General features: G+C 44.0%; 1 protein-coding gene across 2 annotated transcripts; it reads left to right on the plus strand.

Moving 5' to 3' along the window:
- Nucleotides 1–755: 755 nt before the first annotated feature.
- Nucleotides 756–47,947, plus strand: SEC16B (SEC16 homolog B, endoplasmic reticulum export factor). Of its 2 annotated transcripts, XM_050766892.1 has the most exons (27): nt 756–894; nt 1,661–1,815; nt 3,058–3,424; nt 5,083–5,182; nt 5,939–6,059; nt 6,828–6,936; nt 9,375–9,519; nt 10,167–10,318; nt 10,703–10,764; nt 12,119–12,254; nt 12,728–12,962; nt 16,706–16,799; nt 19,044–19,125; nt 23,079–23,196; nt 24,776–24,887; nt 26,602–26,707; nt 29,295–29,435; nt 30,614–30,718; nt 31,569–31,644; nt 33,801–34,100; nt 34,952–35,019; nt 43,091–43,243; nt 43,416–43,514; nt 43,918–44,029; nt 44,158–44,237; nt 46,090–46,188; nt 46,812–47,947. In XM_050766892.1, exons 3-27 carry the CDS (start codon nt 3,116–3,118, stop codon nt 46,881–46,883), a joined length of 3,186 nt encoding a protein of 1,061 aa, XP_050622849.1. In that variant the 5' UTR covers nt 756–894; nt 1,661–1,815; nt 3,058–3,115; the 3' UTR covers nt 46,884–47,947. The 2 variants fall into 2 exon arrangements, with proteins under 2 accessions (XP_050622849.1, XP_050622840.1); XM_050766883.1 differs by lacking the exons at nt 756–894; nt 1,661–1,815; nt 3,058–3,424 and having other exon boundaries at nt 3,684–5,182; nt 5,932–6,059.
- Nucleotides 47,948–71,287: the final 23,340 nt, after the last annotated feature.

Here is a 71,287-nt window from a genome sequence, read left to right on the forward strand (position 1 = left end):
GTCATGTGTTTCTCCGTGTTTACCTTGATATTGCAGAAGAAATGTGTATTTCAAGCGCGAGAAACTACTTTCTTGTTATAATGGAAAACTTTTTAGTGCCTTCAGTTCAATATTGGGGATATAAATCTGCCTTCTAGCTAGATAACAGAATGTATTACACAACCAGAGCCCAATGGAGAGAAACATACATGAGAAAAACCCACACTGGGCAAACCAGGTGTTTACTCCCACCAGTGAACATGTCCCCTTCCCCATGCACCTCAACCAGTGGAATTAACTCCTCTCTTTGGAAAGGAAAAGATAATATTGATCTGCAGGGCATACTTACCTATATATCATGTGATGCTTTACCAACATTTCATCCTCGTAATGACCCTCATAAGCTAAGCATTGCCATTCCCATTTTAAAGAAAAAGAAACTGAAACTCAGAGAGGTTAAGTAACAGAACCAGCTAGTGGAAGAGCCCCGGGTTAACACCCCAAAGGTGGTGTTTTTCGCGCCAGACCCGGCTGCCTTGGGGCTTCTGGACTTCCTCTTCCTGATGTCTCTCTTCCGTGATTGCTGTGGGAATTTGAATGATTTCTCATGTGAGTGAACCTGGCTCAGTCCATGCTCAGGCAAACAGAAGCGCCAGTCTCTGACAGCGTTCAGAGCAAATTCTTCAAGTCAGGCGGGTCCCGCACTGCAGTATCTGGGCTGTACTTTGCCCTAATGAATCAGCTCCATGGAGGCTGGGCAGTTGCAAAGGTAACTGACATGCTGTAGATCTGAGGGCCCGGTGAGTCGTGGTAGATGTGGCACCTGGACTTTGACAGTCTCCAAGAGGAGAGGGGGCACTCTTAGGCCAGGTCCCTGGAGCAGCGCTGAAGGAAGGTGGGAAGCCATCGGAGCAGGTGTGTGGGAACACTTGCTCCCTTCTTTCCCTTCTTTGAGCTGGACGTGCTGTGCCGTCAGATTAGGAAAGGCGAGATGGCCTTTACCGGGGCGAGGAAAGGTCATTTATGTGAATGTGTGAGTGTGATTTGTCATCATGGATGTAATTCCTTCATTTTGAGAATCGAAGATGCTATTTATTTGGTGTCCTTAATCTGAGGACTGATTTGCTGGAGTTGATGTCTCTTGGCAGCAAAGTGATGTGATTTCAGTGGAAAGATTGGGTGTTGCACCTTTGCATTTGGGGAAGGGCTGCCTAGTGAGACTATCTGGGGACAAGGAGAAAGCAGGTTTCTTCTCATTCCGCTTACTTGGTCCAAATGGTTTTGAGTTCCACCAGCCTTCAGAAAAGGCTCATGTGCCCTTCCTTGTGTCTGGGACATTTGGCCTTTCCTGGGATTTGCTGGCAAAGGCTGTCATTGCACCTGGCTTTTTCAAGGGAGTGAGCTGACATGGGAAGGAAGCCACAGGTTCCCCTGAGTTGTGAGTGACCTTGAGGTGGGAGGCCTCCTCTGCACCTTGCTCTTCTTGTGTGTTCTGCTGTCTCATAGCTCTTGGCTCATAGCTGTCGACCCTGGCTCCCTGGTGTTTGAGCAGAGTGACGTCTCGATTTCAACACCCACCCTTTTGACCTTTTGTTCTGATATGAATTTTTATGTGAGGCTGGGACCTTTAGTAGTGGAAACAAGTTAACTGATTTGATCAGAATCTTGCAACCTAAAACAGTTCCTAAGGAAGAAAAAATCGAGGCCGACCTAGCCTGTGGATGCTCCTGACACAAGAGAATCCTGAGCAAGAGTAAGATCTGAGGTGTGCTTTCCTTTGGCGGGTGCAACCCCTGCCCCCCACCACCCCGTGCTATGAGCAGAGGAACCTGGAAGGTAATCAGTCCTTGGAGCAATTTTCCTTTTTCAGGAATACATGGGGACTTGGGGGAAAATTAGTTTGATGCTAGGGAGACTTCCAGGATTTAAATCTCCAGCCAGGAAGAATCCTGAGACATGGCCTTCTAATTTTTTATGAAAACAATCCCAAATTTGCCTCTTGTTGGCTTCTCTGGAGGAGCAGGGATGACCATATTATATAGGTTCTAGTTCTTTGGGGGGTTAACGTAAGGATTCAGAAAAGGTGCTTCTTGAAAAGGTCAGTCTAAACTTCTTTTTCTTTTCTTTTCTTTTTTTTTTTTGAGACGGAGTCTTGCTCTGTCGCCCAGGCTGGAGTGCAGTGGTGCGATCTCCACTCACTGCAAGCTCCGCCTCCCGGGTTCACGCCATTCTCCTGCCTCAGCCTCCCGTGTAGCTGGGACTACAAGTGCCCGCCACTGCGCCCGGCTAATTTTTGTATTTTTAGTAGAGACGGGGTTTCACCATGTTAGCCAGGGTGATCTCGATCTCCTGACCTCGTGATCCGCCCGTCTCGGCCTCCCCAAGTGCTGGGATTACAGGCGTGAGCCACCATGCCCGGCCTAAACTTCTTTTTCTTTAGTAAACATCTTCAGCCACTCATACTACCCTCATCTTTATCTTTGATAACACTACTATTTATTGAGCACTTTAACATGTTGGGTAACATGTCAGGCACTTTGCAGAGGTTATCTTTAACTCTGTCAATAACCTTGCGAGGTAGTCATTACAGTCTCTATTTCATGGGTAAGGAAATTGAGGCTTGAAAAAATGAACTAGCTAGTTAAGTGGCAGAGTTAGGATTTGAACTCTAATCTAGCTCTCTGCAAGACCCACTCTATTTATGATACCACAGGGCCTCCACTGTAAGTGTTAAACAAACACTTGCTGGGGGAATATGTGAAGAAGCATCAACTGGGATTCCTTGATAGCATTTTTAGCTGTACCTATTACTGTTATCTGTCTCCCATGCCTCCCCCATCTGTCGTTGTTCCAAATGTACTTTTTAATTTTTTAAGCAATATCAATATAATTGTCTAGTCTGTTATTTGCTTCATGTATCTGAGATTTTTTTTCAGATTTCTCTGTATCCATGACCATATGGTTTGTTTTAGATAGATTTTGAGGACCATAGCTGCTCTTTTCACAAAACCTAATCAACCACTATGTTTGGATATAGGTTTCAAATGATGATTTTTTTCCTTTTTCTTTTGTCTGCAGGAAGATACAATAACTACACAACTTACTCAAAACCCAAGACAAATTCAGAGAGTCAGTGATGGAACTTTGGGCTCCCCAGAGGCTGCCCCAGACACGAGGGAAGGTCACAACACCCTCAAAGGATCCAGACCGAGGGTTTCGGAGAGATGGACATCATCGGCCTGTCCCTCACTCTCGGCACAATGGAGAGAGGTTTCACCAATGGCAAGACAACCGTGGGAGCCCCCAGCCACAGCAGGAGCCCAGGACAGACCATCAACAGTCCCATTATGCCTCCAGGCCTGGGGACTGGCATCAGCCTCTGTCTAGAATTGACTATTACAAAAGTGGTTATCCCAGTCAGTTGTATTCAAGGTATGGCTTTAGGGCTTGGAATGAATGCAACTCTCCTAAATGCTTCTGAATAGATTGTTCTTTTCCTTCTTCCTTTTCCTTTTATTTTTCTCCCCCTTTTTTCTTTTTCCTTCTCTACCTTACTACATGGCTTTAGCTAAATCCTGTCCTCTCCCAAATTTGTTTCTGATGACTGAAGATAGTATTTCTCTCCTCTTTATTCCCTAGTGGAGCTTCTTAAAGAAGCCATCACAAATGCAATTGAGTATTGGGGGTTTGGGGGGGCAGAAATTCAAAAGAGCAGATGGAACCCTCTTGCTCTGGGATTGCAAAAGGTAGTATATGCAGACTATGGAAAAGCTTTTCTTGGAGATCCCTATAAGGAGTTCCTCATTGTCATTAGACCACTCTGCCTTGGGATTAGCATGACACTACCGGCACCAAGAAGAGTCCTAGTGCCTACCACAGTACCCGGAATGTAACAGGCATACCAATAATCCGTATTGAATGAATGGGAACTTTAAAAAAAATCGACCTTAGGGAAAGCAGATAGAAACTTGGAGGCTGCAAGTTCGGAAGGAAGAGGTTGCAGTGAGGTCATTCTATTCAGGTTGGAGAATCTGGAATTCCTGTTTCCCTGGTCTGTAGCACTGGACTTAATATTTCACGGAATGTTGGAAGCCATCTATGTTCTACTTTAGGGGTAATATTTACCTGCTTACAGATTCAGGGTTGAAATTACGACTATTATTATAAAGAAATTTGTCCCTAAGAAATACTAAAGAATTACTAATTGGGCTAGGTGCAGTGGCTCACGCCTGTAATCCCAGCACTTTGGGAGGCCAAGGCGGGCAGATCATCTGAGGTCGGGAGTTCAAGACCAGCCTGTCCAACATGGTGAAACCCTGTCTCTACTAAAAATACAAAACGAAACAAAACAAAATTAGCTGGGCGTGGTGGTGCACACCTGTAATCCCAGCTACTTGGGTAGCTGAGATGTGAGAATCACTTGAACCTGGGAGATGGAGATTGCAGTGAGCCGAGATCATGCCACTGCACTCCAACCTGGGTGACAGAGTGAGACTCTGTCTCAAAAAAAAAAAAAAATTACTAATTGATAAAAACATTAGTATTATGATGGTCCTCTCCCCAATCTTTTTGGATTGTTGAATTCTCAAAGAGAGGCATGTTCAGGACAGAGGCAATAAAAGTAATCAGACTTAAGATAGTCCAGTCTGACTTTTTAATCTCAATTCCATCTGGAATAAGCATGGAAGTTACGGTGGTGTATTGGAGACTTAACACAGTCGTCTCAGGAAGTGATTTTCTCAGATAATGTCAGGACAGAGTGTTCTAAGATAATATGTATGTATTTGGGGAGTGAGAGTTTTACTATAAAGTAAAAGAGTTTTAAATAAAAAAGAAGTTTTTAGAAAAGAGTTTTAAGTAAAAAAATTTTACTATAAAAATTCTACTCTTGTTATGCAACAAAGGCCTGACTCCTGCTCTGATTCTGTTTCTGTTTATAGGATCTAGAATTAACCATGGCTTTCAAGCAGATTCTAGGCTGGGTCACAACTCTGTCCTCTGAAGCTGTTTAGTTTGTCAAGTCTTCCATTGGTTTCTGTCTTTACCACCCTTGTCCTCAACTGACCAGTCTTCTTTGTGCTATTTTAGGCCAGGGTATGAGAGAATTCATATCAGGGCTATCACTCTCCCACAACGAGGGAGGAATATGCTTATGGAAGTTACTACTATCACGGACACCCGCAGTGGCTGCAGGAAGAAAGAGGTATGGAAAAGTCTCCAAGAAGCCTCTGGGATTTGGGGATGGGGCAGCTGGTCTGAGAGGCAGGGGAGAGACCGACGGAGCCATGTTCAGACCCTCACCTTGGGCATCTTTTCTTGGCCAGACGAGACCACAGCAGAAACACTCCTCCTCGATGTCCTGAGAAGAGACATAATGGAGTTGTTTTCCTTTGTTTGCACAGATGATGGTACTGTTACTAGTACTATGGGTAGTTTGCACTTCATCCACATTTTTTCTTCTACTTTGCCTTATAGCCAAGATTATAGTCTTCGACCAAGTAACAGTGAAGTCAGTTCTTAAGGACATCTGCTGGGCTATAGTAGGAGTCTGTCACTTCACCCTGAGGACAGCAGATATGCACCCAAAGGAGTGTTCTCCCCTATACTAATAAGTATAGGGTGTGTCTTAATGGCAGCGTCTGAACTGCTAGCAAAGATAAATCTGTTTCAACATTGAACACACACACACACACACACCCCTACCTGCCCCCCACACATGTACACACCAATCCCCATCGTTGTGTGGTTGTATAGATCCACGCTAATTAGTTCAGAGGGGACTGAGAGGCGTCCTATGGACTTTCATCATTAGCTCTTACCTATGTATTTTTTCAATTTGGAAAATATGTTTTTAGATCTACTGTGCTCTAGGAACTCCTCACAGCTCACTAATATCTTTCTAAGAACTTTCAGAAATAGGAAGTGACCTGTCTTGATTCTGTTTTCTCTGAGGGTGCAGTGCCAAGGCAAAGGAGTCCTTATATCTGGCATGAAGATTACCGAGAGCAAAAGTACCTTGATGAACATCATTATGAAAACCAGCACAGTCCATTTGGAACAAATAGTGAGACCCACTTCCAGTAAGTGCAAAAGGAGAGGCCAGTTTGACATGATGTTGTCAAACTCAGACTATGTTGGGCAAATCTTCTGGCGTCTGATGCTGGTCTCTTACCTCCAGAAGCCTGCGTACCTTTGTTTCAGCCACAGGGATATGGGAGTATCCAAGGATGGTCCTGGTCCACTGTTCATATGGACCCTGGGAAGAGAGATTCTTATCACTGAGAGTCTGTTCCCAAAGCTGGGCAAGTCTGAGTCCTGTGAGGCTCCCTGAGGTCTGTCCTAAAGGAGGACTTTAATTCTGTGTTGGCCTCAGGACAGATATGGCCTAGAAAAAGCTCTCATGATTAGGTCATGAGAACCTACCTGGGGCTGGGGTGCTTCTCCTCAGCCTACGCCTGAGCCCTGAGAATGGGCCATCTCCCCGTGATAAGACAACACAGGGAAGAGAGTTTTGCCCAAGCATCTGTCCTGGTGCTCGCAGCTCTGGAATTCACCAACCTAAACACTCTGATGTAAGTCATTCCAGAATGTCAGGTTGTAGAGACCAACCCTTCTCATCAGGACCTGAGGCCGCTTCCAGCCACTGAGCTGTGGAACTCAAGCACTCCTGCTTTTCCTGGGATTAGTAGATTGAGGTGGCGAGTGGGAGGAAAATGCTTTCTCCTATGGCACCCAGGCTGACATGGCACCTGACCATGCTTTGGAGCAGGTCAGCTTCCAGCGGAGAGTGCTTCAGCCTTGCTGGCTTGCCCAGGACCCCGCTCACTGCTTGTGTCATTTTGCTGCAGATCTAACAGTAGGAACCATTATAAAGACAGCCCTGCTTCCAACTCTGGACAGGAGTGGCCTGGGGAGCTGTTTCCAGGGAGCCTGCTTGCTGGGGCCCAGAAAACTAAGGTAACCTAAAGTGACGTGGGGGCTGGAGACTGTGTCCATGTGTCGAAGCTGACACTGTCAGCAGTGGCAGAACAGGGCCCTTGGGAATGGATGTCCAGCGGCCAGCCGTCTGGAGGACCCATTCCTTCCCTCTTAGCAGAACCTCCACCCATGCCTTCCTTTCTTCCCTCCTTACTGCCTCAGTTTTAGGCAACCGAGGCCCTAAACTGAACTCCTTTGCATTTTCAGCAAATTGAGGGGATCGAGAAAGGTCACCCAGCTCACTCCAACACACTGGGAAAGAGAGGACGCTGTCATCCAGGTGTTAGGTGTTAGGGACCCCAGGAGACTAGCAATTTGGTTTAACCCAGGAAGAGGGAAGTTGCTAGAATCTTTGAATTCAGGTTTGAGAAGCAGGGCTTGAAACCTTTTCTAACTCTTCATTCATCCCTTTCCTCTAAAAATCTTATTATATGCACCAGCTGGGCCACAAAATGGAGATCTTTTTTAAAATACACTTTTTATTTTAGCATCATTTTAGATTTGTGGAAAATTTGCAAATATACTACAGAGATGGTTCTTTTCTTTTGAGACAGAGTTTCACTCTGTTGCCCAGGCTGGAGTGCAGTGGCACAATCTCATCTCCTGGGTTCAGGCGATTCTCCTGCCTCAGCCTCCTGAGTAGCTAGGATTACAGGCACCCCCCACCACGCCCAGCTAATTTTTGTATTTTTAGTAGAGACGGGGTTTCACCATGTTGGCCAGGCTGGTTTTGAACTCCTGACCTCGTGATCTGCCCACCTTGACCTCCCAAAGTGCTGGGATTACAGGTCTGAGCCACCATGCTCAGCCAGAGATCGGGTCTTAATTTTGAAAGTCTTGTATTAATCTTGTCTCCCTTATTAGGTTTGTATGATTTTTGAGGTCAATTTCTTTTGTATACTTAGTGCTTAATAGGGTAGGGCACATATGATTATGACTAATAGTAACAATACAATGACAGCAGCCACATACACATGTACAGCACTTTACAGTGTACAAGGGCTTTACTTTTTATTTTATTTTATTTTTTTGAGACAGAGTCTCACTCTGTTGCACAGGCTGGAGTGCAGTGGCACAATCTCGGCTCACTGCAAGCTCCACCTCCCTGATTCAAGTGATCCTCCTGGCTCAGCCTCCCTAGTAGCTGGGACTACAACTGTGTGCCGCCATGCCCAGTTAATTTTTGTAGTTTTTAGTGGAGATGGGGTTTCACCATGCTGGCCAGGTTGGTCTGGAAATCCTAACCTCAGGCGATCTGATCCTCCTGGGTTGGCCTCCCACAGTGCTGGGATTACAGGTGTGAGTCCCTGGCCTGGCCCAAAGAGCTTTTGAATTAATTATTTTACTTGTATGCACACAAGATGTAAACTCAATGAATTTCTTTCTTTATTTCTTTAGAGACAGAGTTTTGCTCTGTCACCCAGGCTGGAGTGTAACAGCATGGTCATAGCTCACTGCAGCCTTGAACTCCTGGGCTCAAGTGATCCTTCCACCTCAGCCTCCCAAGTCGCTGGGGCTATAGGTGTGCATCACCATGCCCAGCTAAATTTTTTTATTTTATTTTATTTTTTTTGTAGAGATGAGGTCTTGCTATGTTGCAATTTGGGGTCTCAAATTCCTGGGCTCAAGTGATCCTCCTGCTTTGGCCTACCAAAGTGCTGGGATTACAGGTGTGAACCATCATACCTGGCCCCATGAATTTCTTTACACCTGCATCCAAGGGGAAAGCATGGCACCTAGAGCATAATAGGTGCTCATTAAACAGTCAATGAATGAGGGCCGGGCATGGTGGCTCATGCCTGTAATCCCAGGGCTTTGGGAGGCTGAGGCGGGCAGATCATGATGTCAAGAGATCGAGACCATCCTGGCCAACATGGTGAAACCCCGTTTCTACTAAAAATACAAACATCAGTTGGAGTGGTGGTGCACCTGTAGTCACAGCTACTTGGGAGGCTGAGGCAGGAGAATCTCTTGAACCCAGGAGGTGGAGGTTGCAGTGAGCTGAGATCGTGCCATTGAACTCCAGCCTCATGACAGAGCGAGACTCTGTCTCAAAAAAAAAAAAAAAAGTTGATGAATGAATACATGAATTACTTGAAGTATATAGGGCAGATATGATTATATCGCAGATGAAAGCACTGAGCTCAGAGAGCCTAAGTCACGTGTCCAGGGGCACAGCAGCTGAGTATAAGACAAAGCCGAGATTTGAATTCAAGGGCCCCTGACCCCAAGGCCTCCGCTCTTTCCATTGGGTCACAATATATCCTTTGGCAAATGCCTATCAACTTGATTTTCTCTTTTTCTCCTTTCAATACATCCACTTTCACTGTATGTGTTTTGTTTCTTTGAAAGAACGCTTGAGAAGACCAGCTCTCTGAAACTTCTTCCTATGTGTTTGTATTGTTTTTAACTTTCAGCCATCACTGGCTAGTGAGTCCAACCTTCTCCAGCAGCGTGAGTCTGGTCTCAGCTCCAGCAGCTATGAGCTCAGTCAGTACATCACAGATGCCCCCGAGCGGGATGATCCCCCAGCTTCAGCAGCTTGGAGTCCAGTTCAAGCTGGTGGGTTCTAAAATGATCACAAGAGTTGGTTGAATCTGATGTGGAAAGGCTGGGTGGAAAGTCTCTGGGAAAGTCAGCCTTATGGTGGATCATTGTCCACCGCATTTGCTTATGTAGGTCTCTGGAGCAGAGAGGTCAACTTTGGTTCCATTTTCTATCTTTTTGCTTGTAATAGTAATTGCATCATAGCTGATTCCTGGAAGGGAACACTGCCCCTATCCATCATCAGGTTGGGAAAGGAGGCACTCAGTGGTGCTTTTAAGAAAGGGAAGACCAGAGAGAATTAGGAAAAGCAAAAGCAAGACGCAAAGCATCATTGCTTTGCCTGGATGTAGGAACTTTGTCATGAGTATAGAGGCCACGGAAGCCAGAGACTCCTTGGCCTCTCAACATCACTGAGAGTCTGGGCTGAGTGCATTATCATTTGGACTGAATCATCAAGCCCATGCATTGTATTATGACACATTCTCAGAGGCTTAAATCTGACTGGAGCAGGGAACATGGGCTTCTTCTAATTACACAACCCACCCAGAATCTTATTTTGGTTCAGGCAGAATTTGGGCAGAAATACGTCCGTGGCATATTCCTGAACTAAAGAAAAGTGATGGAAGTAATGCTAACAATGTCCATCTGTGTCTGTTGGTCAGAGGATGTCTCCTCAGCTGGTCCCAAAGCGCCCATGAAGTTCTACGTTCCTCATGCTCCTGTGAGTTTCGGGCCAGGAGGTCAGCTGGTGTGTGTAGGTCCCAGCTCTCCCACTGACGGGCAAGCAGCCCTTGTTGAACTGCACAGCATGGAGGTAAAGAAGACCCAGTGTTCCTGGAATGCCGGCACACTGCTTACCTAACTACTCCTAACGTGCTTACCTTGCTTTCCTGTGCCTGAGCTGGGGCATCTCCGGGAATGGGATGCTCTTGTGGAAACTGGGCCAGGTACCCCCTGGAATAGGGGGTGCAGGAATGGGTGGGGCTCTTCCCTGAAAGAATTGATGCTAGAGTTATGTTTTTCCTGAGATGTCAGTGGCTCATCTTTAGCAACAAGATTCACTTTTTCCTTTCTGCTTTCTCCACAAGGCCTTGAGCCACATCCTAGCCCCACGGCCCTGGGGTCTGATACTAGACTTGACTGAAAGGGGCCTAGGGTGGACACAGTCTTAAAGTAAAATCTGATTGTTTTATTGCAGGTTATTCTTAATGATTCCGAAGAGCAAGAGGAGATGAGAAGTTTCTCAGGACCCTTGATTAGGTAAAGTGCTGTAAGAGCTGCTGAGTAAGGGCAATCTTCCTGCTCAGATCAGCATTTTGGAGATATGTTCTTGGTTTCCTTGGAAAAAAAAGTCCGTCCTTGTTGGAGTGGAATTCTCTGTGCTACAAGATAGAACCAGATGTGGCCTGAGTCATTTTGACAAGCCATTCAATAGTTGAAGGACAGAAAGCAAAATTAGCATGACAGTTTAGAAATCTAAAACCAGTTCCATTTTGCAGAGGCTGCATGGTAGGAAGTTTTAGTGTTCTGTGTGCTTGATAGATGTTAGCAGAAAAGTGGAGCATCGCCTGGGAAGTCCCTGACGAGTGGATCATAGCAGAAACAATTCTTGTGACAGTGGCTTTTTCCTGGAGAGGTAGATAAGATCGGCAGTGTTCAAGTTACGGAACAGTGTGCGAGTGAGCCCTCTGCAGTACTCAGCTAGGACTGCTTTTAAATATTTAGTTATATTCCTGATAAATGTAACTCAGGGCATCTTTGTTGAGGAGAGAGTCCTTGCTGGATGACAGCCAACATGGGTCTCAGGCTCGGGCATCCTATGTACTAGGAATACCATGGTGGACAGGTCAGCCCTCTCTGAACCTTAGTTTTCCCCCTGGAAGTGGTATAACACCTGCTCTCCCTACCCGAGGCTTGTCTGTGAGTCTCAAGTGAGATTATGCACATGGAAAGTATCATCACTACTATATAAATGTATTCCTCTTATGGCATCTGACAGTTCCCTCAAGTAAAAATGAGTGTTCTCTCTGTTTCTTACACACGGGTATACAGATATGGGTCAAAAAAGTGAATTGGGTTATTCAAAGACTGGGGTACTAAGCCTAACTTGGCTTTGATGTTATTGGATGATCTTGAGCAAATCATAATGCCAATCATATTGATCACTTAATACATGCCACACAATTTTCTAATTCCTTTTTGTATGGAGGTAGGTTCCTTTACTGTCCCTATTTTAGGGGACAAAGCTGAGGCTCAGAGGAGGTAAGAAACTTGTCTAAACAGAGAAGTGGCAGACCAAGATTTAGACCCAGGGTTGTCTGACTGCAAAGTCTGCTTTTACTTGCTATCCTGTGCAGTGACTTCAGGTCTCTGGGCCTCTGTTGCTTTATCTATAAAATGGAGGGGGTGCATGAGAGAATCTCTGAAATTTCTTCCTGTTCTATAAGAAAATAACTATCCTATAGCTATAGACTCATTACCCTAGCCCTGGCTTGTCAGATTTCTATCTCAACCACAGCCCAGCCAGCACTTGCATACTTAGGAGGAGCCTGGGGTCCGAAACAGGGAAGTGTCTGCCTGCTCACTCTTCGCTCCCTAAATTTTTTCCATGTAGGGAAGATATACATAAGGTGGATATTATGACGTTTTGCCAGCAGAAAGCAGCTCAGAGCTGCAAATCTGAGACACTGGGGAGCAGAGACTCGGCTCTACTGTGGCAGCTCTTGGTTCTCCTTTGTCGCCAGAATGGGGTAAGTTACTGTTTTGGTGGGAGAGCAGGTGCAGGCTGAAATTTAAGTCTTCATGGGATAGATAAGATTATGTTTATGGCATGATTATGAAAAGCAATGGTAAAGAAGCCACAAATTGCCCCAAGGGGAAAAATTGTTCAAATGTCAAGGCCAGTTTGCTAATGCAAATCTTCCCTGATGATCTTCCTTGGTCTGGGAATATTGTAGTTTCTGAGTTATTGCACCAGCCAGGTAATATACCTGTGAAATTGTAAATGTTTCTGGTAAGCTTTGTGGCTCCTGACAGGCAGAAAATAACCATGATAGTGATGCTGAAGTTTGAAATATAGCAATCTAAGAAAGGACTGCCTTATGTTTGCATAATTGGACTCCTCGCGAAGAAGGCAGGCTCCCTGCTGCCTTCCTTCTCCAGCTGGGGCGGCCAGCCTGAGGACCCATAGGATTCTCCTCAGATGATCCTCTTTGCCTTACAGTCCATGGTGGGGTCTGACATTGCTGAGCTGCTAATGCAAGACTGCAAGAAGCTGGAGAAGTACAAACGGCAGCCCCCTGTGGCCAACCTCATCAGCCTGACCAATGAGGACTGGCCAGTGCTGAGCTCTGGGACCCCGAACCTGCTCACCGGAGAGATCCCCCCCAGTGTGGAGACACCTGCGCAGATCGTGGAGAAATTCACTAGACTGCTCTACTATGGAAGGAAGAAGGCAAGTATGCCCTTCGCCCAATCCCTCTCCACCAATCACCCCTGCTCCAATTATGTGAATAGTATATACTCATTTCAGGGAGGATGCGAGAAGTTCAAAAAGAAACAACAAAGAAAATAAAAACACCCACAGTTCTACCATTAAAAGACAATGAACTATTAAATGAAATAAGCCAGGTACAGAAAGACAAACATCACATGTTCTCACTTATTTGTGGGAGCTAAAAATCAAAACAATTGAACTCACGGAGATAGAGAGTAGAAGGATGGTTACCAGAGGCTGAGAAGGGCAGTAGGGGAGGGTGGGAGGGAGGTTGGGAGGGTTAATGTGTGCGAAAAAAAATAGAATGAATATGACAGTATTTTACAGCACAACAGGGGAACTACAGTCAATAATAATTTAATTATACTTTTAAAAATAACTAAAAGAGTATAATTGGATTTTTTGTAACACAAAGGATAAATGCTTGAGGGGATGGATACCCCATTTATCATGATGTGATTATTAAACGTTGCAAGCCTGTACCAAAATATCTCATATATTTTACTCCATAAATATATATACCTACTATGTACTCATAAAAATTAAAAATAAAAAAATAAAAAATTGAAAAGATTATACCTGTTAACATTTTGATATATTTACTTCCAGCATTTTTCCATGCATATATATTAAAAAGAAAATAAAATTGCATATACAATCGTTTATTTCTCTTTTTAAACTTAAGATGATATGGTAAAATACCCTCATGGCATTAAATATGCTCCAACAGCACCATTTAAAAAATAGTTATACAATATTCCATCATATTAATGTATCATATTTTATTTAGCTATTCTACTATTATTGAATATGTAGACTATTTACAATTTTGTCAACCATTATAAATTATATAATTTACACATCTTGTTACATGAGTCTTTGTCTGATCTTTCAAATTTTTTAGGACAGATTCCTAGAAGTGGAATTACTGGGTATATAAATGGTATGCACTTTTAAAAGGTTCTTTATATATATACCAAATTAATTTCCAGGAAGTTTGTTTACAAATACTCCTTCTGCTATATCTAAGGCTTCCTATCAATATTGAATACAGATGCTCCTCGACTTACAATGTTTATATCCCAATAAACCCATCATTAAATAGAAAATATCATAAGTTGAAAATGCATTTGATACACCTAACCCAACATCATAACTTAGCCTAGCCTACCTCACATGTACTCAGAATGTTTACCTTAACCCACAAAATCATCTAACCCAGAGCCTGTTTTTTAATAAGGTGCTAAATATCTCATATAATTTATTGAATATGTTACTGAAAGTGAAAAACAGAATGGTTGTATGGGCACTTGAAGTACAATTTCTACCAAATGTGTATTGATTTCACACCATTGTAAAGTCAAAAACTCATAAAGCAGGGACTGTCTGTACTTTAAACAGATGAAGATTGATTTCTAGCTCAATTTTGAGGTTGAGATTATACTTTACAAAAGTCATAAAAATTTAAGTGTTTGGATAGATAATTAAAATCAATTTGAATCAATTTCATTCAAAAATTAAAATATAAAAAAGACCTAATTGGGAAATGATGCTCCTATCCCCTAGTCACCCAATTTTTCTCTCTGAAATATCCAGAGAAATTTTATGCTTATATTGTTATTTTCTCTTTGTTAAAAAATAGCATACTGTATACCATTTCTGTACCTTCCCTTTTCCATTTTACAAAATACCTCAGAAAACACTCTATATTAGGGTTGCCAAACTTTTTCTATAATTGGACAGATGTAAAAAATGTAAAATGTAAACATTTTACATTTTGCAGGCCATGGGGCCTCTAGTACAACTACTCAGCTCTGCCCTTATAGTGTGAAAGTGGTCACAGAAAATATGTAAATGAATGGGTGTGGCCGTGTTTCAGTAAACTCCATTTATAGACATAGAAATTTGAGTTACCATATAATTATAATGCATAGTGAAATTAAAAAAATTTTTTTTCCAATCACTTAAAAAGGCAGTAACTATTCTGAGGCTATGGCCTGTACCAAAATAGGCAGTGTGCTGGATTTGGCCTTTAGGCCATATTTTGCTGACCTCTGCTCTATAGCCTATATAAATACCTTTCTCGTTATTTCTTACATTGGCAAAGTTTTCTACTGATAAATTATAATTAATTTAACTAAACCCCATATAGCTTGACATTAAGAGTACTTCCAGTCTTCTGCAGTTACAATGTTGCAATGAATAACCACTGTCATTTTGCCCAGTGTGAGAGAATATATGTAAGATAAATTTCTAGAGGCAGAGTGTTGGGTCAAAGGATATGGTTTGTAATTTTGATAGATACTGACAAATTGCCTTTTAGAGGTTGTGCCAATTCACTCTACCAGCAATGCAAGAGAGTGCCTGTTTTCCTACATTCTCACCACAGTGTGTTTCAAACTCTTTGATAGGTGCCAATCTGAGAAGTGAAAAAAGTCTGGATGTGGTGACTCACGCCTGTAATCCCAGCACTTTGGGAGGCAGGCAGATTACTTGAGGCCAGGAGTTTCAGACCAGCCTGGGTGACATGGAGAAACTCCATCTATACAAAAAATACAAAAATTAGCCAGGCCTGGTGGCATGGCCTGTAGTCCCAGCTACTTGGGAGGCTGAGGCATAAGAATTGCTTAAACCTGGGAAGTGGAGGTTGCAGTGAGCTGAGATCATGCCACTGCACTCCAACCTGGGTGACAGAGAGAGACTGTCTCAAAAGAAAAAATTATCAGCTAATTTAAATTTTTTTTGTAGATATGGGGTCTTGCTGTGTTGCCAGGGCTGGTCTCAAACTCCTGGGCTCAAGTGATCCTCCCCCTCAACCTCCCAAAGTGTAGGGATTACAGGTGTGAGCCACCACACTAGGCCTGCATTTCTCTTATTGAAATGAATATGTTCAATTCAATTCAATTCAAAATGAATTCAATGAAGTTGAATATTTTTTAATCTGTGAATTTTTTGTCATTGATTTCCTGCATTTTTCTATTGAGTCTCTGATCCTCACTTATTGATTTGTTGGAGCTCTTTATGTTTTTAGGGCTTTCTGTGTAAAATTGTAAGTTTCTGGGGGTCATATTTAGAAAGGCTTTTTCTACTTCAAAATTAATTTATAAAAATGAAGTTGAAGTACTTTTCATTTTTACATTTAAATATTTAATTTCTTGTTTTTGTATATGATGCTATCTTTTATTTTTTTAATTGACAAAAGTTGTATATATGTATAGTATACAACATGATATATATGTGTATATATACATACACACTGTGGAATGGCTAAATGGAGCTAGTTAACATATGTGTCACATCACATATTTATCATGTTTTTTCTAATGAGAACACTTAAAATCTCCTCTCTTAGTGATTTTCAAGTATACTATACATTGATATTTACTGCAGTCTTGATGTTCAAGTGCTACGAAACTTTTGCTAAAGAGATGAGGCTAACTGGCAACCATGTCTGATGGGAAGCTGATGGAATAGCACAGTGGATTTTGATAAAGTGAAGGCTGGTGAAGGTGACATCCTAGAGAAAAACACTATGCTAGCTACAACCTGCTTCCTGGCTGTTCACATTCTTATATGAGGCTCTAAGAATTTTCTGGAAGCCCAGCCTCCGCTGCTCAGGATGCAGCAGTGCCTAAGCACAGGAACTTGTTGTGAGTGGAAGGTGGGAAAGGCACTCTTGAATGTGATGTTTTGGTTTTCAGGAAGCCTTGGAGTGGGCCATGAAGAACCACTTGTGGGGCCATGCTTTGTTCTTGTCCAGCAAGATGGACCCACGGACCTACAGCTGGGTCATGAGTGGGTGAGTTGGAACTTAACAAAAGAGACCAGTGGGGCAGAGAGGCCTCCTCACCAAAGGTGGAGGATGAGGGTGTGGAGAAACGCCAGATGCACTGAGGAGCCTCCCACTCCAGGGATCTTTCCATGTTCTCTTTTCTGAGCTGGACATAGCATTTCTCTGTTTTAGACACAGATACATTCTACCTGCTAAATTGAATACAGAGTTTTAGTAAAATTGCCCAGGGTGAGAGTTTCCAAAAATTAAATAGATTTTTACATTGCAGTAGCCTTCTCTCTTTGGGAGCGGCTGTTCCAGCTAGTTCTGGTAATGAGGGGTAGGTGATCACTTCCTTAGAGCCTTGGGACTGAGGGTCTTTGACGTAAGCAGTTGTCTACTGTTTATACTTGTGATGAGGTCTGGGTACTGAGAGTAGGGTAGGGGTGTGGGGTAGCAGGGTCGTGAGCTGTGGTAGGAAAAGGAGTTTTTGCACTGGCAGTGAGATCCAGAAGTCTGCATCGGCGGCAGTGGGAGGTGTTGAGACTAAAGAGATGTGCTTAGTCAGAAATGACGTCAGCACACTGTGATCTGGGTGCCAGCGGGGACCAGGAAAAATGCCCAAACCAGGATGAGCTAGGGATGGAAGCAAGGGTCCATAACCAGGAGTTTGGAATAAGGAGATGAAACAGAGTGAAAGAAAGCCAGGATCAAATAGGGGTGCTGGATGGAGAAGGCTTTCTGAATAAGTCCTTCAGGCTCCTCTTAGCATCCACGGGTTGGCAGGGACAAATGTGGTGGGTGGGGTGAGGGACCCTCCTGTAAGGGGCAGACTTGGGTCAGACAGCAAGAAAGATGCTACCTCAAAGTGTTGAGCTTCTAGTGCTGGTTAGAGCTGCGAAGGAAGCTATCCTCTCAGCTGAACTTACATTTGAATTGGCCGTAAATCCTGTTGGGCAGAGGTTGAATTAGAAGATGACACTTCCGTCGGCACGGTGGCTCACGCCTGTAATCCCAGCACTTTGGGTGGCCGAGGTGGGTGGATCACCTGAGTTCAGGAATCTGAGACCAGCCTGGCCAACATGGTGAAACCCCGTCTCTACTAAAAATACAAATATTAGCTGAACATGGTGGCGGGCGCCTGTAATTCCAGCTACTCTGGAAGCTGAGGCAGGAGAATCGCTTGAACCTGGGAGGTGGTGGTTGCAGTGAGCAGAGATCACATCATTGCACTCCAGCCTGGGCAACAAGAGCAAAACTGCATCTCAAAAAAACAAACAAACCAACAAACAAAAACACTTAACACTTCCATGTTAAGTTCAGTCCAAGGGCCTAATGACTGCACCACTGGTGGGCCCATTCTGGATGATGGCCTTGGTTGAGTCTCATGACGACTCCACCCTTCAGTCTTCCTGGAGACTGGAATGGGGAGGAACACAGAAGTTGTATTACGATATATGCTTGGAGTTCCGGTGGCAAGTGTGCTGTTAAATAAAGGACGGTGTTCTGAGGATGATTTTCCTTTGGGCTTTGAAAACGAACATCCCACAGCCCCACATTGTAGCATACATCTCTGCTACAGATTTTTGCCTTGGGCCATTGATTTTTGATGGAGCCCAGTGAATTGTGAAAAATACCTCTCACTGAGTAAGCTTAAATCTCAAATCAGCTGTAGAGCTTATTATATCCTTGTTAAGCATATCCCATGGTTTGTCATCAGCAGGATCATTTCTGGCCCCTGTTCCACGCCTCTTTGGTTACTGAAAATGGCTATTTAGTGCTTGTGAGCAAAAGCACTACAGACCCAGGCTCTTGATGAGCCAGAAAAACGGCACTGAGTGCTGTGGGCTTGGTGTGGAGGAGGGCTGCAGGGAGTGGGAGATCGGGGTGGCTGGGAAGGGGGTGCCTATGGAGAAAAGCTTCCAGATAAACTGCTGTGGCTCTCCAGGGGACCTTTGAGATGTCAATGGGTCATCTCAGTGATGGAAGAAGGCCCACAGAAATGGTTATTCCAGAGTTAGGCCATTAAGACCAAGGTGCAGAAAATACCCCCAACAATGAGATCTAGCTGGGGTGTGCGGTAGATTGAGGACCCTGCCATCTCTCCTCAAAGGAGGATGTGACAGAGGCATGGCAGAAAGTAAAGAGATGTTCACGTTCCTAAGGAAGCTGCCAAAATCTGATAAAATTAGGTGAGGCCCTGAGCCTTGTGGGCAGTGGGTAAAGAGGTTCCCTGGGCGTGGTCCTCACTGACGATCCTTCTCTCTGCAGCTTCACCAGCACGCTGGCGCTCAATGACCCACTGCAGACCCTATTCCAGCTCATGTCGGGGAGGATTCCACAGGCAGCCACGGTACCCCTGTGACAGGATTCCTTTACCACCCTGGCATCCCGAGGGCTTGAGGGGGTGGGGACTGCTCAGGAGTGTGATGGCTTTCAGGAGCAAATGTGATGATAATATTAATAGTTTGTTAATCACTTACCATGTGCTGGGCCCTGTGCTAAGTGCTTTGATGCATATTACTTGGTTTAATGCATAGAGGTAGGAAATATTCTCTCTGCTTTGCAGATGTGGAAACTGAGCTGCAAAGGTGTAAGATGACCCAAGGTCAGAGATAGTGAGTGGTGGGCTCAGGATCTGTCTGGGTCTGTCTGACTCTGAAGACCTTGGCCTTCCCAAAATGTCAAAGCTGCCTGCTCTTGTGTGAATGGCAAGAGGACCTGTGCCTGTTCTTCAGGCTTCCCCTGGCAGGGCTGCCCTTCTTTTTCTCTGGAGGAATGCTCCCCACCACTGCACATTGGCACTTCGAAGCTGGACATACTCGATTTCAGTCTTCTAGAGTTGATGTGGCTGAGAGTCTGAGGCCAGCTTGGTAGTTTTCCCATTATAGGAGACTTGATCTTTTGGCCCCAAAGTATTCCTTCCTTACCTTTGATGTCCAGTCACTTTACTAGATTATGCCCTGGTGTTGACTGTCTGGATCCATTTTTTTCCTTGGGGTATATATAGCATGTCCTTTTAATATGTACATTCATATGTTAGAGTTCAGGAATATTTTCTTGGATTATATCCTTCAATATTTGTTTTGTTCCCATTATTTTGGTTTCCTTTTCAGGAATTCCATGTACACATATTTCATATATATACATATATGAATTATACTTATAATTTTCTCTTTAATAATTTTTTATTCTCTTCTTTCCTCTCTTGCCCGCCCTTCCTTCCTTCCCTCCCTCCCACCCTCCCTCCCTCCCTCCCTCCCTTCCTTCCTTCCTTCCTTCCTTCCTTCCTTCCTTCCTTCCTTCCTTCCTTGCTTCCTTCCTTCCTCCCTCCCTCCCTCCCTTCCTCCTTCCCTGTTTCCTTCCTTTCTTTTTTCCTTCCTCTGTCCTTTACTGTGTTTTCACCAGTGTCTCTTGCTTTTGGGCTCTGGTGTTTCTGTCTATTTCTTCAATTTCCCCCTACTTTTTTCCTGAGCTCTGCACATTACATTCATCTCCTGTTATCCACCATCTATTTCCTGGGCTCTTATAACTCAGATTATGCTCTTGCTTCACAGACGCAATTGTTTCATTATTTTACTTAAATTCACGACAAAATGTTTGGTGACAATTTTTCATTTGTTTTGTGGTAACGTTTTTGTAGTGAATGTTCTCTCTCCCCTCTATTTTTCATGTTACCTTCCTCCTTCTGTCTTAGGGTTTATTTGTATACATTCTGTGCTTGCTTTCTCATATTACATAACTTTAAAGGAGTTGAATCTTTCCTGGGTTTATATTTCCAGTTATTTATATTAGGTTTGTGCAGAGGATGGGCCAGGCCATATTCCAGGCCATCTGGCATTTTCTGCAGGACCCAGAGTTTTCTGTGTGAGCCTGAGTTGCCTTTGCCACTCTCCAGCTGGTGGGGAGAGCTGTGGGGTCCTCTCCCTTGTGTTCTCACGGCTTCCCCATGGAGGGACCTCTGTCCAATCGCCATTACTTTTGGTAGCCTTTTCTCATATCTTGAGGCTTGGGTTTTGGTGAACACTAGTTTTAATAAAAATTGATCTCACGCTTTTCCTTTTTCTTTTTTTTATCCTTCTTATTGCTTGTGGCTAATTCCAAGAAAAGAGAAATGATTTTCATGCCCCGTCATCAAATCAACCGGCTATTTTGTAGCACAGAGTGTGCCTCACAATTCAGTGGAATGGCCTGTGCTCCACAATGGAACTGCATTATGTTACGAAGCACTAAATGCAGGAAGTGATACAATTAGCTATGGTTCATTTTTTGTGTGTGTGTGTGTGTGTGTGTGTGTGTGTGTGTTTTGTAATAGCAGAGTTAGCTAAATTTCCCCTATTTTTAGATGAGAGAACGGAGGAGCCAGAGGTGATGTGTCAATGCATTATTTGATCTTAGGGAGTTTCCCAGCACTTCAGCATGTACTAAAAGGCTGGATTTCAGTTTCATGTGATGAATGGGGTGGTGGAAAAGCACGGCAACAGGACAACACAGACGTGGATTTCACACCAGTTTAACCTAGACTCTATGTACGCCTTTCTGCCAGGTGAACTTGGCTTTGTTTCTTAATCTCACAGAGCCTGTTTTTAATCTTTATTGGGATTTTGGTTCCTAACCTGTAGAGTTATTGTGAAAATCAAAGGAGAGAGAACATCTGAACATATCAACCATCATGCTTGGCCCATTGACGTTAATTAATAAATGTTGGTGCTTTATCTCTCTCTCTCTCTCTCTCTCTCTCTCTCTCTCTCTCTCCTGTGTCCCCTCCACCTCTCCATTGATCTGATTCATAGTGATCTTTTTCAAATCACCAGCGAGGAGACAGAATAATGACCTCTAAGTTTTTCTTTGTGTGTGTGTGTGTTTAGCAAGGGATTTCCTTCTCTTTTGCTGATTTCTGTAGATCAGCAAGAAGCAGCTTGGCTTACATGTTAAAATGAAGGTCATAATAGGACTTAGCACATGTGATTGTTGGTAGGGGAAACGCTTAGCACAGGATATGGTTCATGGTTCGATGTGACACATGAGAACTGCTATTATTATGATTTATCATCACCATCATTGTCATCATCCTCTTCACACTGCATTGACTGGATCAACAAGGAGTGGGTGTAAAATGGAGTTGAATAAAGCATCTTTTATTCCCTGGGATAATTACAAAGACCAAGTAATTATGAATGGTTTTAACCTCCAAATCTTAGTTATTATTGGCAATCTCCTGCCCTACCTATCTATATAACAAATCGGAAGGTAGGCAGCTGTGCAAATCACCTCTTTCCTCTGCTCAGCTTCCAACTGTGTGTGTGTGTATGTGTGTATGTATTTATACCTACATGCAATTAAGTGCAAACCAAACGTGAAGTACCATGCGATGTGCTTTACACAACTATCTTATTTTATTATCAACAATAACCTGTTAGGTGGAAATTATGATCTCCATTTTAGGGATGAGAAAACAAAGGTTCAGAGGCATTAAGAAACTTGCTCAAGGTAAGTAAGCCAGTAAGATGCAGGACTCGAGTTGGGACCTGTGTTGTTTCCATGATGTTATATTGTTTCTTTATTGATATTTTCTGCCTTGAAATTCTCCTTTGTTTAGTAGGACAGTCTTAGGGAGAGATGGTAGGGAAAACACCATTTATGCGGGGTTTTGTACATTTCCACCACGCTGCTTACTCTCTGTTGCCCCCTGGTGGAATTCTGCTGCCTCTGCATTGTCCTGCTGGGACACTTGGCTTGATTTTCTTATTCCTAAAGTGGTAATAGGAACTGGACTTCATAGGGTTGCTGTAAGGATTAAATAAGACGATGTGTGTGAATGGGCTTTGTAAAGTCAGAAAACATAGGTATTTGGTAAGACATTAAGCAGGCCCATGTTCCCCTGACTTCTGTGACAGGCTGTGGCCTCTTCTACTCATGAGCCAAAGATGTTTGATCTTGAACCAAAAAACCACTGAAGCCTCAGGGTTTTTCTGAGTTTTGTCTCTAGCTATTTGGGGGTCAGGCACTGGGGAGAAATGTGAAAAGTAGTAAGTGAGCAATGTCATTTTATTTATCCATTTTCCAATATCCCTGTGAATGTATGTATGTATGCATGTATACGTATCTGTCTATCTGTGTCCTTCTGAGAGTTTTACCTTTTTAAAGATGAGAACTCTAAATCAATGAATGGCAGCATTGCAGGTGGTGGAGTGGGCATTCTCTGACAGCTTCTGAACCAGGAAATAGACAACAGCCTTCTTTATATACATCTGGCCATTCCTAAATGATTGTACATTTAAGTTATTTTTTTCTGGTGCTTTTCAGTGTTGTGGAGAAAAGCAGTGGGGAGACTGGAGGCCTCACTTGGCTGTGATTCTGTCAAATCAGGCTGGGGACCCGGAGCTGTATCAGCGTGCGATTGTTGCCATGGGTGACACTCTGGGTAAGCGATACCAGCGTTGACCTGCCCCTCCCCTCCCCTCCCCTTCCCTTCCGTCCCCTACCTTCCCCAACTCCTCCCTGTCCAGACCAGCTTTAAACATCCTGCTCTTAGATTCTCAGATTCTAGGTAGGGCCAGAGTCTATGCCCCAGGCTTTTCCTGGACCCAGGAGCCTCCGTGTTTTGGGGAAAGTAACTCCAGGGAAATGCATGTCCTTCTTGTCTCTCTGTTTCACAGAATTTCTGTGGTGAGTGAATGCAGGCCAGGCCCCTGAGCCTTGGTATTCTGCTGCTGTAGGAGTCTGCTCTCAGCAGCTGATTTTTCTAGCCCTGGGTCAGATTCCCCTGTGGATGGAGTTAACGCATAGGACACTTTGCCTCCTGTTGCTGTAAATTTCTCAGTGACCCAGTTCAATCAGATAGGAAATTCTGTTTTTGCCTGAACCACTCTAGGTTAACCCTGTAGTCTTTCTTTCTATCATCTCTCTGTGAATATGGCCTTATAAACACTTAGGGGCTATTGAATGTTCCAGACCAGTGGTTCTCAAATTTAGCCAAGAAGCAGAGCATCTAGAAATCATGGTGCTCCCATGGGGCTTTTTAAAATACTGCTCTGTTAGACTTAAATAGCTATGGTAAGGTTGTGCCAAGTCAGATGGAGGCCACGCAGCACCCTGAGTAGAAGGGAACTAATGTTTGTTGAACACTTCTTGGGGGCCAGACACTGTGCTAGGTATTGTATCTAGTTGAATTAACTCAATTTTGAGGCAGTGGAAAATGTATGGGAGAACATTTCAAAACATGTTGGTAATTAATGTGATTTTTATGTTTGACTTTAGCAGGGAAAACAATGGTGCCCCAGGAAGCCTAGTTTAAGAATGGCGACTCCCGGTAGTCTCCTTCTTTGCTCAGGTGCAGGCATTTCAAACTCCTTTTTCACCCTCAGGAAAGACTAAAATGTTCAGAGAATTCCTCATCAAAAATCCTTTAGGGGCCGGGCGCGGTAGCTCAAGCCTGTAATCCCAGCACTTTGGGAGGCCGAGGGCGGATCACGAGGTCGGGAGATCGAGACCATCCTGGCTAACACGATGAAACCCTGTCTCTACTAAAAAATACAAAAAAACAAACAAAAAAAACAAACAAAAAAACTAGCCGGACGAGGTGGCGGGCGCCTGTAGTCCCAGCTGCTCGGGAGGCTGAGGCAGGAGAATGGCGTAAACCTGGGAGGCGGAGCTTGCAGTGAGCTGAGATCCGGCCACTGCACTCCAGCCTGGGCGACTGAGCAAGACTCCGTCTCAAAAAAAAAAGAAAAAAGAAAAAAAAAATCCTTTAGCTAGAAGGTGAAATCGTGCCTTATTCTGGCTGAAGAGAAATGTAACATCTGAGGCCAAATGGGCTGGTGGGAGGAGTGGGCTTTAGGGGTCTGTGACTCATGCTATGAAAGGCTTATTCATTTAGTCCCATGTAGCTTCTCCCCTCTGACCCCCGAGGCCACTCTTCCATCTCTCTCCTATCCCACCCGGATGATGGGCCCCCACACTGGTGTGCTCCGGGACTGGGTCTTGTTCTCTTCCTCCTGCAGCTGGGAAGGGGCTTGTGGAGGCAGCTCACTTCTGTTACCTTATGGCTCATGTGCCCTTTGGCCACTACACCGTGAAGACAGATCATCTGGTCTTGCTGGGCAGCAGCCACAGGTATGTGACCTGGGAGAAAGGAAACAGGAAGGACATTTTCCATGGGATTGTTTTAGCCCTTGTTGGGTTTTATGAATCCATTCTTCATTTTCTTATGTGAATTTCAGCTTCCGCTGGCTCCCTTATCTGGGACTGTTACCTGTGCATGACTGTGCAAGGAGATGCCCCGTGGGCCCCACATTGCAGCATCAGCGGGGCCTCAGGCCCTGGGTCTTGCTCTGCAAAGAGGTGGGCTGATGCCTTTGTGTAGTATTGTGTCCTTTGGCCACTGGGTGGCACCCTGGCTCCACAAGCTGACTTTGTTCCTTAAAAAAACCAATTATGTGTGGAGGCTTGTGGGTCCGTCTTAGGCAGCCCTGGGCCTGTTCTGAGAGCCCACCCTGGGCAAAACTGGATAATGGAAGCAGTTTATGTTTAGTCCCTCTTTGGGGCCCTAGCATCCCTACAATGACTTGGTGCACAAGCTACTTAGAGTCCCACTGGTGACATTCTCTGTTGGCCATAGCATTAGGCTTTTCCTGCAGGAGGCGCTCGCTCAGCCCCCAGTGAATGAATGCACGGACAGAACGATTCGCTCCCTAGTGGCCTTCCCTGTTCTGTATCTCTCTATCCCCCTCCCCATACGCATTAAGAGTCACTAAGCTCTTACGTTGTGCCAGGCGTTTTCTTTGCATTATTTCCTTTAATTATTACACATTTACCCTATGAAGAAGTGAAGTCAAGCAAAGATTTTAATCGTACTCAGGGAGGAGGGAAACCGAGGCACAGGGAGATGAAATAACTTGTCTCAGATGGTACAGCGAGGGTGTGGGTGAGTTGGACTCGGAATCCGGCAGTCAGGCGGCAAAGCCCTTTTAACTGTTGCACCACACTGCCTCCCACTGAGGCAACTACCCAGCTCATGCCTGTTCCTTCCAGGTCCAGGTCTCTGATAGCACACGGCTAGCTTGTCAAAGAATCCCTCCTGTGCCAAATGTACAATAAGTGTGTATGGGCTAATATGCCTCCCCTCCTATGTTTATGTTGGTTTATGTTGAATGAGGAAATTCCTAGAAATAAAGTCCTACCCTGATTGTGATTTTAAACACCATGGCGAGCTGTTGATGGGAGAAATTTTGGGTTGCATGAGACTCTTGTGCCCCCCACCACCTGCCCCGACCAGATCACACTCACTCAGTCCCCATCCTCGCTGGTGGAATGAACATCCAACGTACAGACGCTTGTTCGATTTCTGGCTCAGCCGTCCTTGCCTGCTCTACCATGCCTTTTGGTCTCAGTGCTCCTGGGGTGTTACATGGCTCCCCTCTTTTGTGCAAGTTTGCTCAAACTAGGGGTGCTCTTTACAGGTACACGACAGGCTTTATGGGCATGGGGGCCAGCTCTCCTTGGGTTTAAGAGGAGGGCCCAGTGCCTTGAGTTACCCTTCAGCAAGAAGGCAGGCGGCGCCCTGTTTCCGCAGCCTCTGCCTCCCAGCGCCTCTGGTGCAGAGTTCTGTTTTGTTCCTTCCTCAGCCTCAAGCAGGGAGAGGGAGAGGAGGTGAAACACTCATTCTGGGAGCCCAGAGTCTCTTTCTTCTCTTGAAGCCGCCGCAGGGATCAGCCCAGGATGGAAACTCCCCCATGAAAGGCTGCAGCTGGTGTTTGGCGATCCACTAGGATTTAACTCCCGTGTCCCCCACACCTCAATCTCTTTTATTGTTATTCCCTGGTTTTAGTCAAGAGTTTTTGAAATTTGCAACAACTGAGGCAATCCAGAGGACGGAAATCTTCGAGTACTGCCAGATGCTGGGCCGCCCCAAATCCTTCATCCCTTCTTTCCAGGTAACCGAGCCCAGATGAGGCCACCACTGTCACTGTCAGGCAGCTGCAGGCAGCTGTATTTCCAGCTTTGCTTTTTGGCACTTGGTACCTGGGGCTAAGTTATCACTGAACTTTTCCTCATTAGCTTAAGTGTGGGAGGGTGTAGGATTTCTTTTTATGTCCCCTAAAGGTCTGCGTTTTATAATACAAAGGTAAAACGTTGCAGAGGCCTCTCTGCTGGAGGCTCCTGCCTGACTGCTGACGTTTGAACGTTCTGCTTGCCGCCCTGGCCTGCGCCTCACTCCTGCTGTCAGCTGCCTCTCCCCGTCTCTCCAGACAGCTCTCCCTTCTTCTGAGCCCCTGCAGCTGTCCTGTGGGAGGGAGTGGGAACGCAGGCCCAGCCCAGTGGCTGCTCACCCTCCCTCTGCTCCGTGCTCCTTCTCGGGCCTCTTTTGAACTCCTCTGTCCTCTACCTCTGGCCATCCCTCTGTGCTCAGCCCTGGCCCTCACTCCTCTTCGTCCCTCTCAGGGCATCAGCTGTGCGGTTGGTGACCATGCTGTGGTTTCCGCCCTGTCTTCGCAATGTTTCTACATGATGCCGTTGTCACCTTACATTCGTTAAGACCAGTGCTGACATCGTGCCGTCCTCCGTCTAAATCCTCTGTGAGCTCTGACGTCCAGCACCATCCCTTCCTCCATGCAGGCTCCCCGGACCACGCCTATGAGTGTGACTGAGATGGCAGCCTTCAGTGGTCTCAGCTGTAAAATGGGATGACAGTGGTGCTTTGTAATGGAGTGGGCATGAAATTGAGTTAGTTTCTCTAATGCATGAGAACAGTGCCTGGCACACAGCAACTGCTGTCAATGTTGAGGCCATGGCAGGCACAGTGTGGCTCCCACAGCTGAATCCAGGGGCCCCCACTGACATTGAACTCACGCTGCCTTGTGTTTTCTTGCCTTTCATGCACAGGTACCTTATCTTCCTACCTTAGTTATCTTCTTTAGGTAGAGACCTTTTCCAGCAATTCCTTGTTTCTCCTTCAGTGCTTGGTGTCGAGGGTACACACTGCAGCAGCAACAACAACAATTACAACAACATGCACACGCAACACAAAGCCTTGAAAGTGAATTCCTTTGTCGTAGAGAAATGGCCCAATTAGCATCTTCTCTTCTTTTTCTTTTAAGTTCTGGGATACATGAGCAGAACGTGCAGGTTTGTTACATAGGTATACATGTGCCGTGGTGATTTGCTGTACCTATCAACCCGTCATCTAGGTTTTAAGCCCCACATGCATTAGGCATGTGTCCTATAGCATCTTCTTTTTTAAGGGCTTTGCCAAAGACTCACCTTTTCCAGCAAAACCCTGCCTGATGAGCTCCTGTTTGCAGTTCCTTGACCGGCTCTTTGCTCTCCTTTTTTTTCTCTTCTTTATTCATCCCAACTCTCAGTTATTTTGGTGCTGCTTGGGGCTGGTATTAGTAATGAGATTGGCTACTTTGAATGTGCTCTATGTGCCCGGCATTGTGGCGTTATACATCTTGTGTATTGTTTCAAATCCTGTAATGTAGGCATGATTAACTCCCTTTTACAAAAGAGAAAACAGAGGCCCGGAAGGGTTACATGCTATCGGCCCACATCTCTTGCATGCTGTTTCTTCTCAGTACTTCACCTGAATTATCTCATTTAATCTCCATAACAACCAAGGGCGTAGGTAGTAGTAGTATTCCCATGTAGTAGAGAGGAAACTGAGGCACAGAGAGATGAGGTAACTAGCCCAGTGTCTCACACCTCACATGGAGCTTTTATTTGAACTTGGGTCTGTCTGATACCAAAGCCCTCACACTTGCTCCTGCCCTGCCACTCATGCTTTCATGAGAGCTTAGTTGTTTTTCTCAGTAAGCTTTCTCCATTAACTTTATGCCCTTTGTGCTAGGGTCTATTTTTTTTTTTTTTTTTTTTTTTTTTGAGACAGAGTTACTCTGTCACCCAGGCTGGAGTGCAGTGACATGATCTCGGCTCACTGGAACCTCTGCCTCCCGGGTTCAAGCAATTCTCCTGCCTCAGCCTCCCGAGTAGCTGGGACTACAGGTGCATGCCACTATGCCAGCTAATTTTTGTATTTTTAGTAGAGATGGAGTTTCGTCATGTTGGCCAGGCTAGTCTCGAACTCTGGACCTCAAGTGATCCGCCTGCCTCGGCCTCCCAAAGTGCTGGGACTACAGGCGTGAGCCACCGCACCCAGGCTATTTTTGTTTCTTTTAATGTCCCTCTTTTGCCTGGTCCTGTGCCTGTACATCAAGCTCTCTGGATATGTGGGCTACCCAATAAATAAGGACTCCAGTGCACTTTGCATGGTGACCAAGACCTAGGAACGTTGAGCGGATGGGACTCCTGTTCTTTTCTCTGTAATGCAGGAACTGGAGGCTGGATTTGGAGTTGTGCCCGCGCATAGATAAAATGCTCCAAATGGCACAAGCCTCTTGATATTTGGATGCCAGAGTTAGCGGAAGCTGACAGTCAGCTGACTTCCAAGAAGTCTTATCTACATTTCTCTCTCTCTCTCTCCCTGCCTGGATGGACTAGTCACTGACTCATTTCCCTTCACAGGTGTATAAGCTCCTTTATGCTTCCCGTCTGGCAGATTACGGCCTCGTGTCCCAGGCCTTGCATTACTGCGAAGCCATTGGTGCAGCTGTCTTGAGCCAGGGAGAGAGCAGTCACCCTGTGCTGTTAGCGGAACTCATCAAGGTGAGCCTCTCAAAGGGTTCTGTGCAGTTGTTTTATCTTCACTATTCAAAGAACGCCATTGTAGAGCAGCTTAGACTCTACATTTCATCTTCTTTGAACCTGCCGTAAAATTGGAGCCCACGGCCGCCTTTGACCACGTATGCATGCCCAGATGCGATAAGCAGAGGCCCAACACTACACAAAGAAGGATGTTCTCTGGGCGGGCGGTGGTGGGATTGGAGACTGGAAACCATGTTGGTGCTACTTGGGAAATTCATTTTTGCATCTGCTTTTCTGGTACAGTAAAACTACATGCTATGGTGAACCATTCTAATTATAAAAGCTGGGCTTAGAAAATATATTTTAGTGATTAAAAGAGTAAATGATCCTTATTAAAATGCTTTTAAATGCATGGAATATTTTATCACATATGAGATACATTTAAAATAGAAAACAAAAACATATCAACCTTTAGTTCCTAGGGAAGAAAACAACAATCAAGCAAATAGTTGTTTCAATTAATTGAAGAAAAACCCATTAGCTAGAGAGTAAAAAAGCAGCCTACCCTTAAATTTTTGTTTTGCCTTAGATGAGGCCCAAGTGCTGGATTTTTTAACGTATAAAAATTGCTGGTGGTGAGCCTCCCCATACCCTGAAGTTTCTGCCAACAGGTTGATGGTTGCAAGGAGCTCAGAATGAATGATTAGAAAAGTTTTGGTAACTAAAACTTGTTTATGGAATAAATCCTTGAAATACAAAGTAACATTAGCATCACCTGGGAGCGGGTTAAAAGTGCAGACTCTTCGCCCCTGCCTAGATGTATGGAATCAGAATTAGCATTTTAACAAGTTTACAATTAGAATTCAAACAAAATTTGTATGTACACCTAAGTTTGAGAAACACTGTTACAGAGCAGACAGCTTTGCACAGAAATGAAGCTGAGTAACTGTTCTCCTCATACTTTATTTAGAATCTAATACCCAAGACAGGTTAGTGATTTATGTTGCAATTTTGGAAGGATGTCTGCTGAATTAGCTATTTTTCGATTATTTTTTATAATGTAATTTATAAGTGAGTTAAGGCTCTCTTTCTCCTTTTTCCTTGTTTTCTCTTCCCTGTTGTCTTTCTGTTTCTCTTCCCTCTCTCTCCTCTCCTCTCTCTTACTTTCTGCCCCTAACCCATCTGGAAACCTGGCACAGCTAGCAGAGAAACTGAAGCTATCAGACCCTCTGGTTTTAGAAAGACGCAGTAGAGACAGGGACCTAGAGCCAGACTGGCTAGTGCAACTTCGGAGGCAGCTGGAGGTGAGTGGGGTTGGAGCCAGGGCAGTGGTGGGGGGCGGGTGTCGGCCTTTGTTTCCCTCCTCCCTCCCCTAGACATGGAACAGGTAGGCGCTGACATTAGCAAGTCCCTGGTCCCCATGCCTCGCCGTGGTCTCTTCCATCACCCATGAGGCACAGTTGGTGTCTGGGGAAGGGGTGGGACTCAGCTTCCTTGCCGCTGCTTGTCCCTGTGTGGGAGCGTTTTCCTATATTCACATGTGACACGTTGGGGCGCTCTTCCCAATCACTCTTGACACCCTTCCCTGAGGCCCCAGAGAGTATGTTTCATGACCATCAAAGCTTCCCCATCTCTGCTAGGAACAATGGATCACAGTGGACCAGTGTCACTTTCATGTAATGTGGGGCAATTGCTTAAAAGACTTCTGAGTCTTTTCTTTTTTGTTCTGACAATTGCAAAAGCTGCTGGTTGTAATTGGAACAGTAATTGGAACAGTAATTGGAACAGGGCCTCCTCCATTTTCTTTTTCTCATTCTGCTCTGAAGGAAAGATAGGGTGGATTTTTTGAAGCACGCGCAGCCTTACCCCTTCTATCTGCTGCAAGTGCTGAGGCCTACAGTTTAGTTCTTTCCATGCGCTCCTTCCTTCAGGGGAGGGTGGATGACTCTGGTCTCCAGCCATCTCTGCCTGTTCTGGGCAGAGTTGGAATCCCCATCCACATGACCCCCCAGACCCCTAAGCATACGAGTGTTTCCCTTACCTTGTCATCCCCACTGGAAGTTTCTTTTTGGCTTAAGTTTTGAATCACTTTGTTTCTCTGTTCTTGTTTTTCCTTTGTGCCGCTTAAAAGGAATTTTACTTTATTTTAAATAGCAAAAGATAGCAGGAGACACTGGGGATCCTCATCTTACTCGCTCAGATATTTCGGGAGCCAGAGGAACAACAACAGGTACCCAAAATGATGAACTGAGCATATACATAGCTGATGCTCAGGATCTGATTCTACGAGACAAAGTAATTCACAAAATCACTCGCCCTTCCCTTCCCAGGGTGCCTGTCTTGCCTGTGTAAATCCACCCCGTTGTCCAGGCGCCTCCTCCACACAGCTCCTGCCAGCCTCACACATACCCAACTCTTCTAAATTCCCTCAGTCTGAGAGCGTCTGCTTCACGATTCAGGTTTTTAAATACCTGAGTGTTTTTTGTGTTGCACTGTATTGTTAGCCAATTCTTTCTCCTATGTTAACTTCTCTCCAGCTGGATACATTTCTTGAGTCCAGAGATTGTGGTTCATCAGTATCATATGTTAGTGTTGGGGATGTCGGAAGTCCTTAAGAGTTTTGAGCTGGCAATTGCCAGATGACTGTGGAATAAGGATGTTTCAGTGTTTTCACGGCATCTCTACTCTTCCCTTGGGATGCTTCCCAGTGGTGGGTTGGCAGGCACCATATCCCTGGTTAACTCTGTACTCTTTCCCCAAGTTCCCCAACAGTAGGGTCAGGAAAGGGCCCTCATCTCTTCCCAGCCCTGTGTCCTTCCTCAGGCATGAGCAAAGGGAAGGGAGGGCAGGGCAGGCCTTGGCTTCTGTTTCTCACTGTGTAGCAGGATCTGTAAAGGTGGGGGGTGGAGAAGAGCTAGGCTGGGTGCCCGTGGATGTTGCTTCCCCACAGCCCTGGCTCCTGGTGTCCAATGGAGCAGGTGGGTCGGCCACTCATGCCAGTCCCGTGACCAATCATGTTATAGGTCCACACCTTAGTTTATGTTACCAGTCAGGTCTTTTCCAGGGCAAATGTACTCTGATTCTTTAAGAACAAAGCCATGATTTCTGTGAGCTGGTTTAGGTTTTTAGCTGGAAGCTTTCTAAGTTTTAAATACCCAAGTCCATTAGGAAGTCCTTAAAGAAGAAATAATTTATCAAAAATTAAAAAGATGTGGAGTTAGATAGGATGGTAATTTCAGCCCTCCCAACCCACTGGCTAGAGGCTCAGAGATCATACAAGGTAGTGTTAACTTAAAAAAAAGGTCATACAATGTGTACATTTGGAAAGGAGACTTTATTTCTTACAAAGGGTTCCAGCCTGCAAGGTGGCCATCCCACAGGCTGGGAAGTATAGCCAGGCACTTTGAGGGAAGGAGAGGTAAGACAAGAATTTAAGTTGAATGGGTTGATCAAACATACGTATTTAACAGGTTATAGGAGGAGCTGTGACTATTCACAAAGGAGGTCCTCACACATGCCTAATGAGCTAACATGCATGTAAAACACGACCCATGTTCACCTTGGGGTGAAGACTTATCCTTTAAGCGTATTACAATTAGGCCTTACCTGTCAAAAGGTCTTTTCGGGACACAGAAGCACTCAAGTGGGGACCCTCTGTAAACTGGCCAGACCCAATTCATGGTTGGTGGTCTTCTTATCTGGAGAAAGTTACTGAAATCAGTCTTGTCCAACCACAGCTGTGGTTATGGCTGATAGAACAGAGGCTCATTTAGTCAGCATTTGTGAGTGGAATGAGTTGTAATTGTTTTAACATTGCTCATCTCAAGGCCAGTGCTTGCTGAGCTGCTAGAGAATAAAACCTCGTGGCCATGAGAACACAGTTTATTTTTAAGGTGCGGGACTTAACCGTTGCCTGGCAGGGCTTTAGGTTCTGTGTATAATTTGGTATCTTATGGCCACCAAGCCATAAGATCTGTTAGTCTTAAGATCTCGGTTTTAACATTAATGCTGGTCAGTTGTGTCTAAACTACAAGAGAGGGGGTATAATGAGGGGTGTCTCACTTCCCATCCTGTCATGCTGGGAACTCAGTTTTTAAGGTTTTTCTGGGGTCCCCTTGTCCAAGAGGGGGTCTGTTAAGTCAATGGAGGGGCTTAGGATTTTATTTCTAGGGTACACTAGTGAAGGAAACAATTCTGTAAACAGCAATGAGGGTGTTACCATCACTCTGTGTTTTACTTGTCATCATGTTATTGGAAGCCACGTTAGATAGCTTGTCTTTGTGACTGCTTTCCAGAGAAGACATGAGCAGGAACGTTTCTGGTGTGATCAGTATGCAAATGCCACATTTCAGGTCTCACTTCTTTACCTTCATTCTATGTCCTTAGAAAACACTTTCTACCAGGACTTTTCTGGATGTCAAGGCTACTCTGAAGCCCCTGAGTACCGCTCAGCTCTGTGGCTGATGCTTGAGCAGACCTGCCTGCCCCAGCCCAGCCCACAGCAGCCCTTCCCTCTCCAGCCGGGCTCCTACCCAGCAGGAGGGGGTGCAGGGCAGACAGGGGCACCGATGCCTCTTTACTCAGTTCCTGAGATCCACCTACCAGGAACTGGCAGCAGCGTGGCAGTGACAGAGGCCCCTGGAGGAACAGTCTGGGAGGAAACGCTGCAGACACACCTGGGCCCTGGTAAGACCTGGCAGCTAGGGTGGCCACGTTGAGTATAGGGTCTGGGTAGGGAGGAAGCAGGAAAGGGAGGTGCTGGGACCAGTCAGAGGAGGTTGGGTTGGAGCTGGGAAAGACACAGATGCGGGGGTATGTGCCTGTTACTGAGGGCCTGCTAGTTTTCAGCCACTATACTGGTGCTTTGCATATATCTGAAGGAGATTGCTGTCTTCCAGCCCAGTCCATCTCTCCTCTGGGTACAGCAGGGCAAATGGAGCGACACCTGCCATCCAAATGATTACATAGTTTCTAGGAGAGAGATTACAGGATGGAGAAATAGAGACCAAGTTCTCTTTCTCCAATCATCCTGCACCCAAAAGCTTATTATCAGGGTCTCCAGCAGAAACCCATGTGTCTGTCTTGGTCCCGAGTTTTTTCAGGCTCATCAGACCTTCGACAACAAGGGCTAAGTATGGGTGAGCAATGCTGAGCGATGCCAGGGAGATGCTGGAAGTCACCTAGAATGATTAGATCTTAGACCTTCCAGGATTAGGTCCTGTCCAAGATGGAGGCTCACATGGAGAGGAAGGTGGTGGAGGATCCCTGTGACCTCGCTTGATGCTGCTCTGATTTCCAAGATTCCCGAAGAGTGGCTGTGGAAGTAGGAGGATGAGTTGAACAGCATGTCCTGGGGTGGCTGGGATTGAGCTGAGCCATGTGAGCATTCTTTGTATTTGCTGTGATTAGCTTGGGCTTATGGACTCGGAGCTTCTGCTGCAGTTAAGAAAGCTGATTGTGTCCCAGTTAGTCTTCTTCAGGATAGATGGGAAAAGCACAACTTCCTATTGCTATTTCAATTTCTGTTTGTGACTCAGGAGAGAACACAGTGTCTCAAGAAACCTCCCAGTCTCCTGATGGCCAAGAGGTCATTTCCAAACCACAGGTGAGAGCACACAGCATAAAAGATACCACTGCCCACTCAAACACTTCTGGTTTTCACCAGTTGCCCTGGTTTCTTGGCCACATGCAAGCTCCTCCTCAGCGTTGCAGCAGCTTTCTCTTCCACATCTCGCCATGCCTCTTCCTATACCAACTCCTGGGAGCTGGGCGGGAGGCTGTGTTCTTGTTTACACTCAACCCCACCAACCTGTGTCCACAGGGTGAGAGGGAGCAACTGAGCTGGTTTGTTTTGGCCTCTCAGATCTCTGTTACCTCTGACATCTTCTCAGTGCTGCACAAAACACTTGCCATACCCTGTCCTGCCATGGAAGACTGTTGATATTTCCTTGTTTTAATTTTTACCTGGCTTTATTTCAAAGAAAGATCTGTGGTAGCTGTGACAGTGCCTGCCTCTGTCTTTTCTCCTCAGTTAGGCTCTAAGGTCCTGGAGGTGACCATGTCTGATGAATCATTCTATTTAGCTCTGATTGAACACACCCCTGCCCTCAGCAATGGGCAGTGTTGGTCCCGAACCTAAGGCGTTCTTCAGCTTCTCCTGGTTGGAGGGTTACATCCTATAACTTTTTAAAGTAGAAAAACGGGTACAGGTCTTAACAAACTTCTATGGTTTTCTGTTTTTTTTTTTTTTCCTGACTGAAAAGTGGTACATTATTGTTATAGAAAAATCTAAAAGTGAAGTATCATATAAAGAATCAAATATCACTCAATCCAACAGTCAAAGTGCTTTTCTTTTCTTACACTTTTTCTGTATATGCATATGTATACACACATATATGTATATCTGTATATACATTATACACATATACATGTTTTTAAGTTGCTAAGAACATATGTATGCAAAGCTTTATTTCCTGTTACTTAACACTATATAATGAGATTTTTCTGTGTCATTCATAAATATGATTTTTAAAATTATACTTTATGTCGTAGGGTACATGTGCACAACATGCAGGTTTGTTACATATATATACATGTGCCGTATTGGTGTGCTGCACCCATTAACTCGTCATTTACATTAGGTATATCTCCTAATGCTATCCCTCCCCTCTCTCCCCCTCCAACAACAGGCCCCAGTATGTGATGTTCCCCTTCCTGTGTCCAAGTGATCTCATTGTTCAGTTCCCACCTATGAGTGTGAACATGCAGTGTTTGGTTTTCTCTTCTTGTGATAGTTTGCTGAGAATGATGGTTTCCAGCTGCATCCATGTCCCTACAAAGGACACGAACTCATCCTTTTTTATGGCTGCATAGTATTCCATGGTGTATATGTGCCACATTTTCTTAATACAGTCTGTCATTGATGGACATTTAGGTTGGTTCCAAGTCTTTGCTATTGTGAATGGTGCCGCAATAAACATATGTGTGCATGTGTCTTTATAGCAGCATGATTTATAATCCTTTGGGTATATACCCAGTAATGGGATGGCTGGGTCAAATGGTATTTCTAGTTCTAGATCCTTGAGGAATCGCCACTCTGTCTTCCACAATGATTGAACTAGTTTACAGTCCCACTAACAGTGTGAAAGTGTTCCTATTTCTCCGCATCCTCACCAGCACCTGTTGTTTCCTGACTTTTTAATGATCACCATTCTAACTGGTGGAGATGGTATCTCATTGTGGTTTTGATTTGCATTTCTCTGATGGCGAGTGATGATGAGCATTTTTTCATGTGTCTGTTGGCTGCATAAATGTCTTCTTTCAAGAAGTATCTGTTCATATCCTTTGCCCACTTTTTGATGGGGTTGTTTTTTTCTTGTAAATTTGTTTGAGTTCTTTGTAGATTCTGGATATTAGCCCTTTGTCAGATGAGTAGATTGCAAAAATTTTCTCCCATTCTGTAGGTTGCCTGTTCACTCTGATGGTAGTTTCTTTTGCTGTGCAGAAGCTCTTTAGTTTAATTAGATCCCATTTGTCAATTTTGGCTTTCGTTGCTATTGCTTTTGATGTTTTAGAGATGAAGTCCTTTCCTATGCGTATGTCCTGAATGGTATTGCCTAGGTTTTCTTCTAGGGTTTTTATGGTTTTAGGTCTAACATTTAAGTCTCGAATCCATGTTGAATTAATTTTTATATAAGGAGTAAGGAAGGGATCCAGTTTCAGCTTTCTACTTATGAGCTAGTTTTTCCAGCATCATGTATTAAATAGGGAATCCTTTCACCATTTCTTGCTTTTGTCAGGTTTGTCAAAGATCAGATGGTTGTAGATGTGTGATATGATTTCCGAGGCCTCTGTTCTGTTCCATTGGTCTATATCTCTGTTTTGGTACCGGTATGATGCTGTTTTGGTTACTGTAGCCTTGTAATATAGTTTGAAATCAGGTAGCATGATGCCTCTAGCTTTGTTCTTTTGACTTAGGATTGTCTTGGCAACGCGGGCTCTTTTTTGGTTCCAAATGAACTTTAAAGTAGTTTTTTCCACTTCTGTGAAGAAAGTCATTGGTAGCTTGATGGGGATGGCATTGAATCTATAAATTACCTTGGGCAGTATGGCCATTTTCACGATATTGATTCTTCCTATCCATGAGCATGGAATGTTCTTCCATTTGTTTCTGTCCTCTTTTATTTCGCTGAGCAGTGGTTTGTAGTTCTCCTTGAAGAGGTCCTTCACATCCTTTGTAAGTTAGATTCCTAGGTATTTTATTCTCTTTGAAGCAATTGTGAATGGGAGTTCATTCATGATTTGGCTCTCTGTTTGTCTGTTACTGGTGTATAAGAATGCTTGTGATTTTTGCACATTGATTTTATATCCTGAGACTTTGCTGAAGTTGCTAATCAGCTTAAGGAGATTTTGGGCTGAGACGATGGGGTTTTCTAAATATACAATCATGTCATCTGCAAACAGGGACAATTTGACTTCTTCTTTTCCTAATTGAATACCCTTTATTTCTTTCTCTTGCCTGATTGCCCTGGCCAGAACTTCCAAAACTATGTGGAATAGGAGTGGTGAGAGAGGGCATCCCTGTCTTGTGCCAGTTTTTAAGGGGAATGCTTCCAGTTTTTCCTCATTCAGTATGATATTGGCTGTGGGTTTGTCATAAATAGCTCCTATTATTTTGAGATACGTTCCATCAATACCGAATTTATTTAGAGTTTTTAGCATGAAGGGCTGTTGAATTTTGTCAAAGGTTTTTCTGCATCTATTGAGATAATCAGGTGGTTTTTGTCTTTGGTTCTGTTTATATGCTGGATTACATTCATTGATTTGCATATGTTGAACCAGCCTTGCATCCCAGGGATGAAGCCCACTTGATCATGGTGGATGAGCTTTTTGATGTGCTGCTGGATTTGGTTTACCAGTATTTTATTGAGGATTTTTGTATCGATGTTCATCAGGGATGTTGGTCTAAAATTCTCTTTTTGGTTGTGTCTCTGTCAGGCTTTGGTATCAGGATGACGTTGGCCTTATAAAATGAGTTAGGGAGGATTGCCTCTTTTACTATTGATTGGAATAGTTTCAGAAGGAATGATACTGGCTCCTCCTTATACCTCTGGTAGAATTCGGCTGTGAATCCATCTTGTCCTGGACTTTTTTTGTTTGGTAGGTTATTAATTATTGTCTCAATTTCAGAGACTGCTATTGGTCTGTTCAGGGATTCAACTTCTTCCTGGTTTAGTCTTGGGAGAGTGTAAGTGTCCAGGAAATTATCCATTTCTTCTAGGTTTTCTAGTTTATTAGCGTAGAGGTGTTTATAGTATTCTCTGATGGTAGTTTGTATTTCTGTGGGGTCAGTGGTGATATCCACTTTATCATTTTTTATTGCATCTATTTGATTCTTCTCTCTTTACTTCTTTATTAGTTTGCTAGCAGTCTATCAATTTTTTTGATCTTTTCAAAAAACCAGCTCCTGGATTCATTGATTTTTTGAAGGGTTTTTTTTGTGTCTCTATCGCCTTCAGTTCTGCTCTGATCTTACTTATTTCTTGCCTTCTGCTAGCTTTTGAATTTGTTTGCTCTTGCTTCTCTAGTTCTTTTAATTGTGATGTTGGGGTGACAATTTTAGATCTTTCCTCCTTTCTCTTGTGGGCATTTAGTGCTATAAATTTCCCTCTACACACTGCTTCAAATGTATCCCAGAGATTCTGGCATGTTGTATCTGGTTCTCACTGATTTCAAAGAACATCTTCATTTCTGCCTTAATTTTGTTATGTACCCAGTAGTCATTCAGGAGCAGGTTGTTCTGTTTCCATGTAATTGAGCGGTTTTGATTGAGTTTCTTAGTCCTGAGTTCTAGATTGATTGCACTGTAGTCTGAGAGACAGTTTTTTATAATTTCTGTTGTTTTACATTTGCTGAGGAGTGCTTTACTTCCAACTATGTGGTCAATTTTTGAATAAGTGTGATGTGGTGCTGAGAAGAATGTATATTCTGTTGATTTGGGGTGGAGAGTTCTGTAGATGTCTATTAGGTCCACTTGGTGCAGAGTTGAGTTCAATTCCTGGATATCCTTGTTAACTTTCTGTCTTGTTGATCTGTCTAATGTTGACAGTGGGGTGTTAAAGTCTCCCATTGTTATTGTGTGGGAGTTTAAGCCTCTTTGTAAGTCTCTAAGGACTTGCTTTATGAATCTGGGTGCTCCTATTGGGTGTATATATATTTAGGATAGTTAACTCTTGTTGAATTGATCCCTTTACCATTATGCAATGGCCTTCTTTGTCTCTTTTGATCTTTGTTGGTTTAAAGTCTGTTTTATCAGAGACTATGATTGCAACCCCTGCCTTCTTTTGTTTTCCATTTGCTTGGTAGATCTTCCTCCATCCCTTTATTTTGAGCCTATGCGTGTCTCTGCATGTGAGATAGGTCTCCTGAATACAGCAAACTGATGGGTCTTGACTCTTTATCCAATTTTCCAGTCTGTGTCTTTTAATTGGACTATTTAGCCCTTTTACATTTAAGGTTAATATTGTTATGTGTGAACTTGATCCTGTCATTATGATGTTAGCTGGTTATTTTGCTCGTTAGTTGATGCAGTTTCTTCCTAGCATCGATGGTCTTTACATTTTGACATGTTTTTGCAGTGGCTGGTACATTCCAACATGGAATGGTTGTTCCTTTCCATGTTTAGTGCTTCCTTCAGGAGCTCTTGTGGGGCAGGCCTGGTGATGAGAAAATCTCTTAGCATTTGCTTGTCTGTAAAGGATTTTATTTCTCCTTCTCTTATGAAACTTAGTTTGGCTGGATATGAAATTCTGGGTTGAAAATTCTTTTCTTTAAGAATGTTGAATATTGGCCCCCACTCTCTTCTGGCTTGGAGAGTTTCTGCCGAGAGATCTGCTGTTAGTCTGATGGACTTCCCTTTGTGGGTAACCCGACCTGTATCTCTGGCTGCCCTTAACATTTTTTCCTTCATTTCAACTTTGGTGAATCTGACAATTATGTGTCTTGGAGTTGCTCTTCTCGAGGAGTATCTCTGTGGCGTTCTCTGTATTTCCTGAATTTGAATGTTGGCCTGCATTGCTAGGTTGGGGAAGTTCTCCTGGATGATATCCTGTAGAGTGTTTTTCAACTTGGTTGCATTCTCCCCGTCACTTTCAGGTACACCTATCAGACGTAGATACAATCTTTTCACATAATCCCATATTTCTTGGAGGCTTTGTTCATTTCTTTTTACTCTTTTTTCTCTAAACTTCTCTTCTTGCTTCATTTCATTCATTTGATCTTCAATCACTGACACTCTTTCTTCCAGTTTATCGAGTCAGTTACTGAAGCTTGTGCATTTGTCACGTAGTTCTCGTATCATGGTTTTCATCTCTATCAGGTCATTTATGGACTTCTCTGCATTGGTTATCCTAGTTATCCATTTGTCAAATCTTTTTTTCAAGGTTTTTAGTTTCTTTGCACTGGGTTCATAGTTTCTCCTTTAGCTCTGAGAAGTTTGATTGACTGAAGCCTTCTTCTCTCAACTTGTCAAAGTCATTCTCCGTTCAGCTTTGTTCCATTGCTGGCAAGGAGATATGCTCCTTTGGAGGGGGTGAGGCACTCTGATTTTTTGAATTTTCAGCTATTCCGCACTGCTTTTTCCCTATCTTTGTGGTTTTATCTACCTTTGGTCTTTGATGATGGTGACGTACAGATGGGGTTTTGCTGTGGATGTCCTTTCTGTTTGTTAGTTTTCCTTCTAACAGTCAGGACCCTCAGTTGCAGGTCTGTTGGAGTTTGCTTGAGGTCCACTCCAGACCCTGTTTGCCTGAGTATCAGCAGCGGAGGCTCAGTTGGAAATGCAGAAATCACCCATCTTCTGTGTTGCTCACGTTGGGAGCTGGAGGCTGGAGCTGTTCTTATTTGGCCATCTTGGTGCCCCCTATAAATATAATTTTTAATATTGGCATGGCAAAATTCATTTTATGAAAGTAGCGCTATTCATTCATTTATTCAAAATATTCACTGAGTTCCTACAATGTGCCAGGCCCTGTCACAGGGGCTGGGGTGGCATCAGCACGTCAGCCCAAGCCTTCCCTCAGGTGCTCAAGTCTAGTGGAAGTGACTAAACATAGACAAGTATATGCGCCAGGCATCTCACTTCAGAGGAGTGGCCAAGGAAGGTGTCACTGAGGAGGCCTTCAAATGGAGATCAGGATGGAGCATGGAAATGAGCCAGGTGAATATCTAGCGGAAAGGCGTTCGAGGCAGAGAAACAGCAGGACTGGAGGCCCTGCAGTGGCTCCCTTGGTGTAGTTAAGGGAGATCAAGGGAGCCACTGTGCCCTGAGAGTGGGAGCAGTAGGGAAGAGGGCTGAGAAAAAAGGCTGGAGGGCAGCAGAGGCAAGCTTACGGGGGGCCTCCATGACCACAGTAAGGAGCTCGCATTCTGGTTGATTATTCCCGTGCTGTCGTTAATCACTGTGAGTGTTGCATCCTTTCCCCTCCCTCCCTCCATTCCTCCTTCCTTTTCTCACTCATATATAACACACAGTGCTGGGCATCCTAGTATATAAGCCCTTGTCTATGTCTTGAATCATTCACTTAGGAGAAATTCCTCGAAGGAAAGCCAGACAGCCTACCTTTAGCCTTTGCTGTGCCATTTACGAGCTGGGTGACCTGAGACAGGTTGCTTCACCTTTCTGTGCCTTAGTTTTCTCATATATAAAATGAGATAATAATAGCACCTAGCTCACAGGACTATTGTAAGGATTAAATGCATCACTACATATAAAGCCCTTAGAACAGTGCCTGGCACAAAGTCAACACTATATTCATTTGAATAAAAAATAAAGTTTTTTTCTTTATTTTGCCAAAGTATTTCCTAAGGTTTGTATCAATTGTGTTTTATTGAGAGTGAAAAATGTAAATATTACAGAAAAGGGCAATATGTCGTGTGACTCCACCTATGTGAGACACATAGAATAGGCAAACTCAGAGACAGAAGTGGCATGGCAGTGACCAGGGCCTGGGGGAGGGGCAAATGGGGAGTTATGTAATGGGGATGTTATGTAATGTCTGGTGACAGCTAGTGGTGATGGTTGTACGACACTGTGTGTATACTTACTGCCACTGAATTGCACATTTAAAAATAGTTAGAATGGCAAAATTTATTTTGTATCTATCTTACCACAACAACAAAAAAAAGTTAATGTAAAGGGATGTGGGTATATTTTACCCCCCTCTGGTGCATATGTTCGCAGTTGATCTTGAGCAAGTCTGTTAGGAAATGAGCTCTAAGACGAGTTATGTTTGGTGGTTGCTACATTCTCTGTTTTCTTTGGGGGGGCTTGTGGGCCTCTGTGGGGTGTTTTCTGGCCCTCTTCATCTCCAGCAGTAGCAGGTCCATAACCCCTGCTCCAGGCCTTGGCATAGTTCTGAAAACTGTATGTTTCTGGAGAGGTGGCACCACAGACGAAGGTCTGTAAGATTAGGGACAACATGGGCTTGGGCTCTGACTTTATCCTGTGACCTTCAGCAAGTCATTTTTCATGGCTAAGCCTTCCTTCCTCTTCAGTACAATATGATTCTGAGAGACAATCCCACTGCTTCTGAGCAGGTCAGGTGAGGGAGTATGTGCACATGTGTTTGGTAACCTGTCAAGTGCCATGCAAATGTGAGTTCTTTCTTTAATTCCAGACACCGCTGGCTGCCAGAGCACCAAGTATTTCTGAGAGTTCCACCAATTCAGCCAAGGAGGATGAGGAGGAGTCCTCCGATGAGGCTGATAAAAACTCTCCCCAAAATACTGCCCGGAGAGGCAAGCTCGGAGATGGGAAGGAGCATACAAAGGTGGAGGGACTTGTTCTTCTCTCCCCGGCCTTCCTCCCCCTGCCATTCCCTTCCTTAAGGGTGGTGCAGACTTGGAAGTCTGGGCTCTGACTGTCACATGGGGGTGGGTTAACCTCATAGTCAGGGGGAGAAGCAAACCTGCAGGTCATAAAATGTCCTCTTCCCCTTCCAGAGCTCAGGGTTTGGCTGGTTCAGCTGGTTTCGATCGAAGCCCACCAAGAACGCATCTCCCTCTGGAGAGGAGGACTCCTCGGACAGCCCTGACTGTGAGGTAGGCTCTGTGGAAGGGAGAGGATACCTCTCTCTGTGGGTCTTTCAGAGGGAGCTGCCTTAGCACCTAGGAGCTCTCAGAGCTGGCACCTGACTCCACCCCAGGCCACACGAGACAGAGGTTTTGTGACAGAAGATGGTGGGAAATGAATTGGTCCTGTGGGGGCAAGGCAGATTATAAAAGCTTTAAAAAGTTAGGATGAAGAAATGTAACTTTAGAGGGTCAGCAGGAGGGAGCTAGTGTGGATTACTGAGCAGAAGAGTGGGATGAGGAGAGGGGTTTTGGGGAGTACCCAGCAGCAGTCTGCAGCAAGGCCGCCATCCTGAGTGTGGGAACGCAAGTGGGTGGGCGTGAATTTGTTAACCACCAATGTCGCCAACGCTGCCTTTCTTTCTCCACAAAGCGGGAGACCCCCAGAGCATCTTCTCCCCACCAGGCTGGCCTGGGCCTCTCACTGACACCTTCTCCTGACTCCCCTCCTCTGCCAGCTCTTAGCGCCTTCTCCGTGGGCACAGGTACCGCCACCTCGCGTCCTCTGGGCCATGGGTGGTCCCCTCAGCGCTCCCAAGGGTGGGGGTGCCTTCTGGGAGTGGGGACCCCCAGTCCTGAGCAGAGGAAACAGCTCTGACTCATTGCTTTCCAGGTGGGGGTGAAGGCCAAGGATCCACATCCAGTGGGGGAGCAGCTGCGGGCGCTGGGGTTGGAGGCTTGTCTGGACCTGAGGTGAGCAGCCCCTGGGCTGGAGCCTCGGACCCCAGCAGATGCCTGTGTGTGAGGACTGAACCTTCAGTGTGGACAGTGCTGACTCCTGGGGAACATGAGAAATGCTTCTCTGCTGTGTTAGTTTGCTCAGGTCGTCATAGCAAAGTACCACAGAACGGAGGCTCAGACCACAGAAACCTAATTTCTCACAGTTCCGCAGGCTGAAAGCTGAGGTCCAGGTTTCTTTTGAGGAAAAGATGACCTGGCTTGTGCCTGGCCATCTTCTTTCTACGTCTTCACACGGCCTTTCTTCTGAGCATGTCTGTGTTCAGATTTCTTCCTCTTATAGGGACATCAGTCATACTGGATTGGGCTGCCAATATGACCCCAATTTATGTTAATTGCCTCTTTAAAGAGCCCATCTCCAAATGTTGTATTTTCATGTTTCTCCAAACATATGTTTTCTGAGGTACTGGGGGCTAGGGCTTCAACATGTGATTTTTTTTTTCTGGGAACACATTTCAACCTATAACAGCTTCCTCAGGGGAAGCCTGGGGAATTGCCTTTTTACCTGTCCCAGGAAGAGGCAGAGTTCACTGGAGACCTTGTCCAGGGCTATGGTAAATTCTTGATGAGTTGTCCACATTAGTATGGATCTCATATCTATTGCTAGGAAAACATTTTTATTTCTTTAAGCCTGGTTAGATAACGCTTGTATAATTTTAGGCCTTTTGAAGGTTATATTACTTTTTATGATGGTATCAGTATAATTTATTGAGGCTTTTTCTTTTTGTCAGTATTGCCACTCCAGACCCACGGGTTGGATGTGTCCACTTGAACCATGTTGGCTTGCTTGAGATTCCCTGAGTTCTATTAAGAAATCCTTCTGATATGGTTCTCTTTTAAAACATTTCAGTAGCTTTTGGGGCCCAAGTGGTTTTTGGTTACCTAGAGGAATTATATAGTGGTGAATTCTGACATTTTATTGCACCCATCACCCAAGCAGTGTTGGCATGGATGTGGGTTGTACCTAATGTGTAGTTTTTTTAAATCCCCGACCCTCCTCCCACCCTTCCCCTTCTGAGTCTCTGAAGTCCATTATGTCGCTCTGTATGTCTTCACGTACTCACAGCTCCCCACTTATAAGTGAGAACATATGGTTCCTGGCTTTCCACTCTTGTGTACTTCACTTAGAATAATGGCCTCTGGCTCCATCCAAGTTACTGCAAAAGGCATTGTTTTGTTCATTTTAATGACTGAGTGTATTCCATCGTATATGTATACCACATTTTCTTTACGTGCTCATTAGTCGATGGGTACTTAGGTTGGTTCCACATTTTGTAATTGTGAATTGTGCTCCTATAAACATACTTGTGCAAGCGTATTTTTCAAATAATGATTTCTTTTCTTTTGGGCCGATACCCAGTAGTGGGATTGCTAGATCGAATGGTAGTTCTACTTTTAGCTCTTTAAGGAATCTTCATACTGTTATTCACAGAGGTTGAACTAATTTACATTCCCACCAGCAGTGTAGAAGTGTAGAAGTGTTCCCTTTTCCCCACATCCGTGCCAACATCTATTATTTTTTGACATTTTAGTTATGGTCATTTTTGCAGGAGTAAGATGGTATCTCATTGTGGCTTTAATTTGCATTTCCCTGAAGATTACTGATGTTGAACATTTTTTTCATTTGTTTATTGGCCATTTCTTCTTTTGAGAAATTTCTGTTTATGTCCTTTGGAGAGTCGATAAGGAACTCAAAGAAATCACTGAGGAAAAAACCAAATAATCCTGATATGCTTCTTGAAAGCCTCAACGTTCTGGAATCTGGGAGGCGGGCACTGATGGGATTTTCCATGCTTTTCTATCACAGAGTGTTTCCTTTGAGCTCTGCTCCAACCCTGGTGTTCTGCTTCCTCCACCTGCCTTAAAAGGGGCTGTTCCTCTTTACAACCCGTCTCAGGTCCCTCAGGTAAGGAAACCCTCAGGGGGAGGGGCTGGCCAGGAGCACAGGTTTTGGATTAAGGAGACCTAGGTTTATCATCCCAGTTTGCCATTTATGATATGTGAGTTCTTGAGCAATTGGAGAGTCTTGAGACTGTCCAATTCTCAGTTTCTGCATCTATAAAATGGGGTCAGTAGTAGCTAGCTCACAGATACGTATATGAAGGGCCTGGGACCCAGAAAATGGTCAATAAATGTAGTTACTCTTAATATCGTATTTAAATTTTAATAGCTCTTGAGATGTGGGAGACACAGTCGGTGTTGGCATCAGTAGTGTGGGTGCACTGTCAGTCTGTCCTGGGGATAAAGGGATCACTGGAAACTTTGAGAGAAGCTAAGTTCCCTGTTTCTCAGCAAACTGGGTAGACTTAGCTCTGCTAATGTCTCATTTGGCCTCCTCTTTTTATAAAATCCAATTTCTTTTCACCATAGTTGGGTGAAGGTGTTGGGTGGAGGTAGATAATTAGAACACAACCTTGGGAAATGTTCTACACAGAGGCTCAGGGTGCCCTAGCTCCATCCATCCAATCAATCCCGGGCAGAGTCATGTTTGGGGCTGTACTCAGTGTAATATTTGTTCTTCTTTTCCAGCTGCCCATGGCCACTAGCCTGAATCGGCCAAATCGCCTAGCTCAGCGTCGCTATCCCACTCAGCCATGCTGAGAATAAACACGCGTCCCAGGTTCATCGCCGCAACTTTGCTTGCTCTCCTTTTCTCAATCTCCCAGTCCCTCTCTACCATACTGGGACCCTCAAGAGGTTTGCGTCAGCCTGATGTCTCCACCAGGCACTGAGAAGGCAAGAGGACAGGATCTCTCAAGACACAGCACAATTCAGTCTCTTAAGATTAGCTTCAGAATGCCGGAAATTATTTCATCAGGTGGAAGGTCTGGGTCTAATAGCAGACTGCACATGAGCAGAGTGACATAGTGGTGGCACTTATGGTGGTGGCTTGAGAGCCTTGGGGAAATTAGGGCCCTAACAGCTAGAATCAAAGATGGGACCACAGAGCCCTGTAGCAGGAAATGGGAAGCCGGGGAGGGGCAGGAGCTCAGAACAATGTTCTAGACCAACTTGGACTTCTTCCTGTCTTAGTAATAGACCAATACATGGCTCTACTTAGCAAAGTTTTTATACTGAAACTTGATTACTACTGCCCTTTATAATTTCCTCTTCAATGGTACTTCAGCAGTTTCCCTCTTGGTCCTAGTTTTGTGCACATTTTTTTTTTTAAATGTGGTTCAGATTAATTATATTTCTCTCACTTTCTTAGCTGGTCCTATTTTTTCACATTCTGGCATGTGGCTATCAAGTTAGATTGCTGTAGGCATCCTATTGTCATGGTAACTACTGAACCTAATGATGCAGATGGATGGCACATCAGTATAATAAATGATGGAAAGCGGTTCCTAAAAATTCATCCCTTTCATAAGAGGGGAAGAATGAGTGCCTGATATTGTTAATACCTCCCTTTCTACCTCAGGCCTTTGCAAATTGATGTTCGGAGGGTCACTGGAGTGAGAGGGAGGAGGGGGGCGTCTTGGAAATTTCCATTTCTCTTTTCAAGCCCGAAATAGGAATGACTCTTGCTGTTTGTCAGATTTGCTGAAAATTGCTCCTCACAAAGAACATTTTTTTGTACATGTAATTGTAAATACAGGTTTAGTACGTTAATGTTCTGTAGTTCTGATGTTGATAATAATTAAACCCAGATAATTTTATAGCAAGTGCTTGTCTCTGGCTGATTTTTGCAGAGGAAGACAGTACATTGGTGGTCTCTTCCCTGAAGTCTTTCTAATAATGATTTTATTGTGTGATCAAGTGTGAATAGCTGGAAAGAGCCCTTTGTTAATGAAGAATCTAGGGACAGATCCTCTTAACTTCTAAGTCTACTTTAATGTTATTCTTTTTCCAATTTAAAAAATATGAACAAAAAGCTCCTCTGATGCAAGTCAGTCACTTTACTAACTAAACTAAATGTTGTGTATTTTGTTCCATAAAAAGTTGTTTTAACCTCTTAGATTAAATTAGAAAATGTATGCATAAATGTTTCGCACCTGGAGGGCCCTCAGTAAATGCTATTCCTCTTTTTTCCTTAAAAGGCTGCTACTCCTTCAATTTGGTATGCTGACATCCAGTGGTGGTGCTGTGGCATTAGTGTGTGAGTTTCACAGGAGCCACACTGCCTAGTCTTGCATGCTGGCTCATCTGTAGCTCACCCTGTAACCTTGGGCAAGGTTACCTCACTGTCTTGTATTTCAGTTTTCTCATCTATAAAATTAAGATGATAATAATCATAGTACCTGCCTTATAGGGACATTGCAAAAATTAAATGAGTTAGGCCCTTAGAAATGGGCCTGGTATATGCTAAGTACGGTTGGCACTTGAACAAACTGAGTTTGAACTGTGTGGGTCCACTTGTACTTGGATTTTATTCTGCCTCTGCCTGTCCAAGACAGTAAGACCAACCCCTCTTCTTCCTCCTCCTCAGCCTACTGAATGTGAAGACTATGGAGAGCCCATATATTTTCTCTTTCTTTTTTTTTTTTTTTTTTTTTTTTTTTTTTTTGAGACGAAGACCTTTATGATGATCCACTTTCACTCAATGGAGAGCCCATATATTTTCTCTTTCTTATGATTTTCTTAATCATGTGTTTTTCTCTAGCTTACTTGAAGAATACAGTATATAATACATATAACATATACAATATGTGTTAATACACTGTTTATGTTATCCGTAAGGCTACCAGTCAACAGTGGGCTATCAGTAGTTGAGTTTTTGGGGAGTCAAAAATCATATGTGGATTTTTGACTTTGCAGGGCTCAGTGCCCATCATGTCCGCATTGTTCAAAGCTCAACTGGACTTTATTATGGTGTCTTTTATTATTAATTTGCAATCTAATAAGATCTTGACTGTTTTTTGGGGCCTACCAGATCTGACTATAGATTTTTTGTTCTTGATATCTGTATAGGACAGGGATGATGATTAAAACATACTTCTCAATATGTGTCATTGCCAAGTCAGTTTCTCTTCCTGCATCCCTTCTAACACCAACGTTAGGCCATGAGGCTTTGTGCCCAAGGGAACAATGGTGTAGGGGAGGTCCTGTCCAAGAAATAAAGCACTTTAGGGAGGAGAGAGTGCAGACCAAAGAGGAAGGCGCAGGCATCGGATGCCTGTGTCCTCTCGTCCTCCTCCTGTTAAGAGAATTCATGGAATACCAGTGGCTACTGTTATGCTCAACAAAGCAAGCACGAGTTTAGTTACCTCCCAGCCAAAGGAATACAGAGCAATGAATATACTTTGTGAAGAGGAAGAGTAAGGGTTTCTATGCACTAGAAAGGGAGGAGGTTCTTGGTGTTTATGGTAATTCATAATTTAAAGGTTTTACTCTGGCAAAGTCAGAATGTGTCTATTAATCTGTATATGCTTGGTTAAAACAAGCCCAGTTGCTCATTGGTTAGGTTAGGTCCAGTAAGGGTCTGAGGAGCTGGAGTCACTCCCAGTTCTTAGTTGCTCATCTGTGCTGTTTGGGTAGTGGTGGTGGTATTGCTAAAGGTCATGGTTATTTTACAACTTCAACTGGTTAAAATCTGTTTTGGTGAAACAAGTGCAGCTGTCAGAAGAAAATATTGTTTTCTCCTTTTATAAGGTGGAGGCTTGGGAAATAGAGTAGGTTGTGACAGATATACACTGCTATGAAAGGGAGCACACTGGGCTAGTGGCCCTTTCCTCTAGCTCCCCTGGTAACCTTGGGAAGGGAGGCTGCAAGACTTGAGGAGAAGGCGGCTTTGGCTTGGCAACGTGTCCAATGTGTCTGGGGAGCCATAGCAGCTTGGCTTTGGGGATCTGAGGCAGAGCTCTGAGCTCCCTGAAGCCTGCTGTAGGGTAGACTGTAGCAGGGAATAATTGCATAATGACCCCAAAGGTCAGATGGGACAAGTAGTCTCCCAAAAGGCAAAAGGTCAGGAGTGGGCCAGACAAGCCACCAGCAATGAATAGGTCACACTGTGAAGGTCATAGCCCTCTTTTCCATCACCGTGAGCTGTTTGGGGAGAGAGAATGAACAGAATTCTCTTTCTCTCTCAAAAAATGAATTATCAAAAGACATGGTATGAAAGGGAAGAGCCTAAGATATTATTAATTGGCAAGTTTGTTTTTTCACCTGCTTCTCAACAGAGTCCAAGCTTGGAGGAAGAATAGGTCAGTCATACGAAATAAACCATAGTTTCCTTGAAAAGCTGAGTAGTAGTGGGCAAATTTTTGATTCTGCCATATACACATAATTCAATATTTATATGAAAACATTTAAGTGTAATGTTCTATAATTTGAAAGTGAACAAACCACTAAATTCCATTTCAGGGTCTGTATCACATGTTACCATTCCAGCCCTCTGTCTAATCCCCTCATGTGGCTATAGAGCTGTAAATGAGCCGCGAGTCCTCAGTCACCTGTGTGTCCTCTCTGTTCAGCCTTCTCACAGGCTTCAGGTTGCTCAGGATCAAAGCCTCTGCTAGCTTTGTTTTACCCTAGAAAGTCTCTTTCTTTTTGGTATCTTCCTCTGAGTAACCAAGAAAAGGAGCGGGAGACTGCATCTACTTCTTCACTAAAATCAGAAGACTTTCTACCCAAGACGGAATGTGCAAAACCCTCTTTCTGCTTGAAAAGAATAATAGGTATGTAATTTGGGTCTCTCCAATCACGTGAGTTTCTCTCTCACTTTTTCCACCAGAGAGTGGAATGGAAGTGACTTTTCTCCTCTTCTATTTGCTGCCTTAAGCTGGAAATTGCATGAAGCATGATCTGCAAGCAACAGAATGTTAGGTACTTAACTGAGGTTGTCCCAAAATGTGGCCTCAACAACAGCCTGTTTTCATTTCATTAATTGGCCATACTTATACCAGGCATCATTCATTCAGGTCCTTTAGAAATGGTTTCTTAATGAGATTTAAAGTTACTCTGAACAAGGATTAACAGCATATGAAAATGTTTTCATTACAATTGTGCTAGGTAGAGAAATCTTCTTCCTATGCTTTCTTCCTTTTTGTATATTCCTGTTTCCAGATAATCAGGGTCAACAGCAGTTTAGGTCAAACTCAAATGACCTTTGCCAACTGTTTGTTATTTTACTGTGAGATGTTTTCCTGGCCCTTACCTATCTTAGAGAGAGCCAGTTAACCTACCCAATTTTTAAAGAATTCTTAACAGAGTGGGATTCCATGGCTTCCTTTGAGGTTTCAGCCCATGGTTCCTCAAACATTAGGAAGCTATTTCTAATACTTTCTACTCCAATCACTCCTGTGACTCTTTAAGACTCTTAACTGGTCCTCAGCAGAGATGGAAAACAGCTGCTCACCACCACCTGTGCCTGGGAACTCGTTCACATTTTGGAAGGTCATTGAGTCATGCCTCAGCTTATGAAATGAAGTCTTACAAAATGGGGTTTTCTTCAGTAGAATTGGAGATTAAACCAGATAAATGCTAGGAGTCTTTTGGTAGCTCCAGTGTTCAGACATCCTGAATTTCAACAATAATAGTATAACATTTATTGAGTATTTTGTGTCAGACACTTGCATTCTATGTGTGTATACTTTCTATGCAGTATATAGTATTGTGATTTCAACATATATTAGGAACAAAAAAACTGAATAGAGAGGTAAGGTAACTTGTCCAAACATACACAGCTAGTAAGGATGGAGCTGGAATTAGAATCCAGGTAGTCTGATCTCAGAATCTGGGCTTTTAGCCACATTGTCCCTGGACATGTGTACATTCGTTCACTGATTTATCAAATATTAATTGAATAGCATGTCAGGCATTGCTGTTTTCCCAACAAAAATGGTTCTGACACTTAAATACAGTCTAGTGGGAGAGACAGACATGTAAACACAGAAATTTCTGCATAATGTGAGAGCTGTTCTAAATATATGTACAAATAACTTTGTAGCTTCAATCCCTTAATCATATATGAATTTCACATATTTATATAATTTTGAGGGAAATATGTAATATATTCAAATTATATCATCCCTATAGGTTAAGATGGAGGTGAAGTTCACTGCTAGCTATGTAGAGTAGCATATCTGTTGGCCAAGTTTAAAGTGGCTTTAAGATGTGGTGGATGCAGACAAAGTCTGGATGAACAAGGGTAATAGTGTACTGTGATCACAAATACCACCATGATCTATGAAAGGAGGATGATCTGATTTAGACTTGCCAAATTGCTACTGCAGAAATTCTTCCCGCTTCTCCATGCTGTTGGTTTGGAGGCAGGAAAGGACTGTGAATGTTGCAATGGAACACATTTGAAGGCAAGAGCCCTGGTGAGGAGTGTATATGGTTTCATGTGTGTGCACACGCGTGGGTGCCATCCATGAGGCTCCTTTCGGAATGTCTCTTTTCACCTAATCTCCACTCCTAGCCTCTTTCACTTCCCCTTCCTCGCAATTACTCTTTATTTCCAAGGGAGGATTACCCAGAAGACAGCCTCTCCATAAAGCATCTTCCGAGTGGCTGACACTACGAAGACTCTGTGAAGTCCCACTTACCAGCACAGGATTGTGTCAATACATCCAGACTTTTGGCTAGCAAATTTTAGCTAATTTTATGTTTCCCCAAACTGGTTCTTAGAAATCCAAGACCTTGACTTTTAAAACTTGTCTCTGAGTTTTAAGGGCTCATTTTGGAATGTAAAAGATAATCACTGTTTTTCATTATTTTAATGTTCTACGATCATGATTTGGGGTCATGTGAAAACCTCACTGTCCTGGAGTGAAAATAATTTGAGTTTTGTGCGTCAAGATTTCATTCCACTTCTTTGAGTATTTGGATAAATGCCCATGAATTAAGTAAGAACCAATGAGAAACTTACAGTCATGATTTCTTTATTTAATTTTTCAGCTGCTTCTCTTTGCAAACAACAACAAACCAACCCCAAGCCCACAGATGGCGTTAGTCATCCTAATAATACACATCAGTTAAAACTGTGAGTTGGGATCCAGCCTCATTTGCTTTGAGCAACAGGTATATTCCTGACGAGTTGCAGATACATTGACATTTTCTAAATCAAATTAATTTTTAAATGCACTGGAGTAGCTTGCAATTTAAAGGTAATTGATGTTAAACCCCTGAAATAAAGAGTTATTTGTAAAGAAAACAATTGTTCCCATTTTCTCACTTCGTAGATGCTGACTTTGTAGTCTTGGGGGAAGACATTGTATTAAGAATGAGAAGACTTTCAGTTCCAGGCTCACATTTTCTGCTAGCTAGATGGTTGACTTTAAAAGTATGTCCATTGAATCTCTCAGTGCCCCCAAACATCTCAGCTAAAAACTTGGCACTTGCTCAATCAACAAACATTTATTTAGGATCTTCTATGGGATACATAGGTGAGATCAAAGTCCTAGCCCTCAAAGGGCTCACAGATGAATTAGGAAACTAATAAGTGATTCAGGGAAACCCAGGATAGTCGTTTCTCCGGGCGCCCTTGGTATGTCATGTTGCCCCACTCTGCCTACCACGGAAGGAGGTTGTCAGGAAGGCTCGGAAGGAGGGGGCTCTATCAGTGAAAAAACCATGGTCCAGAGAGGTTAATCAATTTTCCTAAATCCTCTTAAAGTTCTGATTTCCAGGCTGATGGTCTTTTTCTTCAAATAGGAGACCGTAATTTAAAATGTAAAGCTTTTTAATTATTACATTGAGGGTACATTTGTGGTTAATAAAAACATCAATATAATAACTGAGATTTTGTGCCAGGCATTTTATGTAAGAGGTTACATGTGTTTATTCATTAAATTCTCTTAATGGCCCTAGGAAGTAGATATTTGGAAGATGCTAAGGCACAGAGTTCAAATAACTCATCCAACATTACACAGCTAATGATGGAACTGGGAGAGCATCGAGGCAGGTACTTTACATATGTTGTCTTTAATCCTTAAAACAACTCAGAGGGGGGTTTGATTAGCTCACTTTATAGATCAGGAAATGGAGGTGCAGAAAATGTAAGTAACTACCCCAGAACCACACATAGAAAGTGGAGGACCTGGTATTTGAACTTCTGCAGTCTGGCCTGTACCCTTTTCTCTTGTTCACTTAATTTAAAGTGGGTGGACCTGTACTGCAATACCAAGTAGGACCACTGACCTTTATTCGAGTCTCGTGCTGTCTTAGCTAGGGTGATTCTGTGTGCCTCTCTTTCCCAAGTACAACCAAGGGATATTATTTGTTGTCTCCAGCGTTTATGTGTATGCCTATTTTTTTCCACTAGACTTATGACTTTCAGGGACTGGGATGATATTATAACTTACTTATTTTTGTATTTCTGGCACCTTGCACAGTACCCATGCCTAACAAGGGCTCAATATTCAAAACAGAACTGGGTGAATAATTTCCCACCGTGAGAACTTCAGGAGAACTTGCAAAAAATGTCCACAAATTATATTTGGTCTAGAGATTATCATGTGAAGTCATTCTCTTGTTAGAGTTTGATCCTTTTCTGCATCTTTAGAAGCTGATACAGGTATTGGCATGTGGTAAGTGCTCAAACAAAATCTGTGAAGGGATGAGTGGCTTAGTAAGGGCGGGCAAAATGAAAGGATCATCACAGCTTCTGAGAAACTGTCCGTGAAAGAGATGATGGAGGTCTACGGAAGAGGGAGTCTAGTGCTTCGTCCCCAGGCCAGCGACATTTGTGGCAGCTGAGGGAAGGGAAGCGCCCTACTTGAGGTCAAGGCAAGTGATGTCCTGTATCTACAACTCCTCGTTTGACCCTCAGGGGCGCTTATGTCTGGCAAAAGCATTTCTTGGTTTTAAAAGGTAATTCACCCCTTTACAACCTGTGTAATTGCTATTGGAATGCTTTGCCCCGCTAGTGTCTTAATTAGGTCAAATTTTATACCAAGGGCTTTAAGTTAATGCTGTATTTGCAATTCTAAGGCCCCCTTCTCTCAGCACTGCCAGGAAGCACTCACATTTTTTTAGAGATGGAGACACCCTGATAAGCCCATTTGGGCACTCTTCTAAGGGGGTAGGATGGGAATAGGGGTCCAGGGGAACTAGGCCAAAGGAGATGTGTGTGCCAGGAGAATCATCTAAATGCTTCTAAAAAGAAAATTCAGTCTCGAAGTTATCCTGCTCCAAGTATTGCTTGGATAATTGCAGGATGCAAGGCTCTTTGCATTTGGTTAAATTATATAGTTCTGCTCTCTCTGTGTTAAAAAAACTCACTTTTTATTATCTGCCTTTTATCAAGCAGACCATACCCCTAGAGTTACACCCTTCCTCTCTCCAGCATGCCACCCCAATAATGAGATAACCATCCACTAAGAAAACAAACATAATATAAAAATTATACAAATACATAATCCCCAACCCAGAAGGAAGGGAGCAACTGCCACCTGGTACCAAACAGCAAACAGTATAATATTTATCCAGAGCAGAGGGTTCCCCCAACAGGCTGTAATTCCTCTATTGGGTGGGGCAGGGGGTGAGGGGTCAAGGGGAGGTCAGTGATGAAAATCACCCCCATAGGCCTGGTCTAAATAGGTAGCAGGTGGAAATCAATTCAGTGAACTCAATGTTTCTGTTTCCTGTCTCAGGACACACTCAGGAGGCACCTGAGGAGTCCATCAATCTGTCACTGGAAAGGGGAGAGGTGGCGGGAGAAAGGAGGTAATTGGATTGTGCTTCAGTGGGACTTTTTCTCTAGCTGGAAGCGTAGCTGGAGAAATACGAAGCAGAGCCATCCCTGAGGTCAAGTAAATTGGGACTTTTGGTCCTGGAGCTGGAAAGTAGCGCTCTTGAGGTTTGAAAATCTGCTCTGGCTGTAACATTTCAGATAAGGCTGTTTTCTAACTTTTGGGCTGGTCTTGGATTAGGATAAAATTTTACTCCCCTTGCCTAAGAACTGTACTTTCCATGGCCTCAGTCAACTCAGGGCTTGCATTGATTCATACATAACTAGTATTTAATTTCTTAATCAAATGCTCTCTGAGTAAGTAGAAATTCAGTTGTTAGAAACTGTGCAATGCACGGAAGCTAGTCAATCTTCTGTTTTATTGATAAATTGGAACTTTAAAGCAACGTTGCTAGTCAACATGACAGTTCTTCCTAAGAAAGAGGCAGTTTACAGAGCTGTGTAAAACAGAAGTGTCCTTAAACTGTGGTTGGGGAGATGTGATATGGCAAAATGTCTACCAATAAAGTGGAGCATTATAGCAAATTACCCAGTTTATACATGCAGGCAAAGCTTCCTTTCTTACGCCATGTTGGAGAGCCAGTAAAACTTGCAAATGTGATGGGAGCCACTATTTCTGCCTCTGTGCAGCTGTTTATCAGCAGCTTTTTAACACATTTTCACATATTAATGAGGTGGCATAGCAGTTCCAGAATTAGAACAGTGGGATGTATCATTGTCTGCTTATCTGAAGATATGCCTGCTGTCAGCTCAGCATCATTACCAGGGTATGTACAATGAAAGATGTACTTTTTGGTGGGGGCAGCATGTACATGCTACCCCACCTTCCTTATGCCCCAAACCCCCTCGCCTTCCAACCATCATACCTGGATGGGCTCCGGCACTGCTTTTGTAGGTCTTCCTGCAACTTTGTCTCCTTGTTTCATGATTTGTGTGTCAGTAGGACTTGAAATTCCTTTTTGCTTCTCCATTTCCCAATATAGTCCTTGATAGTCAGTAGGTACTTATTAAATGTTGAATGAATGAATGAATGAGTAGATAGGTGGATGGATAAAAGTGTTCCCTCAAGAACTGTCCTCTGCAGGCACAATCTGCACTCACTGTGGCTTAAAGGAACAAGATAGATATGTGGCATGGCTTTCCTTGAATTTGCATGAAAAGGTAAAATGGCAAATAGAATCTTATAGAATAAGGGCTGTAAGAGACCTCAGGAAGCACTCACCCCGGTGGTTTCCAAATGCAGGTGTGCAGTTGGTGCCAGAACACTGCAAAATTTTCACCCGTCTGCAATGAGCTGAAAAAATAAAAACAATAGAGTGAGCTTTTCATAGAGCCAAATGTATTATCTGTTAGAATTCTAAGATTAGGTCCTTTTACTATATTTGGTGTTAAAGTTTCCTCTCTAAAAAAAAAAGAGAGGTAATAGTAGATAATAGCTGCTACTTTTTTTCTCTCTTAAGTCCCTTTATTTGGTAAAACAACAAATTCCTAATTTTTTTTGCAGATTCCTGAATCACCCACATTTTTTTGAGAGGGAGAGGAGAGGATGTTTCATGAGTCCATAAAATCCCAAAGTCTGGAACCACTGACAACTCATCTCTGTCTCATCTGAAAAAAACTCGCTGACATCTCCTGTTGGCCTTAAGTGAGACACTGGGCTCCTTAAAAGAAATAGCACATTTCAGTATATGATAAGATGCTTCAAGTCGTACAAGTTCCTCTCTGTGTTGTCTCTTCAGAGCAGGGATCCAGGCTGGGTCACAGGCTTGTAGCAATGCCATAACTAAGACATAGGAGATTTCTTAAATCCAGGTCAGTCAATAACAGGGGCACAGAGGCCCAATTTACCAACGTCTAATGTGCTTTCTTTTGCTGTGGGTATAGTCGCTGTTTTGTCTTTAGGTAGAACATATATGTGCTCTGTGTAATACAGAGCACCTCTCTGAGAATGACAATTCTACTTGATATAAACCATGGGAAAAAGAGAACTCCACGGGGACACACCTCCTTAATCACCTCTCCTTTCTCTGAATTGCTGCAGCTCTGTTGTCTATGCCATATAATGTAGCTCTTGGATTTTACATTGTCTTCTGTTCTCTGTTTATTAGTCACAAATCTTATCTCTCCTAAAGAATGGGAACAATTCTTTTAAATCCTGTTATTAATTGATAAACTTTTTCTTTTGTAACTCAATCTTCTCTGGAGTCCGTTGGCCCTTACTGGTCCTATGTATGTTGGAAAGATCTGCGGTTCTGCAGACCTGGTTTCCAGCCCTGACTCTGTGACTGATGGATGACAAGTAGATGAGTGAATGCTGAATCTCACGGCACCTGGATGACTGTTGTTCAGAGAGAAGAATGGTACTGACCTGCCTCACCAAGAGAAGTGGCAGATGCATTAACTGCCTAATGATGCTGATGTTCTTTGAGAATATAAACGTGAAACATGATCATTATGGTTAATAGCAGTCTTTGGATTAAAATTTTGTTTTCCTCAAAGAGGAGAGGAAGAAAGATTATTTAAAGAAATAGTGAATAGAGGGCCCCAGTTTGTTCTTCATTAGTGATTGGCTTTGATCAGAATGGCATAAGCAGTGGGAATGTGGTCTTAAAATCCAGAAGGGAATTATCTCTACTTCAGGGCATGAAGTCTTCTCTTTCTCCTCCTCCCACTGGGGAAAAAAGTAAAGAGAGAAAAAGCTAGGGAAGCAAATGCTCTTAAAAAATAAGATGATTTCTCTATGTCAGGTCTGAAAATAGTATTTCCTAAAGCTACTGCTATGTCAGAGACCAAGCCAAGTGGAAGAGAACTGGCCCAGGGCTGGCCTCAGCCTCCAACATCTTGCTATGGAAGAAGCCAGAAGCAGGTGGGGCTGTGATGAATTTTTATTAAAGCCCCTGTTTATTAAAAGTTGAGTGAAAGTCTTCCTAAGATCCAACAGGCCTTTTCCAGAAAAGTGCTTTTCTACTTGTGATGGACATAATTGGTTTCCCAGCTATAAAAGCTTCCTATGGCTGCTGTAGCAAATTGCCACACTTACTGACTTTACGCAACATGCATTTATTACCTTACAGTTCTGGAGGCCAGAAGTCTGAAACGAGTCTTGCAGGGGTAAGATCCAGGTGTCTGCAGTACTGGTTCCCACTGGAGGCTCCCGGGGAGAATCCGTTCCCTGCTTCCTCCACCTTCTGGTGGCTCGTGGCCACACCACTCTAATCTCCACTTCCTTCATCACATGGCCTTATTCTCTTCTCTTTCACATTTCCCTTTGTTTCCCTCTTTTAAGAAGGCTTTTGATTACATTGGCTGTGCCTGGAAAATCCAGGTTTATCTCTCCATCTCAAGATCCTTGATTCAGTCACATCTGTAAAGTCCTTTTGCTACATAAAGCAACATTTGTAGGCCCCAGGGATGAGGAACTGGATGTCTCCCAGGCTGTTAATCATTCTGTCACAAACAGGCAATAGCTCTTCTTCCCTTCTTCCTTCCTAACAGAACCCTGATTTGGTTCAGGCATCCTAAGACACTGGTTTCAGGGGACAGTGGTCCTTGCCAGCCCTCGTATAAATCTTGATTAAGCCAAGGTTGTCACATCTCTCCCATTCCCTTGCCAGGCACTGGTTAGGAATGGGCATGGGGTTCATCTCTGCCAATGGTACGGAAGGAGAAATCTGCTCTGTGATTTCTGGAGAGCTCCCCTCACTCTTAAAGTGGTGCTAGGAAAGGAATGCTGTCTCTTAAATAGTCTCTGGATGATGGGGATTGCTAGTTGAGAAGGTAATGCTTGAAGCTGCCATAGCTATCTTGTGACCATAAGGGGACAGGTCTCAGGACAAAACAAAAAATGCTGAGAATGTCTGAACAGAAAGATAGAAAAAACTGGGTCCACAGTGTTATCAGTGAGCTGCTAAATTAGCTGTCTCTGGAACCTTTCTCTGTATGCTTGTTGGTGTACACAAAGAACCACTTTAATGTTCTAGTCCCTTTGAGTTGGGTTTGCTGTGACTTGAAGCTACTAGACATGACCAGAGACCCACTATTTATTTATGCTTCCAATAACATAAGTGTGTATATAAACATATGCAAGCCCCGGATCTGCCCTAGCTCTGGACCTCATCCTTGACTGTCTTGAATCATTATAAGAACCTCTTTGGTGATCTTTGATGATGTTTCTGACTCTGGACATGTACCTTCTTGATCTAGACATTACAAAATAGTGTACTTCTGTGTGTACTTCTATGCTTAGTCACCATACATATTTATTGAGCACTTACTATGTGCCAGCCACCTTGCTAGTCACAGAGATACATCTGTGAATACAACAGTCTTTGCTGTCATAGAGCTTACATTCTAGTGGAAGGAGATATATGAAAAGCAAAGTATAATACATCAGGTGGCAATAAATGTTACAAAGAAAAATAAAGCAAGGTAAGAGGAAGAGAGTGATTGCTGTAGGAGTTTGTTTTTCACATGTGAAGGTCAGGGAATGGTCTCTTTGACAAGGAGGTGATTGAGTAGAGCCCTGGTTGGAGTGACAGAGTGAAGTGTGCAGGTACCTGAGAGCAACCAGCCAGGCCAAGGGAGCAGCACGTGTAAAGGCCCTGAGGCAGAGCATGCTTGGTGAATGAGTAAGAGCAAGGAGGCCAGCATGTGGGGGTGAGGCAGGAGGGAGGGAGTAGTAGGAGAAGAGCTCAGAGAGGATGGTAGGGACAGGTCTTGTTGGACACAGAGGCCAAAGTAAGGACTTTGGCCATTACTTTGAGTTAGGGGAAGCCACTGAAGGGTTTTGAGCAAAGAAGTGACTGTGACATGATTTAACTTACATTTTTCAAGTATCACTCTGGCTTCTGAGTAGAGGTTAGACTCTGGGTGGTAGACACGAAGCTCTTGTAATAACTCAGGCTGGGCGGGGTAACTCAGACCTGTAATCCCAGCACTTTGAGAGGCTGAGGTGGGTGAATCACGAGGTCAGGAGTTCGAGATCAGCCTGGCCAACATGTATTTGTAATTTACATGTATTTGTAAGAATACAAAAAATTAGCTGGGCATGGTTGTGGGCACCTGTAATCCCAGCTACTTGGGAGGCTGAGGCAGAAGAATCACTTGAACTCAGGAGGTGGAGGTTGCAGTGAGCCAAGATTATACCGCTGCACTCCAGCCTGGCGACAGAGGGAGACTCCATCTGAAAAACAAACGAACAAATAAACAAAATCAGCCAGTAGATAATGGTGATTGGATCGAGGTGGTAACCATGGGGATGGTTATAGAAAGTGATTGAATTCTGCATATATTTTCAGGGTAAAACTATTAGAATTTGCTGATAAATTGGCTATGGAATCTGAGAGAAAGAAAAGAATATAACCTGACTCCTAGGTTTCTGGCTCAAGCAGCAGAAAGATGGGGAAGACTTCAGGAAGAGTAGATTTGGAGCGACAAGCAAGAGTTTGGTTTGGACACATTAAGTTTGATATGTATGTGTCCACGACAAGTAGAGGCATGCCAAGCCCATGAGCTGGACTTACTAGTCCAGAGTTCAAAGGAGAGGTAGGGAAAAGTTTTCAGAAAATAAATACTGCAAACCTATGGTATCTGCTTACTTGTTAAAGTACAAAAGCCGAGTCATGTAACATGGAGGCTTTCCTACACCCAGTGTGTCAACCACTGATATCCGTCCAAGTCAAAACTGCACGCCCTTTCATGCTTCAAAGTCTCTACTCACGTTTTCCCTTGACCTGGACTGCACTTCCCTTCCTTGCCATCAGAATCCAGTTCATCCTTCAAGGCCTGTAAAACCTCTTCTAATGTTTTCGTTGAAATCCATCATGACTTCTTTTGTGTTCCCAGGGCATGGACTACCTTTTTTCTGACTACTTGTCAGAATCTATGTCTCCACAAAATTGTATGCTCATCAAAGGAAGGGAAGGACCATGGTTCATTGATCTTTGTATCTTTAACACGGAGATACACATGGGTGAGATCCTGAAAACCAGACTCCTCAGTCAGTCCCAGTTTACCACTACTGGTTTTGAGGTGAAAATGCATGAAGACGAGGTCAGACAATTGCAAGCTATTTATTACTACAGAATATTGGCTAAAAGCCCCACGTAGAACTCATAGCCTGGGCGAGCTGGCTTCACCATGTGTGAGTCATAGCATCCTCTTTGCATCCTGAGGAGTTCAAGAACTGGGCTAAAAACTGGCTTCCTTTGTCTTTTTTTCTGAGGCCTGTCCCCAGGTCTTGATCACTCTGGTGGTAGGAATGATGAGGACAACTGAATCTAACAGGGAGTTAGTCTAGGGAAGTGTAGACTAGAGCACAATTGGCCTAAGTTATACCCCTGAGGCGTGGGGATGTAGGGGTTGGTAGGGAGCTGAAGGCTTAATTTACCACACTAACCAAATATGAGGACATGATCTGGAAATGAAGGCAGCGACTAAACAAGGCAGGCAGAGAGCAGATCAAGGATGCAACAGGATTTAACTTCTTTCTCATTGCACAGAACATCCCACCCGGCATTATGACCAGTGGTGTCCCAAGCACCTTCTCCTTGGGGGTGAGCTGCAATGAGGAGAGCCCTGACTCCTGCCACCAGATGGAGCTGGCCCTGCATCTAGTCCTGATTTTCATCTAGCACGTGCTGAATAAAGCTTCATTTAATTTACTGAATTGGATAAATACTCAGGAACATGCATATATCCCAATGGAGAGATTGAGGGGTTACTCTGTGAGTGAGAGCATGTGAGGTACACACTACGAGGATTTCCCTGGGATCTTAACACAAGACATGGTATAGTATATGCTTAAGAGTGAGAGTTCCAGAGCTGTGTGATCTTGGATAAGTTCTAGCTCTTTTATGAATTAGGATAGTTATAGAGTGGCAAAGAGAAGCTATTATGTCAGTGGTCATGCCTAGGTCTTTGTGTCCAAGAAGGTTTGAAATTCCCTGGAAAGAAATACATAGACTTTATCACATTCTCTGCTTCTTTCACCTGAATATTTCTTCCCACCTCGCAGCCCATATCCTGGCTGCACCAGTGGCCCTTCTTATCCAGAGGGGAAATCTTAGTGGAGCTGGTTATGGTCCTGTTATTCAGGCAGCTGCTTTTTGGCATGATCCCAAGTGAAATGTTTGAGCTGGCTGTTCCCTCAGGCTTGGAAGTCACCTGGCTAGTGTGAACTTTGACGGTCCTGGGATGCTCAGCTGGAATTTCTGGCTTGTGTTGCACCAAGCAGGTGGTTTGGGACCAAAGGGCACAGCAGTTGGCAACAATGGTTGTTGGAAGGTTACCAAGGCCTGGGAACATTCTCATCAGTTATGTGCATAAGCGTGAGTGTGTGTGTGTGTGTGTGTGTGTGTGCGTGGTCTCTCCAGATGGGTAAAAAGGTCTTACTAGGAATCTTTGAAGTAGCATTTTCTTCCAAACCTGCCTGATGTTCATTTTTTCAGGATTTCAGATTTCTGTTGGCAGTTTGAGGGTCTTTTGCAGTGCGGCCTTCTGCTCTATTCACAATCCTATTTTGCCTGACCAATTAGAACTCTGACTTGGGAGTTCTACGTGCCTTTTGATGGTGTTCTTTTAACTCTTTTATTTTTATTTACCTTTTCAACTGAATTTCACCCGCATTTCCATGGGGGTCATCCCTGAGAAGTGAAATCTCTTCGTCCTAAAAAGCATATGGCAGAGGCCAAGGGACTCTTGGGAAAATAAAGATTTTTGTTTTGATCCCTGATTGATTTAACTGCCTCTTCCCCCATATTCCTGTGTCAACAACTCTTGTCGCTTTCTGAATTCCAAGAGAAGGATTTGCTTTTGGAATTAGGAAAAAATACCAATGCTTTAAGGCTTCTCTTCTTTGAATTCTATTTTCTGGAATCATTTGTAATCTTTTATTGCCCTGATAGATTTTACGTAAGAGTATTCAGTCAACAAATACTTACTAAGTATATGTTGGGGGCAAGGACCAGTTCTAGACATTGAAAGGGAATGTAAAATATATACATCTCTAGATCTGTATCTTTTTGTTTCCTCCTCCCCCTCCTCCTCCTCCTCCTCCTTCTTCTTCCTCTTCTTCTTCTTCTCTCCTCCTCCTCCTTCTCCTCTTCCTCCTCTTCCCCTCCTCCTCCTCCTCCTCCTCTTCCTCCTCCTCCTCACTCCTTCTTCTTCTTCTTCTTCTCCTTCCTCCTCCTCCTCCTCCTCCTCCTCCTCCTCCTCTTCTTCTTCTTCTTCTTCTTCTTCTTCTTCTTCTTCTTCTTCTTCTTCTTCTTCTTCTTCTTCTTCTTCTTCTTCTTCTTCCTCCTCCTCCTCCTCCTCTTCTTCTTCCTCTTCTTCCTCTTATTCTTTTTTGACAGAGTTTCACTCTGTTGCCCATGCTGGAGTGCAGTGGTACAATCTCGGCTAACTGCACTCTGCCTCCCAGGTTCAAGTGAGTCTTGTGCCTCAGTCACCCGAGTAGCTGGGATTACAGGCACCTGCCACCATGCCACACTAATTTTTGTGTTTTTAGTAAAGATGGGGTTTCACCAGGTTGGTCAGGCTGGTCTCAAACTCCTGACCTCAAGTAATCCACCCACTTTGGCCTCACTAAGTGTTGGGATTACAGGTATGAGCCACCGTGCCCAGCCTCTACTCTATATCTACACCTAAAATATAGATTATAATCTAGAAAGGGAGACACACCATAAGCAAAAGTGAATGCAACAGTGATTGTGATACAAGGCAGTATAGTGCCACAAACATGATACAACTTGAGTGTTTTGAGAGGTGGGAGGGTTGACTTCTGATTGAATGAAGGGAAGGGTTGGTGAGGGCTTCCTGGAAGAGGTGGTATTACAGTTGTGGCTTGAATGATAAGTCTTCTTACAGCTTATCTGGTTCTAAGAATGCAAACGAGCTGCTTCAGACATCAACGTTCCCCAAATAATGCCTCGGACTACTGCGGGTGCTTCTTCTTGCTGTTTTGTGAGTAACACCAGTGCAAGCTTCCCGAATGGAGTTGAGTGTGTTGGTGTTGATTTGCATGGTTGTCTCTCTGCCTCACTTTTCCTGGGCACAGGCATTTCAGGCACCACTGCTCCAAGCCATTTGTTATTGCCACACGTGTGGTTGGGAAACTTCTGCATGTTTCTAACCTGCTATGGAGCCTGTTTTGAACAGGGCACTGGGCTGGATCTTGATCAGCATCTTTTGCTGAGATGTGCCAGGGCTAGATTTGACTGAATGCCCTGGAAAGGGTATCAGAACCTGCCTTCTTGTCCATTTGCCATTAACAAGGCCACCCTGATGTTGGCTGAGTCACTTCCCTCTGTACTCCACTTCCCTCTTTGTAAAACAGGACAGTTAGTTAGAGGAGAATTGAGGATCTTCCCTGTCCTAATTCCCTGGGTTTTTTGATGTGAGCGTGGCCATGCCTCAGCATGCTCTTGGAGGGGCATGTGAGGCCTGCCTTCCTGGGAGTCTTGTACCTTAGGGTAGGGGCATTATGGACACTAATGTGGAGGTGGGGTCCTGCCAGACTTGAATGGGTTGAGCCAGCTTCAGCTGGAGTCCACATCCCACAGAACCTCTGCCACAAATAAGGCTATTTGTACTCTACCTCGCTCCTGGCTTCCTGTGTTTCTTGACTTCAGTTGAGCTTTCCCTTCTCTTTGATGAGACTATTTAAGTCCCACCACTTTTCAGGAGGGAAAATGACTGTGAGGTGCTCTGGTCTGAAGCCCATGTACGAAGCCCACAACAAATTCTGTGGAATGAATGAAAGAACTGCTACCCTGACTTGCTGTAGGACATGCGTTCTCAGTAGAACCCAAGTTCATGCTTTCTGGGATGGGGGGAGGGAAGGGCAGCCAAAAATCTTATTCTTTTCATATATAAAGCACAGATATATCCACATATATACATTATACAGTATATACGTGGTATTAAAATTTCATGATTCGGAAAAAAGTATCTAAAAAGGCTGCTTTAGGGGGACCATAGTGAAGAAAAAGTTGAGAAACTGCTCTAGGACTACATGACTTTCACTCAATTTGCTATAAAGAAAGACTTTGTTCCTCTTTCCACAGTAAAGAACATTTTGATGCCATTGAAATGTGTAAAGATTCCTTCTTCCCTCTCAGTGTTCTCATTCCAAGGGCATAGCCCACAGTTAAGCTTTTCCCAGGGCACTGTTGCTCATTGCCCATGGAGCCTTTTGGCATGGACTCTGTGGCCATCAGCAGGGTCCTGTGCCATCTTCTGAGAACGGGCAGCTTAGTATGAGGTAGACTCAGTGTATTAGTCTGTTTTCACACTGCTGATAAAGACATACCCAAGACTGGGAAGAAAAAGAGGTTTAATGGACTTACACAGTTCCACAAGGCTGGGGAGGCCTCACAATCATGGTGGAAGGCAAGGCAGAGCAAGTCAAATCTTACACGGATGGCAGCAGGCAAAGAGAGAGAGAGCTTGTGCAGGGACACTCCTTTTTTTAAAACCATTGGATCTTGTGAGACTTATTCACTATCAGGCGAACAGCACAGGAAAGAACTGCCCCCATGATTCAATTACCTCCCACCAGGTTTCTCCTACAACATGTGGGAATTGCGGGAGTTACAAGTCAACAGAAGATTTGGGTGGGGACACAGTCAAATTATATCACCCAGGTTCCAATATCAGCTCCTCTGCTTGCTGCGTGTGTTTGGGTAGTCACTTAACTTCTTTGAACAGTGATTTCATCATTTGCAAAATAGAGAGTGTAGCACATACTTCATGATGTATAAATTAAAATGAAATCATATGTTACCATGTACCCTACATGGTACATAGAATGCCATGGATCATATGTACCATACATGGTACATAGAAGATGGGCAGTCATTGTAAATTCTCTTTGTTATTATATCAAAATTTACTTTTTCTTTCCCACCCATCTCCTCCCTTCCCCTCCCCTCCCCTCCCCTCTCCTTCTTTTCCCTTCCCTCCCTCTTGCAGTGATGGTGAATGCCCAAATTTTTTCAATTAGTCCTTTTGGGGTCCAGGCACAACTGAGATTAATATCAGTTAGAACTTGAGCATCGTTGCCAAATCCTCAACTCCTTATGCTGACACATGGACCACATGAAGGGACTTGTCTCAGTGCTAGGTGATGCTAATTACCATCTGATCTGAAACCAGAGTTGCTTTCCTTTGTTTAATAATTTATATCTTCTCTGAGAACACTGGACTAAAGTTTAATATTACAGAAAGGGATGATTGATCTAAATGCCAACAAAGCTAAACTGTCGGAAAATCACCCAAAGCCCCTTTGTGGGCTGCCACTCACAGGCAACCTAAAGCACCAGGTGGCATTTGAGGGAGTGTGCACAAGAAACAGTAGGAGAGTTAAACTCCTGAGATGTGAAGTGTGGGTCAAGCCTCTCTCCCTGGGTGTCACCAGCTCCTGCTGGCTGAGAGGCATGGCAGGGCTCCTGGAAGCGAGAACATCACAGCCTCAGGCTCCAGTGTATGGTACTGTACTTTATTTTTCATTTCTTCCTTCATCAACCATTTACTGAATATCTACTATGTGCCAGGTGCTCTGCTGGGCAGTGTGCATAGTCACAGAGTTAGAGATTGCTACTCTCAAGCTGCTCACAGTCTGGTGCAGAACATACATATTAACAGCCAGTTGTCTCTTTCCTCCCCATCTCCACCCACGCTCCCCAAATAGTGATGTAGCAAAAAGCCCCTCCAGTATTTTTCCTCCTCTGTAGCATTTTGGAAGGGTGGGTTTGAGGGACAGTGAAGGAAGACTGAAATAACAGTAATAACCATTAAAAACCGTTATGATGTGCCAGGAAATAGGGTAGGCATTTTCCAGATATCTCATTTAATTGATATACTCAGGGAAACAAGAGGTTTGTGACGTAAGACGGAAACAGATCTGGAATTTTCAGAAGTGTTCTTCCTCATCAGGCTGAGAAATCCAGTTTCATCCCACAGACACAGCTTAGTTAATGAAGGGCTGGTACTCCTTGACTGCTTTGATTCTGTGGAAGAATGCACCCTGAAGTGACTTCTACCACCCAGGTGCTGAAGGAAACGCTATCCATTTCAGTATGGCTGTGACAGATGCCCCCGAGGCACTGCAGTAAAAACAAGCTGATCCTGGCACTTTCTCTTTCCTCTAACTGGAAGGCTCTTCTCCCTACAGCCACGTGGCTGGCTCTGTCACTTCTTTGGGCTTCCTGCAAATATCACCTTCTTAGGCAGGTTGTCCCTCACCACTCTATTTGTAACTGAGCCTCCCCTGCTCCTTGAGCACTCAAAACAGTACCTGGCCCAGAGCAGGTGATCAAGAAATATTTGTCGAAGTAATTAATGATCTGATGCTGTTAGGAAGAGATGACTCCGTGTAGCCTGAGGATGGTAGGACTAGAGGATGTACCCTTATTCATCGAGTTATTAACTTATTAGGTATTTATTATGCAGCCAAATTGTGTCTGGCACAGTGCTGGGCTTTGGGGTACTGAATATAATGAGACACAGTTCCTGCTTCTAGAGAACTCAGTCTAAGGAGGAAAATAGACACACGTAATACTCACAGTAGTTGTAACGATAGCTCACATTTAATGGGGTGTACTGCATGTTAGGTGCTGTTCTAAGCATGTTTATGTATATTAACTCTCAACTTTCACAACAAAATGAGATATTACTCTTACGCCCATTTTGTAGATGAGGAAACACGCCCAGAGGCAGAGAGGCTACACACCTAGACGCAATACAATGCGAGCAGTGTTGGAGTGCATGAAAGCAGCTTCTGTTTTGGCTGGGTACTATTCCTTAGAGCAGGGAGGGGAAGTGGCAGCTTCGAGAGGCCTGTTTGAACTCATTGCTGTCCTGCCCACACCCCATTGACCAGCTGTTTTAGCTACTGCACATGTCTACCCTCCCTCCCTCCAATCCCTTGCTGCTCTGGACCCGGTGTCCCCTGAACTCAAAGTGGCAGTGGGTGAGCTCTCGCTCTGGACCACATGACTACTTGACATTTTGGTCCTGGGTCCGCAGGTCCCTCCAGTGTTCTATAGCAGGCAGGATGGCTCAACTCAGGCATCCAAATTCCCCGCCTCCCTCCCTCAAACCTGTGGTCTCAGACACCCCATGTTGAGTCCTGCTGTCCTCAGTGAGAGGGGAGAGACAGTGAACAGCTCCCAGGCTCCACAACTACTCACTCTGTAGGGGCCCATGAAGGTCTGCATTCACTGAAAGGATCTCTTGCGAGCCTCCAAAAGGAGAAAATATGACACCTTCAACCCTTTCACCTTGTCTGTTCCTCCCTCAGTCCCTTCTGGGTCTTGGGTGACCACACTTTGTGCTTCAAAACTCTAGGAGGTCACTTGTCTTCCTCACCTAATGATATGTTACAGAAAACAAGCTTCCATTACTTGCAAAAGTGTGACAGGAACATGAATATTAATAACTCCCATGGGTTCCCTGCAAACATCCATCACCATAGCTTAGAAGTCTTGTTCTGACTTGCCTGGCATGGGGGTAACTGCTCAGCAGAACAATAATAAAGCATTCATGAACTCAGCTTAGGCGGAGCTCTTCCCGGGGCTTTGAACTCTTGTGCTCCTGCAGGGCTGAGATGGGAATGTGCTCTCCTCCACCTGGGTTCTCGCAGGAAGACGTATGATTTTGGTCAGGGACAGGACCTGGCAGATGTGCCAGGATCCAGTGGAACGGGAGTAGGGACATCTCTTTATCAAAAAGGAAGTGATCCTTGGTGACAGCATCTTGGTGATCAGCATTAGATCTAGGCTAACATATTGGAGAGATGCTGGAGCCTATACATGGAGAGCTGGTCCAGCACAGAACCATACAACCTCAGGGCTCAGAGATCAGCATTTTGGGTAAACTGAGTCCATAAAAGGAAGAAAAGTAGTAGCAAATCAGCAGCAGGGCCAGGAGTAGAGAATCTGGAAATGATTGTTTATCTTAGAAAGCCCTAGGGCAAGGACATTAGGATAATGTTGCCCTTGTCCTTTATTCACGATTTCCATTGAAATCTGTTGACATATTCATCTTGTTGAAAATTGTTTTCTTCTGAAAATCTCCCATTATATGACATGCTGTGTCTCCTGGGCCCCAGAATCTCACAGGGTGGACCCAGGCTGGGACAGAGGTTGGGAGGCTCATAGAATTTCCATCTTAGGCAGTACTGCTCTAGTAAAAAGTGCTCCCAGGATCTGAAGGGCATTCCTGGCAGGCCTGCAGAATGGATAGAATACAAGGGGATTGGAGCCTCTGAGGTTGAGAAACATGTCGGCCCTGTCTCTTGGGTTCTGTTGCTCCAGGATTCCCAGGCGATCTTTGAGGGTTGAGCTCCTGGTCTGATGGCTCTTTAAGAACATAATAGCTTGGGTCCTCTAGCTGAAAAGTCATTGTTGGCATTTTTTTCTTTTTTTTTTTTTGAGACGGAGTCTCGCTCTGTCTCCCAGGCTGGAGTGCAGTGGCGCAATCTCGGCTCACTGCAAGCTCCGCCTCCCGGGTTCACGCCATTCCCCTGCCTCAGCCTCCCTAGTAGCTGGGACTACAGGCGCCCGCCACCTCGCCCGGCTAGTTTTTTGTATTTTTTAGTAGAGACGGGGTTTCACCGTGTTAGCCAGGATGGTCTCGATCTCCTGACCTCGTGATCCGCCCGTCTCGGCCTCCCAAAGTGCTGGCATTACAGGCTTGAGCCACCGCGCCCGGCCATTGGCATTTTTAAAAAATGTGTAGTGTACATGCTTTTTCCACTTTTTTTTCCTATTTAGAATTTTAAAAACATCCATATCTCTAGCTCACAAAAGTAGAATTAAAAATTTGGATTTTCTAGAGAAAAACATCTTCTTGGGTAATTTCAATGTGATCAAGGTAGCATCTCTTTTGCTCAACTTTAGTTCATTCATTAAAGCTATAGTGGGGAATAAAAACGCTCATTTTCTTGGGCAGCAGCATGCAAAATCCCTCTGTTGTACAATTGACAGTGGAGGGGAAATCTGTGCCATTTGTTCTAGTTGTCAGATTTTCTTGTAGTTGGAATTCCAATGTCTTGCATTAGAGAAGGCCATGCAGATGAAAGTCATTGAAACATTCACGGCTTTCTCCATGTAAGACTTTTTTTTTGCAGGAGGTCATCCCCCCACAGAGTTCTGTTGGAGGATGTTCCAGCAGATCTGCAGCTGGAAGACCTGTGAAGTGACTCCTGGCCTTGAGCTGTATGATTCTGCCCTTTCTGAGCTTCGGTGTTCCCACCACTAAAATGAAAATAAAAATAATAACTGCTCTTTCTACTGTGCAGAATTGCCCTAAGGATAACATAAAACCCTTTATGGGAAATAATTTTAAAGACTGTGTGTGCATTGCTGAA

Source organism: Macaca thibetana, chromosome 1 (assembly GCF_024542745.1).
Source record: "Macaca thibetana thibetana isolate TM-01 chromosome 1, ASM2454274v1, whole genome shotgun sequence".
In the NCBI taxonomy this organism is placed as follows: domain Eukaryota; kingdom Metazoa; phylum Chordata; class Mammalia; order Primates; family Cercopithecidae; genus Macaca; species Macaca thibetana.

What these genes read in the sequence shown, in the direction of transcription:
- SEC16B (XM_050766892.1), top strand. Translation starts at nt 3,116, where the DNA reads ATGGAACTTTGGGCTCCCCAGAGGCTGCCCCAGACACGAGGGAAGGTC. An exon ending in TACAGCTGGGTCATGAGTGG is followed by an intron (nt 16,800 to 19,043) that starts GTGAGTTGGAAC and finishes TTCTCTCTGCAG; the next exon opens with CTTCACCAGCACGCTGGCGC. An exon ending in GAGGCTTGTCTGGACCTGAG is followed by an intron (nt 44,238 to 46,089) that starts GTGAGCAGCCCC and finishes TTTCTATCACAG; the next exon opens with AGTGTTTCCTTTGAGCTCTG.